Here is a 72,089-nt window from a genome sequence, read left to right on the forward strand (position 1 = left end):
AATGTTAGAAAGAAGTTGTAGGCAGCCATGGAAGATCAACTTCTTTTTTTTTCCCCCCATTTATAATGGAGTACGTCAGGGCTCCATACTTGGGCCCCTATTATTCCTCCTGTAAGCGAACGAGCTTAGCCAGAACGTAGATGGTCGCGTCGTCCAATATGCGGATGTCACCAGTGTTGATGTTCAGACTAAATCACCGGTTGCCCTTGCAAGTGAAACATTGTCAACATGTAGAGGCATAAGTAATTGGTTTTCAGATAATAACTTGAATATTGATGCTGACGAAAACAAGGTAATAAGCTTTCATCCTCAGCGGCAGCAGTTTGAAGTCATTACGGTGATTGAGAATGAGATGATCAAGGAATCTAAAACTGTGTTTTTTGGTATTCACATGGATTCATCATTAGGCTGGCAGCTTCACATTGATAGTATTTTCTAAATTGAGACGTTTTAGTTTTTTCTTTGAGATCTTGCATCCTTTTTGGAGTTAAATGTCCTACAGTCTTTACCAGGGTTATTTTGTGTATGTAATGTCGTACAGTCTTCTATTCTGGGACATGGCGTCAGTTGGAATTATAGAAAGAGTTGTTAAACTAAAGAAGATAGCTTTGAAGTTATCGTGTGGATTGAGATACAGAAACAGTTATAGGGAGGTGTTTGACAGAGAACGCCTTTTAACCTTACCATCACTGTTTATCTACTTTGTATGCGTGTAAACCTTCAAGAAATGTTTAAGTTCATCAGCGTCGGTATCCAACCACATATAAGGCTTCTATATTCTTCCCACCTCTGGCTTTTGATAGTTCTCTATAGTAGTTTTGTATAGAGCAGTTTTGATCTGAGGGCTCGAAAGACCTAGGTTCAAAATCATCTGTGGGATATCCTAGGTTATTATTTGTTCCATCAAAGATTTAAGATGATTTTAGCTCAAATCCATCCAACTACAAGGTACGAGTGTATCAAAGCAATTGTACAAATTTCGGTACCAATACTTAGGGCTCTACCTGCGTGTCTCAAATGGCACTGATCACCCATGTTTGGTTAGTATTTGTTACGTAAACGTTCATGCCAATTATACTTACAATACATCAAAACACGAGGTGTCCACAGTAGGTGTGCATCAAACCTACTGTGAACACCGAGTGAGATGCTTCACCAAAGCTGAGCCAATTATTTAATAGTTTTATAACATTTTTACGAATACATTTTTATATTTCTGTAATGGATCAAACTGTCATTGAACGTGAGGTTGCTGTGTATACCTATTAAAAAAATATAAGAGTTTTAAACCAAAATCATTTAAATAAATAGTAATAGGACTACTAACAATATAATACATAAATAATAATAACAATAGTGTTTGAATTTTCGTTTCAAGAGTGCCTTCTCTAAAATTACGAACAACCAAGAATGAAATCACCTTGAAATAAACCGGAACAAGAAAAACTATTCTTTTAATTTGAACTTAAGTAGAGTTTGAACTTAAAAGAGTTCATAAGTCAATTACATGCTATATCAATAATATTAGAAAGGTTCACAGTTATTTTCACACGACGAAGTTATCAAGCGTTTACGCTAAACATTATAAGTGTAAAGTATTTCAACATTTTGTATCTTCCTCTTCTTAAAAATAATATGTAGGTAAAACTTCAATTTTTTAATTAGTGATCCCCTTACAACAATAACAACTAATGTAACATTAATTAAAATAAATTTCATGTGGATTTTCAAATCCAAATTTTATATACATACCATGTCCATGTATGTATGGAATACTAGCTCAATACCAACACTCAAGCTCGAAACGAAATTGTAGTAGTGTGAGTAAATAAAAATGATCTTATAATGCTTAATAGTTGTAGCTGAAGGTACGTTCATTTGGACATAGTATCAGTAGCCTGTACCAAGTAGTAGCAACAGTACTTACTCTTCAAGTTTACTTGACGTACTTTTCTTTCTTTTTATCTCCCGTCTTGGACATTACCATAGGTAAAAGCTTACTCTTAATAGGAGTATGCTTTTATCTATGACACCTCTCTCTTATGTTGTCGCGTCCGTGAAAGTATCTTATCATTTAATATGTGATATTAATAAAGAAAAATAATATCTCTATTTGTCACTAATGTAACATTAATTAAAATAAATTAAAAGTGAATTTCAAATCCAAATTTTAAATACATACCATATAACGAAATTCATAAAAAGTAAATAAACTTTATTATCATGTAAAAATAATTTCGAAATTGCAAGAACATGTTCCTTTTTAAATTTGCTAAAAAAGGAGCCTAATGTTAATAAATTACCAGCGTAAATATCTAGATAACACAACACACTTTTGACGACATTAATTACACGTGCCTACATTAAAAGTTGGAAATTTATGAACTTAACGTTTTTTTAATTAACCATGTAGATTGTGCTCTTATTCCAATGTAATATTATGATGCCTACTCGCCTATGCTTGTGTTGTTTAACTGTCCCGTAACTTTAACTTTGTTTTATAAAGCATGCAGGACTAGAGTTGCAAAATTTCATCTCGCATTTATTTCCGTTTAAAACTTTAATTACAATAAAAAATTTATTCTAAAAAAACTTCGAACTTGACGAAACGAATGGGTATTTAGTGTAATGTGTAAGTACACAAATTTAAAATTTCTCTTTTTGCTTCAAATCTAAGATGCACCGTTATCAAAGAAGGGAGTATGTGAAGTTTTCCGTCCAAAATGTAGGATGACTCTCTAATTTCGTGGTAAGAAGGTGGTGAATTCCGGTAGGTTGAAGAATGTTAAATGTTCTAACTATAAGTACTCCTTACTTCTGTTGAGACAATGACAATACATATGAAAACAAGACTAAGTTAGTTAGTAAAACCTTAATATTTTATTTACTATTATGTTGTTATTCCCTTGTTCGTACACAACGTTATTACAATTTTGTACCGTTATTTATTTAATATATTATATTTTACAACTGCTTTACATTTACCATACAAGGATAATAAGTAAGATATCAATTGTATAGTTTCATTAAAGGTTAAATACGTTAGTCTGCTTTATTAATTACAGAATCAAATCTAATTTTAGGTAACTCTTCTTCTTATGAAAGAAGTGGAATAATTCGGTGATATGATTTGTATCCTTTGACTGAGAATCCTTTAACTGTGTGGGGAAATTTCAACTTGCGCGTCAGCCGTCGGTTAATACTGGTAGATGGCAATAATTAGTCGATTTATTAGTGTCCAGCATATAATTAAATTCTGGTGAGCCTCTCCATTTATTCCAATTAAAATTAAAGACAAATTGAGTACCAATCTATAGGTTGATCTTTATATCCAGTTAAAAGTGACCTTACTTTATCTATCGAGGTTCTGAAATCAAAAATGAAACTTAGCGAATAGTTTATTTTAAATTTACTACGGTCTACATCACGCAATGTTACCATGCTAAGAATTGTACCTTTTAGTATATGTGATTTTGGAATATTTCATGTCTACGGATACAATAATTATACGACGAAAATCTGGGACGTTGGAACGCCCGCTATCGAATATGTCTCCTAGCGCTACGCTTGGGTCTTTTTACTGTAAAGTTTGAGTTTTGTACGTGAATGTAGCATTGCCTTGGATAAAGTTCAGCACTTAGTAAAAACTCACTACAAGTAGCTCAAAGTGCGTACATTAAATTACTTCCATTATAAGGCATAGATTTTATATTTATTCTCTCCAATCACCATCAGACTTCAAGTTCAACACTGTGTCATTTAAAATTAGAAATTTAACGACTCGGAAATGGTTCCTGTTCTGGAGTGATCTTGTCTTAAGATTCATTGATATGCAGTTTAAATAGGGATGATATTCATTACACCACCACCATATTGAGGTGAAATACATATCAAGCAGTCACAACTAGTATAATAACAGGTAATATTAAATGTTTAATATTTTTCAGTTTCCCCTTAAACGTAATATTTATTGATTTACGAATAATTATTTTACCGAAAGACTAGAGTTGTATATCGCTATCTTCTCATATGCGTCCAGTGAATTTGATTTAAAGTTGTTATATAAAACACGCATTTGAGTTAAATCAAAGATTTCCTAGTACTTTTCAAACCACATTAAAATGATAAAATAGTTATCTAATTGACGGCGCCACTCTAATACGCTTTGTTAGCTGATGTTCACTGACAATTACAATATTCCAGCAGCTCAAATTTTGTTGTCAGTATATATAAAAAAGACGGGACATCAAAGCAGACTGTAGTGTCTGTACAACTGTAATCAAGAAGAGATGTTTACATCTACCGGCTAGTACACTACACTTCATCAAGAGAAAATATTTGTTCCACTCATTTCGAATCTTCATTTCGAGAATCTTCCACTAGCTTACATCATCAGGATTCATTCCCAGTTATTTTTATTGTAAATCTTCACATCAACTAATAAATATTAATGAAAATATCTTAGCACATTTACTAACTGTACTATTGCTGTAAAATGAAAAGAAAAACAAATAGGTAACTAAATTATATACTATAAAAGTTATGATAGCTTCGTGCCTTGGCCGAATGTGCTGGAAGGCAATGAAAACGGATGTGTTTTATAAAATGTACCCAATCACATAACGTTGCGTTCAGGGCTTAATTAAGGCGGACCATCGAATCAAATGATTTAATTATTTTGTCTAATAAGATCACGGGTAATTCATGCAGCCTTTGACGGTGTAACGGTGAACATTTAAAACGCGGCAAGACATTTCCCTATTGTAGATTCAAAGAACTAATACGCTATCCAATACTACCTTAGAATTACATCGGGGAAAATATTGTTTCAAAGTATTTAAAAGAAAAAATTATGGAAAAAATTCATATTGCTGGAGCCATAAAGGTTTTCATTGTTTACATGTTTACACCATCAACAACCAATCATTAAAAAAGCTTAAATCTAGATTATTTACTGACCGATTGCTATGATTTAGGTGTCAAGATGTTTGTAATGAAGTTTAAGAACTTTTAATATTCTTTACAAACTATCATAATTTTTTAATGTTACGGTAAAGCTTCAAAATCTTCAAACTTGATATTACAATATAATTGTGATGTTACCGTGATCTTAGACAGCAAGAAAATTAACAGTACAAAATTTGAGTTCTTTATCGTTATTGGGTTTTAAAATAAACAATAAAAACTAAAAAAAACACAAACATACATACAGACAGTCAACGAAAATACATAGATTATTAGTTGATTTTAGTTTCTAGCTCCTCTTGGTCAAAGGAGCAATGTGTAGAGAGTTTGTTATACCCTGTATAAAGCTTTAAAATTTTTTTAAATATATTTTTTATTTATAAATTTATAAATGTACCATTCTCCAAACATTCTTCACTCAAAGCATTACAAAGACCTCCTTAATAGATGATGAGCATAACTGCAATACAGAACATTTATTTGCATTCAATATACGACCGTGTCCATCCGAGCTACTTTCTATTTGGAACAAGTCATTTCAAGCATGAAGGAAGATACGTCAAAAGAAATCGAGTATCGTCTGCATACGAGTAATGGGAACACCATGAAATTTCATTTTTAAGGTGTATAGGTGAATGTAATTGGATCTAAACAATTCACGTTGAGGACACACGCATCCTCAGACAACACATTAGACTGACTATTTTTATTTCAGTCGCTTGTTGTCGACCTTTTAACTTAGAACTAAACCAATTAATAACCGTACCAGTGAACTTATAGGATTTAAACTTAGCTATCAACAATTAAATACTGAATCAAACGCATGTGAGAAGTCCAGTGTCGGCAGAATACTCCCATGGCTTTTATCTTTTGCCATACACATCTTATCTGTAATGTTCAATAAGGCCGATGTAGTTCTGAAAACCTTTCTAAAACCAAATTGATGTTGTGGATATTGCTTTCAGCTTCAATAAAGGTCGATAATTGATAAACTTCCACCTTCTCGAGAATCTTAGATAAGGATGGTGAAATTTATATTGGCCTTAATTGCGATACAAAGTGAAGGTTTTTTTTTATTTCTATTAAGGGTGTCATGATACTATTCTTTCAGCTGTAGGAAAGCAACTTGTCATAAGCAATAGGTTGACTAAATGCTTATAGCTCGAATGTAATATAAAAACATCGCTTTCAATATTTGGACATGGATCCGCCTATACGGGACCCGTCTATAATACCCGAGTCTAATGTTGCAATTCTATTCATTATTTGCTCATATAACTGGCACAAACTTGAAAAATGTTTTTTGCTTTTGAACAAAATTGTTATTGTAGAAATTAAAGTTGTTAAAAATAATCTTGCTTCTACTGTCCATACCGGCAAAATATTTGTTAAATTCTTCTGGCGAAAAACTGTACTCCCTCAATCCTATTCTAATACAATCCAGCACTTCTCGAGTCCTTGCAGTCAAGTTTCTTATGAAAATATGTTTGTCTTTTTCTAATAGTATTAATTAATTGATTACATGCTCTGCAATAAAGTCATCTTTTGCTTCTATTTTTTGCAATTACATCTTTGTTTAGATAATTTTCTAAGTTTTGTACGTTTTCTCTATTACTGTCACTTTCTCTTAAGGCTTTCATCTGTGTAATGCGCTTCCTGTTACAGATGCGTAGGTGCCTCGTACTTGTACAATAGTGGAAGCTAATACGTTGGTAACTTCACAAGGTGTAGATATCGATTCAATTTATTTCCAATCCATGTTTGAAAATATTCCAACAAATTGTGATATGTCAACATTTTGACAAGAAATATTACAATATGTAGAATATTAACAGCCAGTCACCGACTAGTTCTGCGTGGCGAGCGTGAAGGATGTGTACAAATAACTTTTATTATTTAAATTATCATAAAGAAATATTTGGGTTTATGTATTAACAAACAATAGAAACATTTACATTATTTATTAATATAATAATAATCACTTAATTTTCCCTTCCTACCCAAGAAAAAGAATTCAAAGTTTTTACTAGTATAAGATAATAATTGTGTAAACATTTAGAAAAAAATAAAAGCGTCTATTCTTAAAATGACTTCTCCGATAATAAGGGTTAGAAAATGCCGACGATAACAATAAAAGCAGGTTCTTCGGGGTCAAGACAGTTTGCAGTAATACGCTTCTATAGGCTGCGAGGATCATTGGCTTAGGCGGGAAATTGCTGCCTTCTTCGCTTTCATCATTTATGGTAACAAATAGCGGCAAAACCTCTAGTTTTTAGAACATTACAGTCTATGCTAGTCTTATTTCAAAGTGTCTTTATTATTAAGGTGCAGTAATGTTTCCGAAATTTCATAAAATATTGTGTAATACAACATTTTACTGTGTACGTATTTTTATAATGCAGTGGTATAAAGGTAGATCGTAGATATATGATTTACAACGGTTTGAACGTTAGCCTTCGTTTATAAAAAATGACTAATGTCTAAATACACTCAAGGGAACGGGCAAACGGATCAAGCCAAGATCTAGAGACTGTGCACGAATACGCGTCCCTATTACGGAAGTCGCAGATTTTTATAAATATTACTGAAAGGAAGTGAAGAGTTTTGGTCAAACGTATATTGGGAAGTAACTACCAAGTTTGATACAAATTTATTTTGAGCCAATGTTGAGAGGAGCGTGTTTGTACTCATAGTGGCGATGTATATCTCATCTATGAGACTTATCAAGTAGAAAGAGACTATAACTGCAAAGGCAATTAAAATTGCAATTTTTTATGAACTCAAAGAATGCTTTGTCTATTTAACAAAGACACTGCTAATATTCCATTGCGAAATTAACTTCATAAGATATTTAAACTGAAAGGTACGCTTTTTAGATTCAAAGTGTAACCACTTGAAGAAGTTTAGTGTAGATTTTTATTAGTAAGAGTAAAATGATCTTCTTCAATTCACTTAAATCTAGGAAATTGGGTCAATTTATAAATAATGAAGTAAAGTGATTGGATTCTCTTAGACGGATTAGACTCATTATTCTCACCACACATGCTGTGCATTGCTCTCCGTTGTGCAGAATAATGTATTATGAGATTAATTGTCACTGTAAATTGTCGCAATTTATTTCATTTTTATTCCTGTTTTTCAATATTATTCTCATTTATTTATTAACAGGCTGAAACTGTTTGAATTCCCTGCCTGACGTATTTTAGAAAAATCTTTTACAACATTTAATGTGAAACAAGAAAGCTGGCAAAGCACTCATAAAATATATTTTTCATGTTTTAACTTGAAATAAAAAGTGATTAAAGGTTTAAAATGAAAGAAAAATGTTTTAATTCCAAGGAGTTTTGTACTATTACAGGAATTTATAAAAACAAAGACTATGCAAAATAAAATGAAGTTTTGAACGCATCTTGATCGGAATAAATATCCAAGGTCGTTAGACAATCCCATGTAATCCTCTTCACGAAAACGTTTTGAAAACAATATTGTACTTTTCATGCGTTTCCACAAGATTATAGAATATATTGCAAATACATATTATTCTGTATTTGCAATATTTTGATAACCATTCTCAATCCAATTTTTTGGGTAGTTCTAATTACGCAATAACTAATTGATGCAAAGAAAGTCTTACAAAAACAGGATTGCATAATACTTAAACTGACGGTATAATCCTTTCCGTAACAAGATCCTCCACTCTAATGACGGTCATTTATAAAACAAACAAACGAGATACCTTCAGATGCGTTTCTCGCTTGTGTAATGGTCTCGTTCCTTTATATTTTGCATCCGTTAACATTTAAATTTTTGAGTGCTTCCGTGTATTTTTTCCGCTTTTAACTATTGTTCATTTACCGAGCAGTGCATAGTATATCTCTTTAAATGTGACTATTTTGAACCTTAATAGATTATAGTATTTACATTATTCTTCATATATATATATATATATATATATTTTTTTTTTTGGAAATACAAAACTGATGATTAAAACGAATTTTGTCGGTTTGACGCTGAAAATAGACAAACGTTAACAGGTAAACTATTTATTGGGAAATATGCTAAATATCATACCAGCGATTAAAGTAGCAAGACACGAAAGTCTCATTATGACGAAAAAGAAAATCCTACGATCAGAGTCATTAATCAAATTTCTTCTCCTCTGAAAATGACTGATGAGAAATCATTTGCATAATGCTTCTTAGCTTTTCTTTGGAGCAACTTACCTTCTCAAGATTTAAAAGTGTTTGTTCCACTTTCCAATAAATTAACTAAACATGTGTCAACCAACACCAAATTTATATTTTACCATAGTACAGAGGTATGCACTTGTACACGGCTTAGTTGAATCTCGAAGAGAAGATTATATAGTAATTAACCTTTCTGATTAGAAGAAACGTTGCTAAATATGTAACCGAGTACAGACTAAATTGAGGAAAATCGATTTAAAAGTCCTGCAGAGAATAACTATTACATGTTTAAAAAAATTTAAACAAAAATTCTTATTGTTTTATTTTGATAAATCATTCTAATAATATTATAAACGCGGAAGTGTCTTTTTCGTTTGTTTTGATTTCACGCGTACCGAATCTACACATTTAAAATGGCGATTGGTGGCTTATGTAGGCGAGCGACCGTCCTGCTGGCTGTTACTGTTAATGTCCCGTCTTCTGGCGTCTACGTGACTATTATTATCTAGGAGCCAATAACCGATATTCACTGAACAAACAAACAACCTGGGTTTTCTCAAATTCGATAGAAGTTTTCCTGAGAAAGAAATCGATTGATCATTACCTATTCTGGGGTAGGTTTTAATGAGAGACTATCGAAAGAGTTAAAATTTATAAATAATAATTTGTTTACAGATTATACTTTTCATATCATGATATACTTACAACCGATGTCAGACTCTTAAATGATACCTATCCATCATAAAACTAGATATTCCTGATACCTGTTTGCAAAATCACCATTATCTATTTACTGAGAAAACTTCTAAAATCTATTTACTAAAAAGAAATAATACAGCATATCTCCAAATAAAGTTTTTTATTCTTCTCAGAGCCGAATTCCTGATGTATCTTTGTGACCATTGACTTCAACTCCTTTATCCTAATTTAAAATCAGCGTTCTTATATTCATTTTTCTAAATTCAAAGCTTAATTATGCATTCTCTTTATAGCTTTATACGAGACCCAGATAGCTATTTATATCTACACATATGAGAAGATATAAATAGTTAATATATTCAGTTTTAAAATGAAAAGTCACTTTTCTATTCAATAAGAAATATTGATGTCCTTTATTTACAAGAACCGAAAACTAAAGAAGAAAGTAAAAAGAAAGTGAAAGGATTCTATTTCGAAATCAATAAAAGTTATGAAAAGAATTTCTTAACATAATTCCGTACAATTCAAAATATTACCCAGCTCGGTATCTATGTAATGTATAGAGGTATCGAGAATGTAACAAACCTTCACATTTCTAATCGCGGTCCAACTGTAGTGGCCACATTTGTCCCATTACCTTTGACAACTCGCGGTAATGTGGCACCAGCCTTCTGCTTAACATGTCATTAACTAAAGTAAACGCAAGAAGCCCTCACATGTCCATGCTTATCACAGCCCAGCCACAGTGGCTACATCCATCCCATTTGAGATCAAGTGTTACCAGCTTTCTACTTAATATGTTCTCAACTAAAGTGTCCATCAAAAAGTTAGCTTTCATGCACACGATACTGCTGTATTATTTGCTTTGTCAGACCAAAGTCAAAAACTAATGCTTTAAAGGGAGCGGGACTAGGTTTAAATGAATATGTGTTATTATACTATATATGTTGCAATACTAAATCAAGAAAGACAATGCAAGTCTATTAAGCAACTTTAACTGGTATACGTACATAAGTTATTAAGCATCTTTAAAGAGTGTGAATGTCCAAGTATACATAATATCCTTTATAATAACTCCTACCGTAGGATACATGGGTGCTAATAGATAATTCGCATGGCCGTTGTGTAAACAAAAATGAACCGAAAAAGTGTTATGGAAGCTTCGGAGTGCAGTATTCTTACAGCCCGTATATATTTGCGAACACGGTACCAAAGAACATGGTATATGGTACATTAGTTCTGTTCTTTGGTACCACAGAAGTAATTGGCCTATTCACTTTGTTGCTATATATATTAATGTGCTTATTTTTTGTACTTAGAGGCAAGGATTCGTCCTAGGCATAGCGCCCACTGCGACCGGCCCGGCCCGGCCTTTTATATTCTGTCAAAATGCTTACGATCAAATGGACACCTGCCCACTGCGAGTGGCCCGGGCGGACTCGGCCTACACGGCACCGGCACCCAGCCGGTGGCAGTGGGCGGTGTTAGGCCGGAGTGACCCGGGCCGGTCGCAGTGGGCGCAGTGCTTTAGAAGGGTCTACTTCTACTGTCTTTAGGCTAGTCATATAATAGGGATATGGGAAGAGCTGACTGGGATGTGACTTTAGATTGAAAAATATTCCAACCAAAAACCCATTAAACTTAATTACCATGGTCATGATTACCGCAAGACAAGTGGTCTCGTGGCTCTCGAAGGTTTCGGCCTGAAGTCCCAGCGACTCTGAACATAACTCGATGTTTTCATACAACAGTTGATAAAAGGTCGAGGATCTCGAGGATCGAATCAGAGACTTGAGCTGTAATGTATGTAGAGGATGTAAATTATGGACATGATTTATTTTAAATTTTCAATATATTTTATAAAAATGTTTAAAATAACAATTCAGTAACAGTTACTTATTACGTAATGTAAATGTTAAAGTAAAAACAAAATAGATAACATTTTGTATGAAAAGTATGAACTAATGTTGTTTTAACCACAACTTATTTTTTGTATCCACAAGCTACGTTCACTCTCAATATCTGCTTTTTATGGACATTTTGAAAGGACTTGGAGCAACAGCCAATCCTGGCAGAGCCATTGTGGACGGTTCTGGTTCCCCTGGCGGTAGGGTGATGGAAAACTTCTCCAAGAAAGTTGTGATGAAGAGGAAGATCGTGTTTCTTGCCAACATTTCGCCGATACAGGATCTCTGTCCTATAATACAAAAATTTAATAAAATGCGAATGGATTATCACAATTTTACAAAAAAATTACAAGAAAAGTTAAAGTAATAGATTACGGCCAACATCCTTGAACATAAAACACCAGTGACATTTTCTTTCTTTACAATTAAATCTACTTTAACTTGATATAAAAATATCTCATATAGTTACCTAGCCCAAAAGTAGGCATGTTAGAGGGCCTGGCGTACTGTCCATCAGCATTCAAAAATCTCTCAGGAATGAATTCTTCTGGCGTTTTCCAGCATTTGGGATCATAGCCCACTGATTTTAGATTCAACAGTAAAGTCGTACCCTGAAATAAAATTTAATTTTTAATGGAACATTTCAACTAATCTATATATAAAAGGCAAGCCCTCTCTCACTCATTCACTCACCCACTCCTTAACTTCTCGTTCACTCACTCACTCATTTTAAGTAGGCTATATTATATTTTTCAATCACTTACTTCTTAGTTCAACCGTTTGATCGACTAGAAAGATGAAATTTGGCAAACGCATGTATTATCCTCTCAACACCTATAGGGGATGATAATAATGTCACAACCCTTAGAAAAACTATATTTTGTTTTTCAATTTTATATGCTCTAGAATGATACACATACGAGTATTATGCACCCATCAATCAAATAAAGATTGTTTATGCAAATCAACCACCCATAGAGGTTAAAACAATCATGTTTTCAACCTCTAGAATAACATATTTTTTGTTTTTTTATCTTCCCAGTGTTACAGACATATACAATTTCACACACAAGTTCCATATCACGTAAATAGAAAAATATAGTATTTTCATGAAGAACAAACACAGAGAAGGGGGAAAGAGGGCTGAAACCTCTAAAACCCTATATATTTTTTTATTTATACTGCCTTTTGTTCAAGAAAAGTTAAATTCGACTCAAATGAGTACTATTCTCTCAACAGACTACCTGTACTGAAAACACTTTAGACAGAAAGTAGATTTTAATTAAGTAAATATTATTTGAAATATATATTTCCTTGATTCGGGCAACAATGCAGACACTAATAGAGCATAAAAACAAAACTTTGAAATTTCCAAAAACCAAAAGTAAAAATGTTTTTATTAATGTACGATTTTCAGACTTTGTATTTATGTATATGTTAATCGCAGCAAATATGAAGTCTATTATGACGGGTAAAATACACACATTCGAACAAAAATTGTTCCTTTACACGTAATCTTAAACCCAGTGGGTATTTTTTCGCACCTTTTGAACTTCTTAGCAATGAACACTGAAATAATACTTGCCATTAATATGCCCAGTCTCAATTATTACTACTATGGACCTCCAACATTTTATATCATAATTCCTTTCACTAAGATTACTACGATGGATTTAGTATTTCTACAATCAATGCTAAATTAATTCAAGTATTACTGAAATGTATTTAAGATGTTATGGAATTGCAGTGAAATTTTCGTATTTAATTCGTGCAAAGTTTTTGTAGAATATTATAGATAAGTATTACTATCTCAAAATTCTTAAATTTGAAATTCTTATTCGAGGTGATGAAACTCTAAGACATTTGAAACAAGAAAAAGGACAACACAGTTATAAAATTATAAGAGAGAGGTTTTCAGTAAATTCTTGAACCTAATTAATTATATCTGGCCAATATTTGTTCTGCTTAATTTTGATGATATCTGTAAAACATGCTCAAGATTTAAAAAAAACCCATCCAGAAACTAAAAGACGAATCCTTACAAACAAAACTGTTTGTCATATTCAATTAACTATATTGCTCATAATAATTGATATAATAAAATTTTACTTTATAAAATGCTCTAAATTTAAATAAACAATTTAAAATCATTACAACTGGTAAACCTAGCTCACCTTAGGAATGAAGTAGCCACCAAACGTCGTGTCCTTAGAACAAGAGTGAGGCAGACCAAGTGGTGATACACTGTTTATTCTCTCGACTTCGTTGAGGACTGCCATCGTATAATGCATCCTAAACAGAACAAGCTTGCTGGTAATTAGGCTCATTTACAACAACCATTGTAGTGTCCTTAGAACAAGAGTGAGGCACACCAAGTGGTGATACACTGTTTATTCTCTCGACTTCGTTGAGGACTGCCATCGTATAATGCATCCTAAACAGAACAAGCTTGCTGGTAATTAGGCTCATTTACAGCAATCATTGTAGTGTCCTTAGAACAAGAGTGAGGCACACCAAGTGGTGATACACTGTTTATTCTCTCGACTTCGTTGAGGACTGCCATCGTATAATGCATCCTAAACAGAACAAGCTTGCTGGTAATTAGGCTCATTTACAACAACCATTGTAGTGTCCTTAGAACAAGAGTGAGGCAGACCAAGTGGTGATACACTGTTTATTCTCTCGACTTCGTTGAGGACTGCCATCGTATAATACATCCTAAACAGCACAAACTTGCTGGTAATTAGGCTCATTTACAACAACCATTGTAGTGTCCTTAGAACAAGAGTGAGGCAGACCAAGTGGTGATACACTGTTTATTCTCTCGACTTCGTTGAGGACTGCCATCGTATAATGCATCCTAAACAGAACAAGCTTGCTGGTAATTAGGCTCATTTACAACAACCATTGTAGTGTCCTTAGAACAAGAGTGAGGCAGACCAAGTGGTGATACACTGTTTATTCTCTCGACTTCGTTGAGGACTGCCATCGTATAATGCATCCTAAACAGAACAACTTGCTGGTAATTAGGCTCATTTACAACAACCATTGTAGTGTCCTTAGAACAAGAGTGAGGCAGACCAAGTGGTGATACACTGTTTATTCTCTCGACTTCGTTGAGGACTGCCATCGTATAATGCATCCTAAACAGCACAAGCTTGCTGGTAATTAGGCTCATTTACAGCAATCATTGTAGTGTCCTTAGAACAAGAGTGAGGCACACCAAGTGGTGATACACTGTTTATTCTCTCGACTTCGTTGAGGACTGCCATCGTATAATGCATCCTAAACAGAACAAACTTGCTGGTAATTAGGCTCATTTACAACAACCATTGTAGTGTCCTTAGAACAAGAGTGAGGCAGACCAAGTGGTGATACACTGTTTATTCTCTCGACTTCGTTGAGGACTGCCATCGTATAATACATCCTAAACAGCACAAACTTGCTGGTAATTAGGCTCATTTACAACAACCATTGTAGTGTCCTTAGAACAAGAGTGAGGCAGACCAAGTGGTGATACACTGTTTATTCTCTCGACTTCGTTGAGGACTGCCATCGTATAATGCATCCTAAACAGAACAAGCTTGCTGGTAATTAGGCTCATTTACAACAACCATTGTAGTGTCCTTAGAACAAGAGTGAGGCAGACCAAGTGGTGATACACTGTTTATTCTCTCGACTTCGTTGAGGACTGCCATCGTATAATGCATCCTAAACAGAACAAGCTTGCTGGTAATTAGGCTCATTTACAACAACCATTGTAGTGTCCTTAGAACAAGAGTGAGGCAGACCAAGTGGTGATACACTGTTTATTCTCTCGACTTCGTTGAGGACTGCCATCGTATAATGCATCCTAAACAGCACAAACTTGCTGGTAATTAGGCTCATTTACAACAACCATTGTAGTGTCCTTAGAACAAGAGTGAGGCAGACCAAGTGGTGATACACTGTTTATTCTCTCGACTTCGTTGAGGACTGCCATCGTATAATGCATCCTAAACAGAAAAAGCTTGCTGGTAATTAGGCTCATTTACAACAACCATTGTAGTGTCCTTAGAACAAGAGTGAGGCAGACCAAGTGGTGATACACTGTTTATTCTCTCGACTTCGTTGAGGACTGCCATCGTATAATGCATCCTAAACAGCACAAACTTGCTGGTAATTAGGCTCATTTACAACAACCATTGTAGTGTCCTTAGAACAAGAGTGAGGCAGACCAAGTGGTGATACACTGTTTATTCTCTCGACTTCGTTGAGGACTGCCATCGTATAATGCATCCTAAACAGAACAAGCTTGCTGGTAATTAGGCTCATTTACAACAACCATTGTAGTGTCCTTAGAACAAGAGTGAGGCAGAGCAAGTGGTGATACACTGTTTATTCTCTCGACTTCGTTGAGGACTGCCATCGTATAATGCATCCTAAACAGCACAAACTTGCTGGTAGTTAGGCTCATTTACAACAACCATTGTAGTGTCCTTAGAACATGAGTAAGACAAAATAAGGGGGTGCTACAATACTCATTCTCTTGACTTCGTTGAAGACTGCAATTGTATAACACATCCTAAACAACACAAACTTGCTGGTCATTTGGTCCATTTACGACCACTACATGTAATTGTAATGTAATATATTTTAGGAAGTACACTCTCGTTTTCCCTCCAATGTTTATCGCTGAATGCTCTTGTAAATTTAATGTAGTATGAATAAGTATATTTCCCCATTATAGTAATTTATTTGTTATTATTATAGTTGTTTATAGTCCCGTGTAAGATTCCGGTAGTTTAAATTATTTAAAGATGTTCAATAGCTTCAACTGGTAAAAATAAATGTTCATAATTGTCGTTTTTCACAACAAGCTGAAAGTTTACTTTCTCAGATTTCCACTAGATTTTCACTTGAATTCAATTTTTAAATAGCACCTAGTACTATGAAATAGTGTGCAGCAATCGTAACTATGGCAATTTTGAAAAATAACGATGCAGTTTTGATGAAAAGTATATATTTTACATACATTATTTTTAAACTCGTGCCTCATTTTTTATAATACTTTGGGTGAGGTGCAATGCGTGACTTCTGGATCTGTCACAATTTTTATACTAAGGGTACCCTGAAAAGGGTTAATTTAATTATAAAGAGCTGGTGGATGAGTTTGAGAATTGAGAAACAAGAGAGGTAGCTCTAATTGCTTTGTAAGCCTACACACATATTTGCTCTCAACATGTTTTAGTAAACCTTACTGTTATTGTAAGTCTTTGAAGTGGATAAATATTACTGAAGTGCGCGTTTACAATATCTTAGTTTAAGCTAGTAATTAAAACACTAATGTAACAATCCAACTGGGATTTATCTTCCCCTTCATACTGTATATTGTATTTCCTAGTTTACCCTTTATATAAGTCCTGGAATATATAGGTCGAGTTAATTGGTTCTCCGTTGTTTTAATTTATAAGCAGAATATGATAATAACTAAAATATCAGATAAATAATATTTATACATCTTTTCTGATATTTTTTCTAGCTCAATAACAGTGGGTTTTGAGGCATATTATGTATTTCCTAGAATAGTCATCCTTTAAGCGCCTCGAGCTGTAAAACAGCAGCAATATAATGTAATACTCAGATTTACTCAAAACATACAATGACATTGATATAATGATGATCAAGTTTTGAGAAGTAAGGTTTTTGCCAGTTAAAAAATCTTTAATCTGTATAAGAATAAAACATAAATACAATTTATGTTCATACTTATTTGTTAAAGTTTATATAATTGGTTTGAAACTTTTTATTATTATTAAAAGAAAGTTATATATGTTGAAACTTGAACACTTATGATATTATACATATATTATATATATATATATATATATATATATATATATATATATACAGGGTGTATATTATGTCTGGAAAAACACCCTAAATATATTCCATGAATAATTTTAAATATTAAAATTTGAAACCTCATACAATCGTGATAGAGATTGGGCATCTACTTTTTTGGAAAGGGGGGGGGGTATCTGGTACACACAAGCAATGGTTTTGGTTATGTCACACCAACGGGGGACGTCCCTGGGGGGGGACCACACGAGGGTATCGTTGAAATATTTCTTAAATGGAAGCCTATACCTTGTGATACATAATTTTTAAATAGGTAATAGCTTACTGAATTAGGAAATTAGCACAAACCTGCAATTCTCAAAAGGAATTAATTCTATCAAGAAAATTAGAGGCCCATTTTGTTAGTAATTGAAAAAATTTACTGATGTTCAACAATGTAAATTTTAAATAACATGGTTCTTGCCACAAAAATTGTGTTTACACTCAAATTTTTTAGCATTTTTTAATAAATGTTCGAATTAAAATAAAATAAATCAATTTTATTTTTAAGCTGGTTTCATTAGTTACAAATTTTAAACCCAGTGTTTAATTACAATTGAATGAAAACTTAATGAGTCCTACTTTCCTCTGATTACTTATGAATCTGTACTTGGGTTGGATATTTTCCAGTCAGCAGGAAGGTTTTAAAGAGACAATAGGTCACTAAGCCTCATGAGAAAACATTAATTGTGTTTATTAAATCATCTGGTCTGACAGGTTTCAGTTTGTTGAGCATGGAGTCTGTTCACAATAGACAGAGGTCCTAAGCTGTTTGGGAATGTACTGAAACTGGTGACGAACGGTCATTTCATTCCTATCCTAGTCGAGATTAAAATCAGTGGTCTCCTTGAAGCATTTTGCGGGTGGTCCTACAAGTTATCTAAATTACAGCTGTAAGTTCAGTCTTTGAGTTGCATTTTCAGGAGGTGGTGTAGAGGTTGTCTAGGTAAAAGAGAACGAATTAGCTATGTTGATGATGCAGACTCTCGGATGGTATGAGCGACTCGTCAAAGATACTTTCGGGGAAGGCGGGTTTGTAATTTAGTTTAATGAACACTTTCCAGTAGAGTCGTGAGTCAACATAAGTGGTCTCAATAACTAAGATTCCAGAAAACTATTGAGACACTTATTGGATTGTACTATGGGATGTGTACGTACATCGGCCAAAGTCGGGTAAGGAGTCCCTTTATGCTGCGTATGTTTCCAGATGGGTTGTAACTTGATACATAGAGGGTGTGAACTCTTTTATTTGAGGGACACATTGTTCCAAGACAGCGAGTTTTGCCCAACTTGATCTTGTCTCGCCAGACGTATTAAAGATTTTGGTTGTTTTGTCTTTACAATGGTTTGGGTAGTGGCACATCACAGTGGGGGGGGGCGGTGGGAGGAGAGGGGAGGTGGGAGGTGGGCAGGTGGGGTTGTGGTTAAGGGGGGGACGGGTGGGGGGGGAGGGTGGGGGGGGGGGTAGGGGGTGGGGGGGCGGGGGGGTGGGGAGTGAGGGGGGGGGTGGGACGGGGTGTGGGGTTGTTTTGGGTTTGCATCGGTGGGAGGACGTCCGGGGTGATGATTTTTTTGCAACGATTTATTGAAGACCCACAATATCGCATAACGCTCAGAAAAAGCTGCACAGCAACATTTTTATTTTTTTATTTTTTTTATGTCTTTTGTTGTTTTTGTTTTTATTTTTTTCTTAGTATTTTTTTTTTTTCTCTTTTTTATTGTGGTAACCATTTAAAAGTTGGTTTTTTTCATTTACGTGTTTTTTTTTTTCTTTTTCTTTTTTTTATTTTTTTTTTTTTTTTTTTTTTTTATTTTCTTTCTTTTTGCTTTTTTCTTTTTTTTTTTTTAGTTAATTTTTTTTTTTATTTTTCTTTTTTTTTTTTTTTTATTTAAGTGAGGATGATTAACGACAGAAGAGTTTGAGTTTTAGTTGAACTAGTGTGAATGCGCAAATGTGATGACAATAGAGAAATTTTCCTGACCAACATACTATTTTCTGATGAGGCAACTTTTTTCCTAAATGGCACTGTTTAACAAGCACAATTGCCGTGATAATGGGCTAGTGAAAAAAACCCACATGTGGATTACTCTGAGTCCCATTCACAGCAACCAAAAAAAACCTGAACGTCGTATGTGTGTGGAATTTTAAGGTAAACAAAAATTGTTGGACCACTTATTATTTCATCAATGGAAATTTAAATGCTAACTTTACTACAATTATGCTCCAAAATGGAAATTAATCCCTCAGCTATTCAAATTGGGGCATCAGGAGAATACTTTGATAATTGTATGGTTATCAGCAGGATTGGTGCTCCACCCCCATTATATGGGAGGACAGGGTAAGAGAGTAATTTGGATTTAAGGTGTCCTCATAAATGAGATTGGTCCGAAGAGGAGAAAATCGAATGGGCCTCCCAAAGATCTCCGGGATTTGTCACCAATCGATATTTCCTATGGGTCATTTAAAATCCAATTGTTTATAGAAGAAAGGCCTCATAATTTGGGAAGACCTAAGAAACACAGTATTATAGAGGAGGACTTTGCTTTGATAACTGAAGAGAAATTAGATTAGGGCAACTCTGTCGAATCATTTTACACAAGATTGGCTCATTGTCCCAAAACCGTAGAAGGAACACAGTTCGAATCAAATTGCGCTTTGACACCAAATGCAGGTTAAAGAACGTTTGTTGTAAGACTTTTCTAACAGAATACATTATATTTTTTGATTTTGTAATAAGAAAATCAAAAAATCAATAACATAAGTTATTTCCATAATTGAGTACTTGTTAATTTAAAAAACAATTGTGACTGTAATAATGGCAAATTTTGTTGCTAATATGAACCAGCTTTAAAATGAAATTTTTGTTTTTATTTTTAATTGAACATTTAAATAAAATGCTAAAAATTAGTGTGTAACACATTTTGTGGCAAGAACCATAGTTAAAATTACATTGTTTGAACATCAGCTAAATTTTCAATACTAAAAACTGCTCTATTTTCTGATAGAATAATTCCATTGAGATGCAGTTGTGTGGCATTCAATTCAGTAAGCTATTACCTTTAAACATTATGTATCACAAGGTATTAGGCTTCCATTAAGAATATTCACGATACCACTCTGGCAGGACGTCCCCCGTTGAGTGTGACATAACAAAACATTGTTCCCAAAAAAGTAGAGTGCCCAATCTCTAATCACGATTGTTAACGAGGGTTTTCAAATTTATATTTAAAATTATTAAAGGCTATATTGTGGAGGTGTTTTCCAGGACATAATATACACCCGTATAAATATATATAGTATATATATATATAATATATAACCCAAACACGTGTTCAATTTTACTTTTTCGTATACATTACAAAAATACAAGTAGGGAAAAGTGTTCATAGAACCATAATGGCAGCTATCAAAATATTCGGACAAACAGCAGATATCATGGACATGTTTGAAGATATTGGTGATATATTCAGATATTTGTAGACATTAAGGTTACTGTATTTCCGGAGAACATGCTATGGAGGTCGAACCCTTTGGCTTTTGCAGGAATTGAAGCTTTAGACCTATTTCATGAGTTCTTCAGTAATAATTCAGAAACCACTTGCATTGGTAGAAGTACAAGTTAAACAACAATGAGGAGTTGGAGTTAATTTGTAGCAAACTAATTTGGAAAATATCTACACAGCTAGAGTTACATGATTGTTATTTCCATTTGAGTTTGGCAAAATACAGAATTTTCTTTATATTTGTTATGTCACTCATAAAGTGTTTCAGTATAGTTTATGTGTATACTCAGTGTAACATTTTTTTTTTGTGAACCTTAAATTTTATAACAGAGAGTAAAGAGTTAGATTTTATTAACTTTGGCAGACAGGCCTGATCAACCTGGAAAATCCATATCAGCTGGCTATTAAACAGCTGCAGCTCCAGCTGGCCAAACAACAATTGACTCCTACTTCCTGTTGGACTTTGTTACTGACTGTCAGGCTTCACGAGGCTTAACCTCTCTCTCTCATGGCGATAGTTTGAAGATTGTTCAGTTGGAAATTGAGTCTCCACGAGGTTATCTATAATGTCTTTACCTACATTGCTCCCTTCCTGGCCCATTACTGGATTGTTGTCAAGGGATTTGTTCGGGAGCGGTTTGTGTGCCTCCACATAGGTCTGCGTACCACTAACCTACCCAGTGCCCGTGCTATACCTGCTACTGTGCCTTCCTCCCTGACCGTGAGCCCTTACGGAGGCGTATGGTTGTTATCTACGTAGTTGGAATAATTACTTATAAATATCTTTCTTTATTGGATACATATTGATGTTTAATGTGCTTTGTGTAAATATGTGTCTAGTTTATGTAAGTATTGTTTGATTGATATCTATGGGTAAAATACCAGAAGTACTAGTGGCCGGCCAAGGTAATGTTGTTTAGTGTATAATTACTGGTGTTTAGGGTTATATTTGTATTGATAAATCTAAGGGTTACCTGTACCCTCAGACTGTTGAGATCCAAATACAGAAATGTTAATCAAAAACCTTTTTCCATGATATGAAATGTAAAATTACATAATTTTAATAAATATTTCATTTGTTTGATAAATGTTGTTTCTTGTGCAATAAAAAAAAAAAAAAACAGGCTCTTTTAGAATTTTTCTAAACTTAATGATTACATTGAATGAGTTTAGCTTTCTTACATGTATTTCCTTTTCTTAAATTTACCTTGTATTTAAACTCACTCTTACTTTGGTTGGTTATAAGTTCATTAATTTTACAACATCATTCAGTAACGGGTCTTTTCCTTGTTCTGACTCCGTTCTCCTACCACACTACTACTGGAAACAAGGTGGCGCCCTCGGATAGTACCGTTAACAGTTAACTCTACTACGCCGTTAACTTGTGAAAACCACACCTACCCTTCCCACCCCCTAGACTGAGCAAACTGGGACCGCTACATTTGGCGCTGTCAACGTGGGACCTGGCTTGTGTGGGGGGACTATATAATATATTTGTGAATTTTTTTTGTTCTGATGGTGATTGATATTGACATTATGGTTGGTTAACTTGTTGTATATTGCAACACTTTTGTCGGTACTCGTAATTATTGGTGGTTTTGTTTTACTGACTGTTACACCTCTATTATCTTTTCTTTAATTGTGTGAGTGTTCGTTTTTCACTTTGGAATTTGGTTTCTGCTGTCACCATGAATGCATATTATTTACGTCGTCATGAAAATGAATATGAGTTGAAACTTAGAGGTTTAGCTACTACAGGAAATGCAAAGAATTGAGATCCAGGCTCTCTCAAGCTTTTCTTGATAATGTTGAGATTAAGGAAGACGTTATCAGTAATCTAAATGCTGAAACCGAACTTGAAGAATGTGAGGAAAAATTCAATGACCTGTCAAAGCTAGTTGAAGATTATGAAGGAAATACAAAAGACAATGAATATCGAAGACTTTCTGCCCGCCTTTGACATCTTTACTTGCGAGTGGAGCGTATACCTGTGGATCTGGACTGGGATAAAGACACAGCGGAGGAAAAAGACGACTTATTACAGAGATCAAAACACATGCTGGATACCTTCCTTTCCCTCTCATCTAAGGTAGCGGAGAGAAGCTGGGACGGTGTTGAAGAGCATGCGGAAAAGCTGGACGGTGCTGCTGAAGAAAAGGAAGGCGAGTGAAGATACGTCAGTGAATACTGCGGAAGAAGGAGGCACTTCCCAAGGTACCAATACAGAAACTCCACCCTCTCAAGGAAATGTAAATCGGAAGAATATCGCACAAGAAAAGCACCTTCCCCCTCTTGGACATGCTGGACAAGGAAAAATCTACTATGGTTGGAAATTATGAAACTGAAACCTGATCAGTCATGTATAGAGGCAGAAACTGCAAAGCCTATACCCAGTCTTCAAATGGGGTTTACAGTTTAGTAATGGTCCTGGCCAGAGCATTGGTGCATTTTTGCAGCGGGTTGAGGAACTTCGTCATGCTCGCGGAGTTTCTGAAGCTCAACTTTTTAGGTCAGCAGTTGATTTATTTACCGGCAATGCTTTAATTTGGTATCGGTCGACCGTGGGCAGAGTCAATTCCTGGGAGCAATTGTGTACGGAGATGAAACTTGTTTTTCAGACGCCGGATTATGACGATATGTTGCTGCAGGAGATTATGAACAGAACTCAAGGCGATCAAGAGCATATTGATCTTTTCATTGCTTCTATGGAGGGTCTTTATGGTCGTTTGTCAAATCCAATTCCGGAACCCATCAGGCTTCGTCAGATTCTTAAGAATCTAAATCATTATTTGCAGGACAAACTCTGTATGTTTGTGATCTCTTCTATTGATGAACTCCGACAAATGGGACGTAAGGCTGAGCTGGGAAGATTGAGAACTACAAATAGTAGGCCTCCTCCTAGGCCAGGCACCGTCTTAGAACCTGATCTAGCTTACTCTCGCACTGATAATCGCAAGAATTCCTCAAATCATCAAGTTCATGCACTTAATAAACCTACGAGTTTTGCCCCAAGGAAGTCCAAATGTTGGAATTGTGGTGAGGAAGGCCACATGTACAGTAATTGTCCTAAAGAGAGGCAACTTTTCTGCTATGGCTGTGGGCATGCTGGTTATCGCAAAACAACCTGTCCTAAGTGTAGTTCAAAAAAACGGGGTACGAAGGGAGCCTCCTCGGGCATCTTAGGAGTACCTCCCTTATATTATTTACCGTCAAACAATAATTTGTCCAATTGTGATTTGGCTTCATTGCCTAAAGGTATAAATTTTCTGATTGAAACTTCCGCTAATGATCCGCGACCTTATCTACCAATTCGAATTTTTGGATTTAGTTGCAAAGCATTGTTAGATTCTGGAGCTTCAAATACAGTGATCGGAAGAGACCTGATGTGGATTTTTGATAAGTTCCCGGCAAAAATTCGGCCATTGTCCAACCAATTTGTAGAAACTGCTGACCACCAGAAACATAAGATTATTGGAAGAGCAAACATTCCTATTACTCTCGCTCATAAAACAAAACATTTATCTGTCATTGTTGTACCTTCTCTATCTCAAACAATTATTTTGGGGATAGATTTTTGGAATGCTATGCATATTGTTATGGACGCCTATGAGAAGTCCTGGGAATTTTCTGAGAACCCACCAACACGAGGCCAGATATGTGCAATTGGTCTACAAGACTCTACCGTATTGACTACGTCACAAAGGGAAGACTTAAATAATCTTTTGGAGAAGTACTTTTGCAATCAAGGAGAGAAATTAGGAAGAACCCATTTAGTGCAGCATAAAATTGACACTGGAGATGCTTCTCCCATAAAGCAACGCTACTATCCCATGTCTCCCGCTAGATTGCAGCTTGTGTATGCCGAACTTGATAAAATGATTGAACTGGGTGTTGTAGAACCTTCAAGAAGTGCTTGGTCCTCCCCAATCATACTTGTGGACAAACCTGATGGTGGCCAAAGGTTTTGCGTCGATTTCCGGAAAGTCAACTCAGTCACTTGCAGAGATGCTTACCCCTTACCTCATGTCACTTCGAGTTTGGATCGCTTAAGGGATGCCCAATACTTGTCTGCGTTGGATATCAAAAGCGCTTACTGGCAGATTCCCCTTGAAGCTTCAAGTAAAGAGAAAACTGCCTTTACAATCCAAGGAAGAGGTCTTTTCCACTTTAATGTTCTCCCATTTGGACTCCACAATGCACCAGCCACCTGGCAACGATTGGTTGATAATATATTAGGGATGGACTTGGAACCTTTTGTCTTTATCTACCTTGATGACGTAATAATAGTCACACAGACCTTTGAGAAACATCTTGAAATTCTGGAAGAAGTCTTCAAGCGGCTAGCAGCAGCTAATATAACCTTAAATCAAGACAAGTGCCGATTTTGCCAACCTGAACTTCGATATTTGGGCTATATTGTCGATGCTAATGGCCTGAGAGTTGACCCTGAAAAGGTGAAAGCCATTTTGGAAATTCCTACCCCTCGCTCAGTGAAGGAAGTCCGTGCATTCTGCGGTACTGCAAGTTGGTATCGGAGGTTTATCCCAAATTTTGCCTCTCGTCTTTATCCTCTTACTTCAATGCTGAGGAAACATAACAACTTTAAGTGGACCATTGAAGCTCAGAATGCTTTTGAAGATATAAAGGGTAACCTTGTAAAATCTCCAATCCTTTCTTGCCCAGACTTTGGGAAGGAATTTACCATTTCTTGTGACGCTTCGGCTGTTGGTGTTGGAGCGGTACTCTCCCAGATGTCAGAGGAAGGAGAAAATGTGATTGCCTATGCAAGTCGGACATTGAGCAAAACTGAGCAAAAGTTTTCTGCTACAGAGCGGGAGTGTTTGGCCGTCATTTAGTCAATTGAAAAGTTCCGCCCTTATATAGAAGGAGTTCACTTTGTTGTTGTAACTGACCATCACCGTTTGTTATGGCTTCATAATTTAAAAGATCCTCAAGGAAGATTGGCACGGTGGGCATTACGTCTTCAACCTTTTAACTTCACTTTGCTGCATCGCAAAGGTAAAGAACACGTTGTTCCGGATATTTTATCTAGGAACCCATTAGAATCTGTACCTGCAGAATTTATCGTTGATTCCCTCACTAACTGTTTTCCGATTGGGGACAAGTGGTATCTGAAGATGATCGACTCAGTAAAAGAAAAGCCTGACCTTTACTCTTCATGGAAAGTTGTCGATAATCAGCTCTGGAAGTGTGTCCCTTCATCTACTTCGGTTGGTGATGAGCAAGAAGATTGGAAGCTAGTTGTACCCAAGGATCAGCGTGGGAAACTCTTCAAACAATTTCATGACGCTCCTACATCTGGACACTTGGGCACGTATAAAACCTACCACAGACTCTTACAGAAGTACTATTGGCCTAAGATGAGGAAGGACACCGCAACATATGTCTCTCGCTGTAGGGTGTGTCAGCAAGCTAAGTCGGCTACCTTAAAGCCAGCAGGACTTATGAGGTCTCAGAGAGTAGTGGACCGACCGTGGCAGACAATAAGTCTGGATCTGATGGGACCTTTTGTAAGATCATCAAGAGGTTACAAGTACCTGATGGTAGTGGTGGATTACTTCAGCAGGTATACCCTTCTGTTTCCATTAAGAGCAGCAACTGCAAGACTTGTTGCTAAACATTTGGAGGAAGATGTATTCTTGGTATATGGGGTTCCTAACATTGTGATTTGCGACAATGGATCTGAATTCATTGGTCAACCATTTCGAGATTTGCTCAAGGAATATAAAGTGAAGACTATCTACACTCCTAGTCATCATCCTCAAGCAAACCCAACGGAGCGGGTGAACCGAACTATAGGGAACATGTTGAGATCTTATGTTGGGGATAATCACCGCAATTGGGATATTAAGTTACCTCAGATTGGGTGTGCCCTACGAACGGCAGTACATGAGACCACTGGTCATTCTCCAGCCTTTCTTGTATTCGGACATGAGATAAACTTATCGGGTGAGGGATCTGGGAATCTTGGTGAAGAAGATTTGCCTCAGCTTTCCGATGCAGGTGATCACCTCCAGAAACTGACGCGCTTGAATGAAGTTTTTAAGGAGATAAAAGAAAGGATGAAGAAGGCACATGAGATTAATGCTCAACGATACAACCTGCGGAGGAGAGAGCAGCAGTTTAAAGAAGGTCAACTTGTATGGAAGAGGAACTTCACCCAAGCGGATGCAGTCAACTACAAGTCATCCAAACTCTTTCCAAAATTTGTTGGGCCTTACCGAATTAAGAAGAAAATATCTCCAGTGACCTATCAGCTCCAATCAGAAGATGGGCAATCCATGGGCACCTGGCATACCTCGGACTTAAAACCTTATCTTCAGTAACGGATGAAAATTTGGGAAATTTTCTCATGAGAGAGGGGGTGGTGTAACATTTTTTTTGTGAACCTTAAATTTTATAACAGAGAGTAAGAGTTAGATTTTATTAACTTTGGCAGACAGGCCTGATCAACCTGGAAAATCCATATCAGCTGGCTATTAAACAGCTGCAGCTCCAGCTGGCCAAACAACAATTGACTCCTACTTCCTGTTGGACTTTGTTACTGACTGTCAGGCTTCACGAGGCTTAACCTCTCTCTCTCATGGCGATAGTTTGAAGATTGTTCAGTTGGAAATTGAGTCTCCACGAGGTTATCTATAATGTCTTTACCTACATTGCTCCCTTCCTGGCCCATTACTGGATTGTTGTCAAGGGATTTGTTCGGGAGCGGTTTGTGTGCCTCCACATAGGTCTGCGTACCACTACCTACCCAGTGCCCGTGCTATACCTGCTACTGTGCCTTCCTCCCTGACCGTGAGCCCTTACGGAGGCGTATGGTTGTTATCTACGTAGTTGAATAATTACTTATAAATATCTTTCTTTATTGGATACATATTGATGTTTAATGTGCTTTGTGTAAATATGTGTCTAGTTTATGTAAGTATTGTTTGATTGATATCTATGGGTAAAATACCAGAAGTACTAGTGGCCGGCCAAGGTAATGTTGTTTAGTGTATAATTACTGGTGTTTAGGGTATATTGTATTGATAAATCTAAGGGTTACCTGTACCCTCAGACTGTTGAGATCCAAATACAGAAATGTTAATCAAACCTTTTTCCATGATATGAAATGTAAAATTACATAATTTTAATAAATATTTCATTTGATAAATGTTTCTTGTGCAATAAAAAAAAACAGGCTCTTAGAATTTTTTTAAACTTAATGATTACATTGAATGAGTTTAGCTTTCTTACATGTATTTCCTTTTCTTAAATTTACCTTGTATTTAACTCACTCTTACTTTGGTTGGTTATAAGGTCATTAATTTTACAACATCATTCAGTAACGGGTCTTTTCCTTGTTCTGACTCCGTTCTCCTACCACACTACTACTGGAAACAAGGTGGCGCCCTCGGATAGTACCGTTAACAGTTAACTCTACTACGCCGTTAACTTGTGAAAACCACACCTACCCTTCCCACCCCCTAGACTGAGCAAACTGGGACCGCTACATCAGTTGCTAAAAATATTGGTTTCAAAAAGTATCTTAACATATTTGATATATTTATTGGGAATAATATATCAAATAATAAAAGTTACTTATTTTAAGCATATAACATTAGCTCTTAAAAACCATATCTTATCTTGTACAATTTATTGTGTAGACTTTTTAAAGGCTATTTTATAACACGCATATTTATAATAGACTCACTGAGCTTTGTCTTCTAGCACTGGTTTCCTTGACCGTCCTAACACACGGTCGATCTCCTCTTGCATCTTCCGCTGCACTTCCGGGTAGAGAATCATGTACAAAAGTACAAACTCGCACGAATTACTAGTAGATTCTGCTCCAGCAAAGAATAAATCACTGGCAACCACGATCAGATCCTCATCTGGAATTGTTATTGATATACATATTTAATGATGTGAAACAATTTGCAATGATGTACATGCATGATCTGGAGTCTTAAAATTGAGCAGGCTGATATAGTTGAGCATGCCGAATTTATTATTTTACTGCTAAAACTGTTCAGTGAATTACTTATGAATTACTACTTTGCTTAGTACAAGTTCATCAATGCTAATATACTAATTTAGTATACAATACCTATTATATATAGTTAATACCTGAGAAAAACGAAGGATTGTTGTTCTTGTTTCTTTCAATTTCAATTAAATAACTGTCAATTATGTCTCTTGGGTTGTTAGGGTCAAGAGTTTCTTTGTGTTCTTGTATCGTTTCCTAAAAGGCAGATATAGCAATTATTTAACTATAAATCAGTAATATTTCTTTGCATTTTTACGTGGTCTTTAAAACTAAGGCTTTTTGTTATTTTTGTATACTTTATTTTACCTAACGTAAATATAATTTTAAAAAGTAATATAAATTAAGTTACCTTAATAAATTATAGTTACCTCGATGAACGTGTAGATTCCGTATCTTATACTTAGATCATGTTTGTATTTTTTACTAAGAAATCTAAAAATTGGAAACGCTTTCGCCATTTCTCCTCCTGCGCTGCCTTCCCGAAAAAGTTTACGCAAGTCTTCCAAAAACTTTATCGATCGTTTATCATTGAAGTCAATTCTTTTGCTGGCAACTATCGTCCAAATGACATTGATAGCTGCTAGCCCAAACATACCGTTTCCCTGAAAAATGGAAAATTTCATTAAATATGTGAAATATCAGTTTTCTGTTTTTTATATTTAAATTGTACTAAAAACTCAATGAATAAATACAAAAGCATTTCATAAATTATTAAAGTACACCACATGGTTTTGTTGGACTTTGTAGTGTTTAAAGAACTTGGTTTTGATCATTTAGAGAGCTTGTAAATATTTAAATATTGTCTTTGTTTACCTGAAAAGAACTGGAAAGTCAATCCGTTCCACTAATTTCAAAAAGGAGGAGAGGGATGATGGGAAAGCCCCTCGCTGGTATTTATATTAAATATCCCGTGTTATTTCATCCAACTAGCGTGCGTTAGATGGGGAGACAGACTACTGGTAATTACGTAAGTTTGCTATACAGCTCCACCTTCATACAATAATTGAACAGGCTCGTAAAACTCTTTCGATGATTCGCATAAGCATCCGTTGCAAGATCGAAGTATGCTAAGAATCTCTGAAGACGTCTTGATTCAACACTATGCAATCGTGAACGATCAATATATACGGAACATAGCCAAACTTAATGTCAGGTTGACTTAATACTTGACAAATTTCGTGGAATACAAACCACTTTTCAATACGTGAAAGTCAACAACACAACATGTGCAATCTTTACATCATTCTTTGTTAATTGTTCTTGTGCTAGCAGAAGAAAAAGGCATCGTCACCTAGATTAGACATAGTCAATTAAATCATTATGTCTTTCTAGGCTTACTATATACTTCATGCGGGACAGTTTCTGATGCATGACACTGATAACCTTCCCAAAGTCTTCCCTTGTAGATATATTCTTTCACGGAAGAATTTAAACCTTCGATTTAATCAAAATATCAACCTGGGGTTATAAGAGAAACCAAGATAACACAGGTTACCAAGATGGTGATTTCCTCTGACTTAAAAATTCCCTTATTTCAAAACTGTCCATCAACATGTACAGTTTACAATACATTTACAATATACAATATGTGTGTGTGTGTGTGTGTGTGTGTGTGTTTTGTGTGTGCGTGCGTGCGTGCGTGCGAGCGCGTGTGTGTAGTTAAGGATTTATTATAAAATCACTATGCAACTATTGAACGTTATATAAAGGGATTACAATTTATACAAATCAAAAGTTACTAGATGTTACCAGTAGCGACTCACGTACTTTTCAACATCAAAGTCTTTATAATAATTATAAAAAGTTCTTTTGATCTAATATGAAAGAATCCTATGAAATTCCTCTAACGCAAGTAAGCATACATCAAATACATATTGCTTGAGCATTTATGGTTCAAATGAATCATGTTGAGTCACCTTATAGGTTATTTTTTTCATTATGCAAATGCTTTAGTTTTTCTATTCAGGTCACAAGGACACTTGTGCCAAACCTTTAATTTCTGGGATATCGTGGTTGGATAATTAGTAATGAGTTAATTGCGGTAAAGTAGGTGTACAAATTTGCCGTAAGTTTGCCTGAGAACTATTGAATTCGGTAAGTTACAATGAGATTGACCATAGTTTCCAGTTACACCAGTTCGTAATGTCACCTAGTAATGGTGAGATTGCTAGCTGTGTTAAGTACCGGAATCCATGTTAAATATTATTAGTGAAATGAAACTACGTAAAAAGGTGTTGAACTAATTCTACTACTAATTGAACTCATGTAAATTCAGGTGTTTATACATTCAAAAATTTTACAAACTTCCCAGGATCACTTTAATCATTATAATTATTTAAAAATAGGTGCCTACTATTTTGCTTCTATTCTTTATAATTTAATGTTGAACGTAAAATTTTTAGCACACTATAATTTTGATGAAAATATAAAGGTGTGAATTCAATGATAAAAGCTTACCTTTATAATAGATCCATCGTTAATTGTGTCCAATAGTCGGCTTACTTCATCAGATATCAAATTTTCTTTCTCACTTTTCCCAAAGGCCCCCATTTGCTTAACAATAAACTTACGGCTGGATGACCACTGTTCTCCGGAACTAAAAAATATTCCTGAGAATAAAATTTCAAATTTTTAAGATCAATATGAAATTCTAAAATATTAAGAAAATAAATAAACAACCTCTTTAGATATTCATTTTTTAAATCCAATTCGTGAGTAACTATGTCGTTGCAAAAGAGTTTCGTAGTTCAAATTGTTATGATTTTTATCAGTAGGAAAAGACGAAGGGTTTGTTTTATGGTAAGAGTTTAGGCAACAAAATAATCCTGAAATAAACAAATTTGTGCACAGAAACATATTTAAAAACAGATAATCAAAATTCGCCAAGGATTACTTGTTGGTTACTTTCGTTACGTTTTGTTGGGTCCTTTGAAACTCTATATTATCGGTTTAAATGTAAAGTTTCTTTTCTGTCTGTTTGTCTATCTGCCTGTCTGTATGCAGGCTATCCAGAATAAAATTTCTACGAGTTCTAAACTGGAAATCGTACATGAAGCTTAAGCGAACCCTGTTATGTGACACGTGGTGGGGTGTACTATTACCTCGCCTTTTATATGTCAGACGCGAGACTTCCCACGAATTTAATTTTGGGGACGGGTTAATTAATTTAATTGTTTTACGAGTTAAAAGTATATGTATACTGTACTACTAAACTAAAATGTAAGCATAATAATAGTAATATTTATTCGTATAATACAAACTAATTTTTAAATTTGGAACTGTTTTAGTTGTATTTGACAGAAAATCACATAAGGTAAAATAAATTTTAGAGGGGAAATTGTGACCTTTCTAAGAACGGGCTGTCAGGTGATTATGGACATTACAGCTTGTGTTTTTCAAGGCTGAAACATGGCTTAAAATGGGTTCAAATCCTTTCCGGCCCAGGTTAACTCTGCTTCTTCGTTTAGATTTAGGCACAAAAATTAGGTATAGACCAAGTTCTAGAAAATGTTTTTTGTCTTTGGGGAATAGACCAAGTAACTCCTCTTTGTTTAAGTAAAGGGATGCTGTTGCAATAAAATTATATTTTGTAACTATGGCGTCATAAATTGCTGTTTTAAGCAAATCATGTAATAATAGGTCTTTATGATGAGACTGTTTTTACATTACGTTATAATATTATGCTGAGACGTGTTGCCTTTTTATTTATTATGATTCATGTAGAAAATGTATGTCTAAGTTATATGTAACGCTATAACTAATAATAAATATTTTAGAACATTACCTAATAACTTGCCAAACATCTTCTCCCGTGTAACAACGTTGTCCGGTCGTGCTTGAAATTCCTCCTTGCGTAACGCAGCAACAATGTTGTCAACTCCAGTAATTACCACTATGAAGAAGTTTAATACGCTCAGGCCTATGATCGGCCCGTAATCTTCAGACCACTTGTTCACGCCGATCCAGAAGTGACCTCGGGGCATCTGATGTATATTACCAATGATAGGTAGTGGTGGGGGGCCTTTAAACAGTCATATTTTAATGAAAAGCAGGTAATAGACTTGATAATACTTATTTTAGTATTTTCATCACTATTCTATCATTATCAGTACATGAAGCTTTTTTTATACCTTTGGTGAATATAAAAAGCAGCTAATCACTAAACATTACCTGGGGGGAAGTTATTTGGTCTTTTTTGGTTCCATATATACATCAGTAGAGCAGAAAGAATGAACAAAACAATAATAGCAATCATTGTTTGTAAAAATGTAGTCAAAAATTATCTGAAACAAACATCACATTCATTACCTGAGAAATACATGTAAGAAAACTCCTCAGTACGATCATTTTTATGTAAAAAATATTTTTATATTTCTTCACATCTGATCTAATCATGACATCTACACCCAAAATCACAACTTAAAGCTTCAACACACACACACACACACACACACACACACACACACACACACACACACACACACACACACACACACACCACACACACACACACACACACACACACGCACACGCACACGCACACGCACACGCACACGCACACGCACACGCACACGCACACGCACACGCACACGCACACGCACACGCACACGCACACGCACACGCACACGCACACGCACACGCACACGCACACGCACACGCACACGCTCACACACACACACACACACACACACACACACACACACACACACAGTTGGCAGTTGGCAGTCAAGCAGTGCGGACGTAGTTATCAGTTGCTCCGTCTTATCTGGTGTCCTGTATTGAGTCATCAAGATTCATCATGAGTGATTGTGCCGTATGTGGAGATGAATTGCCCGGCGATAAAAATTGTTGTGCAAAATGTTCAATTTATAGCTTGTGTTTCCATTTTGATTGTGTGGATATACAGGAATCTACCTGGAACCAGATGGGTAAGAAGAGGCGTGAGGAATGGAAGTGTAAGGCCTGTGGCACTCGTGGTAAGAACATTAAACCTAAAGATTTAATATCGCAAGAATTAATTATTAAAATGCAGAATGAATTTTTGAGTAAAATGGAACAGACTATTAAAGACCAGTTTAAAGAATTTGAAGCTAGGCATAAGTCGCAATTTGATGAGTTTAGGGCATCACTTGAATTCTTTTCGAAAAAAATTGATGAATATGATAAGGAGGTAAAGGACTTAAAACAGACTGTCAAGTCACTTGAAAAATCTAATCAATCCCTTAAGGGTGTGAACTCTGAATTGGTTAAAGATCTGTCGTGTTATAAAATGGACTTAGAAAATCTACAGCAGTACAATCGAAATAGGAATGTTCAGATTGAGGGTATTCCTGAGGCTAATGGGGAAAGTATGGAAAAAATTGTTGAAAAGTTATCTGAAATAACTGGCGAGCCGATTAACTTTAATTTAGATGTGCAAGCTGTGCATAGGATCCCGACAAAGCGCCCCAATGTCCCCAAACCGATTGTACTACAGTTTACGAACCGACAAAAGCGTGACAGTTTACTGAAAAAAAGTAAAATTGCCTCAAAAACTAAGGAAATAAAGTCAACCGACTTTGTACCAGGTGTCCCGAGAACGAATGTGTATGTGAATGAGCACCTCACTCCATACTTCAGGAACCTGTTTTACTATTCTAAAAAGCTGAGGGAATCCGGATTTAAATTCGTTTGGATCTCAGAAGGGAAAATATTTGTTAAGAAGACCGAAGATGACAGGAAGATACGTATCTCGGTGATGGAGGACCTGCAAAAGCTCGGACTGGATATTAATAGCGCTTAAGTGATCCTATGTCAAATAGCTGTAATTTTCTTAAATATTGTATACATGAACCAAATTCAAAATTTTAATTTCAATGTTTTTTGTATGAACATTCGTAGTATTAGGAAACATTTCGATGAATTTTTGGTTTATTTAAATAGTCTTTCGTTGAAATATCAAATAATAGTTTTAACTGAAGTCTGGATCAAGGGGGGTGAGGAGGGGCTGTACAATATCGCGGGCTATGACTTGTTATTACAACCTCGGCCAGATAATCAGGCGGGCGGTGTTATCATGTACATCGACACTGACCTTTGTTACACGCACCAACTCATCCTCCTGCCCACAGCTGAGCTTGTTAATGTTGTTATTGACCTAACATTTAATAGTCACGTTTTTAAATTTTCAATATTCGGAATTTATAGACAGTGTAAGTTAACTTATAAACAGTTCAAGCCTGATTTTGAAAATATGTTAAAATTAAAAAATGATCCAACTTTGATAATAGGTGACTTAAACATATGCACATTGAAAAATAAGGGATCCGGTAAAGATTACTTGAGCGCAGTTTCTTCTTATGGTTTTTTGAATCTGGTTAACTGTCCCACTAGAATAGATGTAGGTGTAAGTTCTTGTTTGGACCACGCACTGATACGTAACTCCAAACCTTTGAATGTTAAATGTAATGTTGAGGAACTGGGCATTACTGACCATTATGCTCTCAGTGTTAATTTATCTGGAATCATGTATGAAAAATGCAAACATAATTTCGTCACGGTATCTAATAATGAGCTATTAAAGCGGCAACTATTATTAGCCGACTGGAGCCCAGTCATCTCCAGCCCTCATGTGATTGATAGTGTTAAAGAATTTTTCAATATTTATGGTCAATGTTTCACAGCATCCTGTAATTTGAAAAAAATTAACAGTAAAAATAGAAGGAGGAGTGAATGGATTACTAATGATCTGGTTTGTTTAATAAACCGTAAGAATTGTGTTTTTAAAGAATATACAAAAAACAGAGATAACCTAGTTTTAAGAAATAGATTTAGAGAATTATCCAGAACAGTAACCAAACAAATTAGACGAGTAAAAAAGAGGTATTATTCCAATCTCATTGAGGCTTGTAATGGTGACTCGAAAAAATATTGGAACGTTGTAAAGAAAATTCTTAAAAGAAAGAAAAACAGTATTGATGAAATTGTTGTTGGCGATGCCGTGATGAAGGTGGGGGGTAATGAGCGCATGGTGGGGAATATTTTTAATGAGTATTTCACAAGTATAGTTTCTAAATTGAGACAGGATGAATTTGGCCAGGACCTATTTCTGGAGGATCAGACGCAATATAATGTATTGCTTAACGAGTTTCATATTCAACTCTCTGATGTGGTTAACAAGATAAATAGCATGGAAAATAAGTTTAGTTGTGGCCTTGACGGTATAAATATTGTTTTAATGAAAGAAAATATTAACATATTTGCACCCGTACTTTATAACATATTTTCAAAATCACTAAGGGAGGGTATTGTTCCAGATGAGTTTAAAACTGCAGTTGTAGTCCCTGTATTTAAGTCAGGTGACGCAACGCAGGTCGGCTCTTATCGTCCTATCTCTGTTATCAGTACGTTAGCTAAAATATTAGAATCACTAATCAAAGACCAACTGTTAAAATATTTTTGCGACAATGATTTTTTTTCGGAACACCAATTTGGTTTCTTACCAGGTAAAGGTACTGATGCAGCATTGGTTAGGCACGTCAGTGAAATTGTTGAAAATTCTGATAAGTATAAATATACTTTGGCAGTTTATTTGGATTTTAAAAAGGCGTTTGACGTGTTAGACATTGATATACTTTTGTGTAAATTTAAGAAGTATGGGATAGGGGGAAGCGCTTTGAACTGGTTAACTTCTTTTTCTAAAGGTAGGAAGCAGTTAGTTAAAATAAATAATATTAAAAGCGATGTTTTGGAATTGATGTATGGAACGGCACAAGGAGGAATATTGGGCCCAGTAGTATTCTTAATATTTATTAATGATTTATTAAAATTGCAACTAAATTCTAAAATATTTGCATACGCCGATGATACGGCCCTGGTCTGCTCTGCATATAATAAAAACTCATTAAAAATTAATATTCAAGATGATCTAACCAAGATATCTAGCTGGTTAGTTTATAATAAGCTTTTGATAAATACCACAAAATCTAAATGCATTTTATTCTTTGAACAAAATAAGAGCATATTGGAACTGCAGAACGATTATAAGCTTTACTGCCACCCTCATAGTTGTTTGTATTCATGTAACTGTTCATATATCAGTATCGTGGACTCTGTCACCTACTTGGGGATGGTTGTCGACAGAGATCTGAGGTGGAATCAGCATATTGCTCAGTTGAGTGGTAAGTTGAGATCGATAAATTATTCTTTATATCATATGAGGGGTTATTTAGAAAGTGAACATTTAGTTAGATTATATCACTCGTGGTTCGAAAGCACTTTAAGATACGGAATTATTATTTACGGTGGTACATACACAACAATTCTAAAAAGTATAATTAGCTGCCAGCGAAAATCACTTCGAATAATCTTTTCCATAAATATAAGAGACAGATTAAGTTACATATTTCAAGAGAAAAATATTTTAACTTTTAACCAAATTTATAACCAAAGCTGTTTATCATACACACATAAATATTTCAATCAATTTACTCTGAAAGTTGTCAATAGAGGGACTAGGGCCTCTCAATTTATTAAAATTCTAGTACCAAATTTAACTAAAGAAAGAAGTAGAAACCAATTTTGTTACAAGGGACCTAAAGTATTCAACAATTTCGTTGAAAATTTTGGTAACGAAATTATTTTTGCAAATAAACCCAAATTTAAAATGAAAGTCAGAGAATTTATCCTGGAACTGCCTTAAAGATAGTTATTCAAAATCTGTACATTATTTATTTTTAATATTGTTTTTTATATAAAGAACATTTAATTTGTTGTTTAATATTATTGTTATTGTTGTTGTATTTGTTATTTATAGTATTTATTGTTATTTAATATTATTATTATTGTTGTATTTGTTATTTATTGTTATTTAATATTATTATTGTTGTTGTTGTATTTGTTATTTATTGTTTTTTATTGTTATTTATTGCTATACTATTATTTTATTCCCAACCATATATTTTTTTAGTTGCTATGTTGATATTAATTATATTTATTTAACTTTTATGTGAACTCAGCCTCCACAACCGTTTCAATCAATGTAATATGTGTTGTTTTTTACTATATTTATTTACATGTACATAGCTTTAGTTATTGATATTTATTATGTTTAAAAAGTAAGTAAAATTTGGAGTACAGTAGTATCAGTGCGTGGTTGGGAGGGGAGTATACTTTGGGGTTTGTTGAAGTATGGTTTGTTTACATAATTTGTTAAATGCATTAAATGTATATATTTATTATTTATTATATTATTTTTTGTCGTAAATATTTTTGTCTGTATTTTTTGAAATTGGTATAGCCTCAAACCAATGGATGTTTATTTATTTAACATAATGATTATTAATGAATTCTGATGAGACTTTTAACTGCCTACAGAATGTTGTGTATCTGTGAAAATTATTTAGAAATGGTTAAGTGACACTGTTTGGACTGCCAATATTAATATAAAGCGATATTTACGATGTGCAATATGATATCCCGCACGCGTCCTACGCGACGCTTGGGAATTTAAATAATGTAAAAATGCAAACCATTACTGAATAAAGTGTTTCTGACTTCTGACTTCTGACTTCTGACACACACACACACACACACACACACACACACACACACCACACACACACACACACACACACACACACACACACACACACACACACACACACACACACACATTACCTAATAACTTGCCAAACATCTTCTCCCGTGTAACAACGTTGTCCGGTCGTGCTTGAAATTCCTCCTTGCGTAACGCAGCAACAATGTTGTCAACTCCAGTAATTACCACTATGAAGAAGTTTAATAACACACACACACACACACACACACACACACACACACACACACACACACACACACACACACACACACACACACACACATATATATATATATATATATATATATATATACATTCTGGTTCGGGGCAACGAGGGAAACTCAACCATGATCAAAAATATAACTCATTTTAACCAGAAGTACTCATATACGCACATTAAAATAAAAAAAACATACGGCATTTCGTTTAACATCTTAAACTCTTTATTATGAACACTATTGTTATAAATAATTGACAATACCCGCGTGTATTGGTGGTTCACACAGACACACACTACGACAGCAAAGAAATCAACGTGCGCATGCGCCAACTTTTACAACAGCTGTTATAGATAAATATTATTATTATTCTTTTCCGTACGTCTTCCACGTGTTACATTGTCGGTGTACTTAATGTGTATATTTGCTAATTAATAAACATTAACTTGATTATTAATCCTCTGACTATTTATTTACAACAGGTTATGGGCCCAGTAACGTTTGTGTGATAGCGTTGGGCATTAAAAGTTAATAAAAGTCAGTAAAAGTGAAATTAAGTGTGTGTATCACGTTGTGTTAAAAAGTGGGTTGTATAACCTAAAAAGGATGGCTGGTACAAGTAGCAATATACAAGCACTGTCGAAGGACAATTACGACACATGGAAAATTCAGATTCGGGCATTGCTGATTCAGAAGAAATTATGGCCGTATGCCGATGGAAGTCTCCAGAAACCGGCAGCAAGTGTTGAAAATGGAAGCGCTGTAGTCAAGTGGGAAGATGGAGATCAATCAGCTCAGGCAAGCATAATTTTGGCGATGGCGCCATCAGAGTTGAAAAATATTAAAAATTGTAAGACAACTCGTGAGCTGTGGCTGAAACTTGAAACGATCTACGCATCAAAAGGGCCGGCAAGGAAAGCCACGTTATTGAAGTCGCTGTTCGTGCACAAGGTGAAGGAGGGGGAAAGTATACACCAGTACCTGGACAACTTCTTCGACGTAGTTGACAAATTGGCGGAAATGGATATCGAGATTCATGAAGATCTGTTAACTACTATGATACTGCACGGTTTGCCACCAAGTTTTGAGAATTTTAGATGCGTAATCGAGAGTCGTGATCAATTGCCAAAGCCGGAAGAGCTCAAGATAAAAATCTTAAATGAATGTTTGGCCAGGGTAGGCGATTCACAAGACGCCGAAGACAAAGCATTCATGGCCAGATCCAGAACACGTAATTTTGGTAGACGTAGCAGCGGCGGCGAAAAAGGTAATTTCAAGGGAAAATGCTTCAAATGCGGCAAGGTTGGCCATTTTGCCAAAAATTGTCCCGAAAAGGAGGATGGAAGATCAACACAAGGAAGTGCTAGGGTAGCACAGGATTTTTACATCTCGGAACTGAACCGAGAAGAGGTCAACAATGTTCAAGGTCGTAGCCAATCCAAGTGGTGTTTGGATAGTGGATGCACAACTCACATGTGCGGCGACGAGGATATTCTTGAAGATACGGTGACGTGCGATTCGGTGCTCAAGTTAGCAACAGAAGCATCGACAAATGCAAATATAAAGGGCGTAGCCAAGATAAATGTAAGTGGTGGAGTTATTTCAACCGCGAACTTGCATGGCACGCTGTATGTACCGGAATTAAGAACTAATCTGATGTCGGTATCGAAGATTACTGACAAAGGTAATACAGTAATCTTCAATGACAAATTAGCTGAGGTACGTAATACAGATGGCAAAACCGTGATTATCGCCGATAGACTGGGAGACCTGTACTTTGTAAGAGAAGAAAATACTGAACATGCGCAGGTGGTTACGCGAGCGCAAGCAAATTCTGAGGACACGTCAAGTCAAAAACCTTTTAGAAAAGGGGCAAAAATTTCACCGAAAATTTGGCACAGGAGACTTGGGCATATACACATGGATGCAGTCAATAAATTATTTGATGAGCAGCTGGCAACCGGGATAAATTTGTCGTTCAAGGGCAAAGCAACAGTATGCGACGTTTGCTGTCGCGGTAAGCAGGCTGCCAGACCGTTCACAGAAAAAGGGTTGACAGGAGTAGAGTGCCACTAGAGATTGTACATACCGACGTTTGCGGTCCAATGAGGGCAAATTCCAACGGCGGATCGAAGTACATGGTGACGTTTGCCGATGACTACAGTACGTGGTGCGAGGTGTATTTCTTGAAGAAGAAATCCGAAGTACTCGGTAAGTTCAAAGAATATAAAAATTTTGTTGAGACATTTACTGGCCGAAAAATTAAATTTTTACACAGTCGGACAACGGTCGGGAATACCGAAATGGAGATTTCGACGAGTACCTGAAGCAGGAGGGGAATCCAGAGAAGACTGTCAGCGCCGTACACACCTGAGCAGAACGGTTGTAGCGGAGAGGAAGAACCGAACGCTGCTGGATACAGCCAGATGCATGCTGATCGAGACCGGGATGCCAGAATCATTTTGGGCTGAAGCCATTGCGACGGCGAATTATATCAGGAATCGCTGTCCAAGTACATGTATTGGTGGAAAAAAAACCCCGTACGAGGATTTGGCACGGCAAGTTGCCGGACCCTCAAAACACATGCGTATATTTGGTTCGAGAGCGTACGTGTTAGATAAAACAGTCGGACTTGGAAAAATGGACCCGAGAGCTGCTGCTGCAGGTAGATTCATAGGATACGACCTGGAATCCAAAGCGTACAGAGTGCGGCTGGATACTGGAAAAACGGTCGTGACCCGAGATGTACGTTTTGACGAGAATATGGGGTCATCATCGAGAGCCAACGTTGATCACTGGAAGAGTCGATAAAAAAAAATTTTGAGAAATTTTCAACAATCGAAAATTCAGGACCAGCCAGAGATAATCTACGCGAAGGTCGAATTGGACCCACTTGAATTCGAAGAAGAAGAAGAAAAAGAAATCGTCAACGAGCAGGAAAACGGGGAGATCTTCATCGTCAAAGGAAAAAGAGTCGGCAGACCGCCTAAGATACGGACCGGCAGCCGAGGCCGTCCACGAAAGTATCGTAGACCCGAAAGTGTCTCTAGCACTGGATCAGGCCGCGGAAAAGATATGAATACTGGTGACAACGACGTATTCATTGACGACGAGCAAGGTCGTGTTTTGAAAAGGCCGTTAGAATCATCCTTTGTGCAAGTTGGAAAGAGGACACCGCGAGCAAAAAGACTCCTGCGATTCTGATGAATATAACAACGAAGATAGACACATCTTCGAGGAGTTAGTGTTCAATGTCGACGTGCAAACAGATAAAGCATTAACTGGAGATGACGCTGAGCTGTGGAAGCGTGCTATCATGGACGAGGTGAAGTCACATCTCGAATATGGGACTTGGAAAGTAGTGCCAAGGCCGGAAAACAAGAAACGTCATCGGTACACGAACTGTACTCAAGAATAAATTAAATCCAGACGGTACAATCGAGCGCAGAAAGGCGCGCATCGTAGCACGAGGGTTTACTCAACGACCAGGATTTGATTACGACGATACATTTGCTCCGGTGGCAAGATTCGAGTCGATTAGAACTGCGATGGCATTAGCAGCAGGGTTTAATACCAAAGTTCAGCATTGGGATGTCAAGACGGCATATTTGAACAGTGAGCTCAAGGAAGAGCTGTACATGGAACTGCCTGAGGGGCTAACTGAGGCCGTGAATGACATCGTACAAACTGAAAGACGTGATTCGAAGACATACAAAGCAGCTATGGAGATTGCAGAAAGCATTAAAGAAAAAGAACCAAGTATGCAGTTTGAAGAAGGCTATCTACGGGTTTAAAGCAATCAGGAAAAATGTGGTACGACCATTTAACCAAAAATTTTAAGAAAAATTGGATTGCAACCGACGGTATCAGACCCGTGTTTATTCACTGCGAAGCGCGAAAATAATATCATCGTAATTGCTGTCTGGATAGATGATATGTTGGTATTTGCGGACAATGAGGCGCTGCTGGATCACGTAAAACATAAAATAAATAAAGAAATAGGCATCAAAGACCTTGGAGAAGCCAAATATTTCTTAGGCATCGAAATTGATCAACAAAACGGGATCAAAATGGGACAAAGAGGATACGTTCTTGAAATTTTGAAGAAATTTGGAATGGATTCCTGTAACCCGGTGGATAAATACCAGCGAGTCCAAGTACAAAAATCGAGGGAACAGCAGAAGACCAAGGAAAAATCTTCAAATAATCATCCGTACAAAGAGCTGGTAGGCTCATTGATGTACTTGGCGGTATGTACGAGGCCGGATATAGCATACACCGTGAGTGTGCTCGCACAATTCAACGACAAATCATCCGATCATCACTGGGGTTCGGCTAAAAAGGTTTTGAGATACCTCAAAGGGACAGCCAATCATTCCCTGCATTTTGATGGAAATATCCGAAAATTGACTCAGGCTACGCTGATGCGAATTGGGGTGCATGTACACTGGACAGAAGGTCATACACAGGATACACCTTCTTGTTGGGCGGGCGCAGCCATAAGCTGGCAAGCCAGAAAACAAAAAAACAGTGGCACAATCAACTGCCGAAGCCGAAATACATGGCTCTGGGCGAGGCTGCAAAGGAATCATATTCCTGAATCGTCTACTGGTTGAATTGGGAGCAACGGAGTCAATCGACGGCACAATTCTTTGCGACAATCAGAGTGCCAAAATGATGTCAGAAAATGCTATGTTTCACCCCCGGACAAAACATATAGACATTCGTCATCACTTCATCCGAGAGAAAGTGCAAGAAGGCCAGATCAAGGTGGAACATATACCGACGGACGAAATGGTAGCCGATATTTTCACGAAATCACTACCATCAATCAAACACTGGCAACAATTGTGGGACCTTGGGTCTGAAGTAACCGATCCACGCAGATATTGAGGAGGGGTGTGTTATAAATAATTGACAATACCCGCGTGTATTGGTGGTTTCACACAGACACACACTACGACAGCAAAGAAATCAACGTGCGCATGCGCCAACTTTTACAACAGCTGTTATAGATAAAATATTATTATTATTCTTTTCCGTACGTCTTCCACGTGTTACATTGTCGGTGTACTTAATGTGTATATTTGCTAATTAATAAACATTAACTTGATTATTAATCCTTGACTATTTATTTACAACAACTATAATAACATGGAACCAAAATACGCCTATTTCCGTTTCAAAATTACATAAACCCCATTGTTTATTCATAAGTGCGTCAGCTGAAAATCTAAGAACTTCGACTTTAGGGGTTCTCCACACTGGGCTAAAAAAGTCAAATTGTTACTAATATTGTTGGTGATATTCAAATAAAGTCATAGACTATTTAATAGAAATTCTAGTTACTATACGCATTTTTTTAAATAGTTTCATTGCAACAAATTCTTTGCTTCAGAGTCCAAATAAAAATTGTCTTTATATTTTAATCTAAACTTGATCAGGAGGTCAGAATATCTTTTAGTCACTATCACTTAACTCAGAATTTCTTGGGATGCCATTTAAATTGAATAATGCTAATGGTGTTCCTGTTTTTTCTAAATTAAATTGCGTGCGAAGACGCGGATAACTGCTAGTACCTATTGCAATTATCTGATAGCAGTTGTTACAACATCAGTGTATGATGAAATTGGTGAATACGTTTTGGACCGATCTAGTACAGATAAAAATTAATATATCCTTATATATTAATTTTTATCTGGCATTCATAAAAACCTTTAACCTTTACCTTTAATAACAAGAAACACAAAGACTGAGACTTGAATATTTTATAACTCTTGAATATGAGAGATAATTTCGGTTTTGTATGTATCTTGTAAGGTTTCTGTATATTTTATAAGCATAATTTAATACAGAAATAAAACACAAATCATTGAAACAAATAACATGAACTTTTATGTAAATCAACCTTGAAAACTCGATAGCAGAGAACTAACTCAATCTGTCAAGATGACAGTTGCATATACGTTTATCTGTCTATCAATTGTGCTACAAGTGTATTTTATCTTCTAATAATTGCTATTAGTTCGATTGTGAGAATTATTTATTATATATTGCTCAACTCGTTAGTTCATAACCAGTGTTAATTTGTGAGGTAATGTAATGCTAGACTCCACAAATAAAATGTAGACATGTAACTTATTTATGGGAATAAATGTAAGGAAAAGTAGTTAACACTGTTTCAATACATAAAATACAATTATTGGCACAGAAGCCCGCAACCTCTTAAATGAATAGAGCCTTAAAAGAAGGTTCACCGATAATTAAAGTTTGACACAAGAGTGTCGCAAGTTGTTGTCGCAGAGTCCCGTTATGTACTTGATAGAAGCCTTCATATAAATAATATTTATGAATTATTGTTGATTTAATTGAAGATTAAACCATATTATTATCAGCGAAAATAAATGGATAATGATTTTAAAAAAAAAAAATGTTAATAGGACGCTGAAACTACTTTTGCTATCTTATAACATTTTGTTGATACTGTCTGAGTGTACGTGAGGAATTAGTACTAAAAGTTAAAAAAAAAAAATAGTTTAAAAAAATTATATGTACTGAAGGTTAATTTGTGTGTTTAGAAATGTGCGATAAACTGGCGTGAAATTTAGAACACATTGTTTGAGTAGAAAGTCAAAATTATTTTTGAAAACATAATTTATTTGTGGAAAGCTTGGTTGTAGTTAATATGGTTTTTGTTTAATTTGAAGTAAATAAGAATATTATAAAGCTAACAAATTCTAACTTTTCTCTTATTTGTGTTTTAGGAACTATATATTTTAGACTAATGAGTTACTTTAGAATCAAAACAAAAATTTAATGAAATAATGTAACTAATTACTTTAGTCAAATATTGCTGTCTCGATTGGAAGTGTCGTATATAAAGCGTTGTATTTATAACAGATAATTTATCGGGTGATACAGTAGCGAATCACATATACGTAATAAATTAGTTTCTGCAGTGAAAACAAAGAATACTGACTATGAAGATAGATCTAACGGAGGCTATGTTTCCATCAATCACCATTCTTCCAAGACATCTGAATCTAGTAATCAGTAATAAACATAAAAACTAGTTGAAATCTTACCTTACAGGTATTATACAAAGTATAAAACGCTAATTAAATTTCATTTCTAAATTTCTGGAACAATTAAAATATAATTAAATCCTTCAAAATCAAATTTTATCAAAATTGTATAGTCTAGTAGGCGTTAGTCTTTTAATACAATAATTTAATAAATCAGTCACCAGATTACACTAACGTCTCTATGTATTCACTTTTGTTCACATTTGAATCGCCTATATATTTGTACCCTGTTTATAGAGCTTTCTTCTTACAAGATTTTATTATTTAAAATAGCTGCGATAAAAGAATATTTCGCGCATAAAATTGACTTGCTACTCTATATACTACACGAGGAAGGAGCTTAGTACTCCACTATGAAACTTTTCAATGCCCTTCCAATCCAATTGAAGCGTGAATGCAGCTTGAAATCTTTTAGAGCTTCCTTTAGACACCACCTCACAAGCAAGGCGTTGTACTCCGTGGCCGAATTTTTAAATGATGGATAATCAGTTCGTTTGTGTTAAATATTTCATAGATCTTTTAGTTTGTTTGTGTAATTAGTTCGTACATTTTTAAAGTGTAAGGTACATGTACCAGATACTACTTATATACATACTTATATACTACTTATATACTACTACTTATATACTTTAAGTGGATTTTCATTTGCTTTGTAACTGCAGCAGCACACTTTTAATCAATTTTTTTAGGAGCTTATAAAAAAAATCAAAGTTTTGTTGAAATTTTCTTTGAGCTAAAAAAGATTTTTGTTATAAAAGGAACCTCTCCACAGGCACTTGCCTCTAGAGGCCCTAGTTATTTTTGAAAATATTTCTTTTAATTTACGAGTGTTTTTGTTTTAATTTTATTTACAAGAATGTTAAATTTTTATTTAGGGTAAGTTTGCTCATTAGGTTTGTACATTGTGTATACATTTGGTTGTTTAGGTTACTTTATTGATTTATTACATTGTGTATACCATTGTATATAATGTGTTATTGTAATGTTTTCAAAAATAAATCATATTCTATTCTATTACGCAGTTCCTATTGAGGTATCCAACTATAGCTACGTTTTCCCAAACTGCTTCCATATGTTTACGAAAAGTTTCGGAAATTGTACGTGATGATATGGAAATAGTTTCTAAGACATGCTTGAATTGGTCTGTGACAGTCAAACGTAAGATGCTGCCATGGGGAATACGATTAAAAAAAAAAACTTAGAGGTAGTTATATGGATGAGTATCAATAGTATTATTATTTGAAATTGCTACCAGAAAATAAATATAGATCACCATGGAAATCACAATATTATATGGGAGTGTTTAATATAAATTATTCATAGTTTGAACATTTATAACTGGAACTAACTATCATACCACCATTAAACTGACGTCACAGTGGCGACTGGGCCAGAGATGCAGCGAGAGGCATTCGCGTTATCTGATTCCTCATTTTACTGTGCAGTTCCGGTTTCAGTCACTTTGGAGCGTTTATTTTTTGTTCTCTATTATCGCTTAGCTCCCAGAATGTTACTAAACAATCTTTCCATACTAATACTAAAGTAAGGATTATCTCATTAAGGCAGTGTAATATTTAAAAATGAGGCTCGCAGTTTATTTACTACAGAATTAATTATTTCTATTCAATATAACATGTTATTATAAGGAAGGAATATATAAATTTAGTTTAGCCATTCTACGAATTTATACTGTAGGTTACGAAGTTTGGTTTTATGACATATATAATTATTTATTAATGTTATCATGCATCTGAAAACATCAACAAATTAAAAGTACTGTTTTGTATCATACTTTATACAATATATGTGTGGTCATTTGTTTGGAATATTTGAGTCGGTTTCAATAATGGATTTAATTTACTAATACTAATTATATAATAACAATTTAAATATAAATTTTGAAATATCTATACTTCTTAAAACTATTTGATGTTAATACACGATAGTCTGCTTTTGTATTAAATGTTTATTTTGAAATATATGTATGCTATTTAGAGAGTTCCAACCAAAAACGCTAAAATTGTATGCTAGATATCTGAGTTGATGCAGCATACGAATATTATGCAACATGCCGATATTCATCTTGTAATGAATAACTTTATAATCCAAAAAAGCTTAATCATGCATATTATGGTCATAATTTTATAACTGAGTAGTATATATATCAATACCTTGAAAATAGTGTTAAAAACATTTTAAGCTTATTATAAACTAAGAGTACAAGTTATACTTCATAACTTATGTTTAACCTAGCCTAATTTATTGAATGCTTAACATAATGTTATTATAATATTATAAAAACCAGAGAGTACAGGTAGGCTATGATAAAAACTCACTGTGTCCTTTATGAATACAAGTAATGTGTGAATGAACTGTTCAGATATAGCTGAATGAATGCTACAACTCCACAAGTTCTCAGTGCCTCCAAGTGTTGTACATAACACTTATGCTTCCCCCTCCCACCACTATCTCTCCTCTCCTCACTAACTGACAAACAGTACTGATAATTTCCCTCCTAGCCTCTCAATGTCAAGTAGAAATCAGACAATCATCATTGTACTAAATACAACAACTCTCTTTATCTTAATCTTCAATCTTCTACCTTCTTTACTGAAATTACTGAATGTAGTTCGTACTGTAAACGTATACAGTTATACAAAATAACACTTTGGGTTTCTGACGACCTTATAGTTTATTTAACCTTTATTCTAGCCCATAAAAGGCTCGATAGAAAGAGTGTAATTTTATTGTAATAAATAAGTACAAAACGAAAAATTACACTGTACATTCTATAGTATATTTCTTAACATATTATATAGAAATAAATTATACCAATAATATTATAAATGTAAGATTGCCTTTGTTTGTTTGTTTTTTTTTCACGCTTAAACTATTGAACCGATTGTACTGAAATCTTTCATGAACATTTTTAGGGTCCCAGGTATGAATATAGGTCAACTCTTATTTTGAAAATCTCTCCAGGCTACGCTCCCCTGGTCTCTAAAGTAGCGAAATATCCCACCTTGGTCTCTGTGGTTGTGAAATATCCATTGAAATAGCGTGTTAAATGTAAACAACAGTTTTGTGCAAACATTGTTTTATGACAGAACAGTCATGTGTTTAATTGATTTGACTACTTTTTACAGTTCGTTTAAATTTATAGTTTGAAAGTATAGAGTAACCTTAATAGTAACAACAATTCCTACTTCAGCCTTTTAGGCAACCGTTGTTGGCCACAGAGTAAAATATCCAATTAAGAAAACTACAAGTTGAAAAAATATGATAAACTATACATTTTAGCAAATATTAAGTATGCAAAGCTTGGTCAGTACTGTAATCCTGCACATATAAAAGATAAAGTTACTACCTAACTTTTACTACAAATTAAAGACTGTTATAAAACCCATATTGTTGTCTTTAGACAGAAGTAGGCTTCTCAGTTTTCGGTCGGGGAAACAAAGCAAAATCAAAATTGGCTTTGGAAATAAATGATTTACTCGAACCAGAAGTGCTCATACGCGTTCAAAGCCTACAAAATTGCGTGCGAAGACAAAGGTTAGTGCTAGTTATATTATAAATAACTATATTTACTATTTCATTTATGGGTTAAAGTAAGATTGCAATTATCTGTTATATAAGTTATAAATTATGGCTTAATTTTTAAATTCAAGGATTTGCAACGAGTAATGTAAACAATCTTCTGATGTAACGGTGCATATAGGTTACTGTAGTTCTCATGACATGAGAAAGGTCTAAATACTTCGAACAAGTTGGTTTTGTGTGGTTTAAATTTGTTACGTGAATTAACTGGGTGCGTCAAATTGTTTTTATGAATGTAATATTTATATTACATGTCAGTTGCTGAATTAATCTCACATCTCCTGGCCATCCCCGATTTTTTTGTATCAGTAAACCAAGTTTTTAGTTTTAATAAATGGAGGCAGTCCTATCCAATAATTCATATATTAGTTATATTTTCATATTCTAATGCTTTATCTGCAAATTCTCTAGAGAAGAATGTATTGTGTTTAAAAACGTAAGTATTTTTCTGATTATTTAAACTTTCGTCAAAATCATATTAGTGTTTTAATTATATAAAAATATTCTCTCACGTCTTTTGGTGATCCATATTATGCGCCTTTAACAATTTTACATTTGACCTTTTTAAGTTGTATTTTTAGTATCTAATTTACCAATAAAAACGTTATTGAAGAATCTATTCTAGAGACCAAACACTTAAATAGGTTTTATAGGCTTAATAAAAGTGCGTGAAACTTCTGCATTAAACATACATCGACAAATAAACGCACTTATTGCATAGGATTATAAAATAAGTAAAAACCGTTTTGACCAGTGTTACAACTGATAATCAGAAGAGAGAAACAAAATACTCCACTCTAAACTTGCAGCTGATACTAAATCTTACTAGTACCGATGACTATGTTGAGTGCTTCAAGTCATCCCAGTTACATGACAATAAGATGATGAAATATTTAGCAGTATGAGGCTGACAGTCATATCAAGGACAAAGGTCACAAAAACGTTTCAAATGTCTCATATTTTGTTTGACTAGTTTAGTTTCAACTATTACATACACACCAACAGTAAGTGGTATGTGTTTAGTTTCAAACAGTACACTTGAATTTAAAATGAATCTCCTATGTTTCAGTTTGGTAATAAATGTGATATCCACCACTACGAATGTTATGGATTATCCAGTCTACTAAAACCTATTCATTTTTACAATACCATCTATATTTGAAAATAATGTATATAACTGTTTTGATATTTCGGTAATAAAAGTTTTTCACACAGAATACTAATTATTCTAATGCATAAAAAGAGACAGTAGAAACATTTAAAACAATTAAAAAATATAATAAAATAGGTATTTTTGTGTTTATTAATACTGCAGTATCAGGTTAAAATTAAATTCAATAGATCCTGATTTACACACATTTGAGGATTATGTCTGCTCAAACTCTTTGTTCATACACGTACATAAATATAATTTATCAAATATTATATTCCTTCGATGGCAAGTGACGAAATTTTATAACAGTTATGGGGATTTATGGTGAGATGGAAAAATATCCTCGTCACCTTTAGGTGTTAAAGGAAGTGGTTTGGCATTAGGTTATGGACGTTGTATGCGGGATTACGTCAGTTTATTACAACCAAAACCAGAAACTCCATGTTTTAGAGTCCATATAAAAATTGAAAGACTCCATTGGTTGGCACTGATCGTTGAGCTATTATTTAAGCAAATGTAAAACTTAAGTCTTAGTAACTTTTATTCTGATTATTTAACTCATTCCTAATTCATATTTTTAATATTAGTTAGGTATTTTGTATACCAGTAACATTACGACTATTTGATAAGGTAGAGAAGAAAAAAACTTTTTGCGGATCTTGAAAAAGTTTTCAAAGAAAGAAATCTTGTTAATAAACAAATTTATTAATAATTGTAAATGTAGTAATTGAAAAACCCCCGTACACTATGGGCAGTTTTCTGAAACAATAAACATTTATAAATAGCTTTAATCCTGAAAAATTTGGAAACTAATCGATTCCATAACTATTGGCCATTGCCTATTATACCACTAAAAGATATTTCAGTCTTTAATTTAGAACCGATTGACTTATAATTTTGTAATATCATTGTATTTTAATAAACACAAATTTTTATTTTTACAAAATAAATTAAGAACTTCTGAAGTTCTTCAAACTGTTAATAAAAGATTAAATGATTTTGAAAATAAAGGTACAATTTTACTTTATTTGTGTGATTTAAGCAAAAATTGGTTGAATTGTGTGATACTTTATCATGGATTTATATTTTAAAGTAAAAAAAAAAACTAATCATAATAGATGGAGAAACAACTACATACATATTCGTATAATATCTTAGACCACTCTAAACCATTTTGTTGAGCATAGGTTGGACAATTTACTAATGAATATCAATTTCTAATTGTATTATATATATATATATATTATATATATATATATATATATATATATATATATATATATACAGGGTGATTCATGACGTTCTCCCCCCACTTCTACAGCACATTGTACTAAAAATAATGAAAAAATGGAAAAATGTTATATAAACATAGGTCCGAAAAACGCTTCGTTAGCGAGTTACTGCTAGCAAAAGATTTCGCCTGAATTCCTGGGTAAAGAGTAAAATAAAGCCATACTGAACTTTTGGAAAGGTTAATTAAGTAAGAAATAATCGTGGATTCTTATGTATTTTTACCTGATAAAGCTATTAAAATAGGTTTCAGAACTGTACCTGTAGTAGTTTTTTGAGGGATTCAGGGTTAAATGCAAAACATTGGGGCACGTAACAATTGTTTTTTTAAGTTTGATGTACAATAACTTTGTTTAAATTGGTAATAAATACATAAAATCAACAAACATTAATTGTAGAGATTTTAATTCTGAGGAAATTGATATTAATTCAAAGTCTAAAATAAAACAGAAATAAGTACCAAAAAATCGATTTTATTCAGTATAATACATTACTAGCTGTAAAGAAATACCGTACGGTATTTAGTTAAAATAAAAACAAAAACAAAATGTTTGTTCCTTAATGATGAGATAAATTGAGAAAACAAGATTAACTGTTAAATAAATTTGTTTGTAAATAAAATATCATGTTTTATTACATTGTATTTTTTTAATAAAATTTACATCAAATGTTCGAAAATAAATGAAGCAAACATTTTCCCATTATTTTACTAATCATCGAAATGCAGTTTTTTTGTTTTATTAATTTCTAAGTTGGTAACGCACGAATAACAGCTGATCAACAATGGTATTCTGTACTGTTACGTTAGAATTGTGTATTAGTGGTGTTTTGCATGCTACAGCAGGAGATCGGGTTCTGTGAATCGTGTTATTTACATGCAATTTTTCTGTGAGTTATAATTCGATTGTTTATTCAGCGAAAAAATGCCTTACTTATTTACATCAGAGGAATACGCTGATATGGTTTTTATTTTGGGTTTACTGTAATGGTAATGCTAGAGCTGCTGTAGAAGAATATGAACTACGTTACCCTAATAGGAGGATTCCAGATACCAAAACAATTTCAGGAACTTTTCGTACTCTTCGGGAAACAGGATCACTACCAAGTACTAGAACCAATTATGAACGAGCTGTCCAACTTGATGATGATATTGTTATTATTAATGCTGTTTATCGCAGTCCAGGTGTAAGTACACGACGTATTTCTAGGCGGATAGGAGTTTCGCAGTCAACGGTGTGGAGGTCACTTAATCGAAACAAATTTTATCCGTTTCATAAACAAAAGGTTCAACATCTACAGCTAGGGGATGGTCCGCTTCGCTTGGAGTTTTGCAACTTTTTGAATATTAATAATCATACTCTACAAGCGTATTTTTGTTTACGGATGAGGCACAATTCACTCGGGATGGTGTCAATAACTTGCACAATGAACACTCATGGGCAGAATAAAAATCCACATGAGGTAGTGGAACAGAACTTTCAACACCGATTTAGCGTCAATGTTGGTGTGGCCTTTTGCACAATCTGGCTGATTGGACCTTTCATTTTACCTGGACGCCTAAATGCTGAGTTCTATTTGCATTTCCTTCAAGAAGAGTTGCCGCAGCTGTTAGAGATGTTCCTTTACATCTCAGACAAAATTTGTACTTCCAGCATGACAGAGCACCTCCCTACTTTTCACGTGCCGTTTTTGCTTACTTTAAATCATCAATTTTCCTGGACACTGGATTGGTCGTGGAGGGCCTCACCCTTGGCCACCAAGATCACCAGAATCTATCTCCATTGGATTATTGCATCTGGGGATGGATGAAAGACATTGTATACAAGACAAAAGTGAATTCTCGTTATGAATTAATTGCCTGTATTATGGATTCGGCTGTGCAGATACAGGGAAGTCCTGAAAAATTAAGAAACGCAAACAAAAGCAATACACAAACGTGCTGCAAAATGTATTGATAATGATGGCCTCATTTTTCGAACATCTATTATAAAAAAGGTGCGTTACGGTTGGCCCAACCTGATAAATTTTGCTTAAAACTAGTACTTATTTCTGTTTTATTTTTTTAGACTTTGATTATATCACATTTTCTCAGAATTAAACTCTCTACAATTAATGTTTGTTGATTTTATGTATTTATTACCAATTTAACAAAGTTATTGTACATCAAACTTAAAAAAACATTGTTTCGTGCCCCAATTTTTTGCCATTTAACCCTGAATCCCTCAAAAACTACTACAGGTACAGTTCTGAAACCTATTTTATTAGCTTTATCGGGTAAAAAATACATAAGAATCCACGATATTTCTTACTTAATTAAACCTTTCCAAAAGTTCAGTATGGCGAATTTTTCCAAAAATTCCAGGAATTCAGGCGAAATCTTTTGCTAGCTGTAACTCGCTAACGAAGCGTTTTCGGACCTATGTTTATATAACATTTTTTCATTTATTTTTACTAGTACAATGTGCTGTAGAAGTGGGGGGAGAACTTCATGAATCACCCTGTATATATAAATATAAATATATATTAAAAAAGACATATTTAGAGAAGATATGTACATTTAAATAAGTAACGAGTATGGTAAATAAATTATATACTTAAATTTGAGTTTACATTAAGAAATAATCCTATTACTAGAAATACGCCTAATGAAAAAGTATTCAAGTTTTTCGACCTACCAATAGATTCTCCTAACAAATATAGGAAACCCTTGTATCAGAGACCTGAGAAAACTTGCACCTAACTAGCTAATTGAATAGAAGGAATCCAAGATGAATAAAAAACCAACCCTGATATAAATTTTTAGAATAAGCTCTATTTCGTAACTAAAATATTTCGTTGTAAGTAAATATTTGAATATATTATATAACATAATATATCATAGTTACTTAATAAAACTTATTCTAAAAAATATATTACAAACAATATCAGGGGTTTTCTTTTAACATTGGTTTGGTTTTAGTCAGTCTGTAAATCTTTGAACATGTTGAGAGATATTAGTTTTTATAGAATAGGCCCTTCATACAAAAGGTATACCCTGAACCTCTTATTCAAATATTTCCTTCTGATACATCATGGACAACTATACACAATTGAACTAAGACAACTATAAAACATTGAGAGAAACTGAAAATGAATAAAGCTACACTTTATTTAATATCATATACGTGTATTACACACACCTCATGAAATACTATATCTAATTTAATAATCCAAATTTTAATAATCATAAATTTTAACTTACCCTAGTTACCTGCATTATAATAATATTATATCCTTTGTAAATTGCTTATGTTTACCAAGATTTAATTGTGTAAATTTAAAGCAGCAATAAACAGCTGACACTATTTGCCTACGTGATCACATAATAAACTAATAGAAACCTGCTTTATTTACTATATAAAAATTAAACTCTAAGTGTTGATAAGCGCTAATCTTGAGAATAGCTGGAACAATTCGGTTAATTGTTTTCTTTTTATATTCATTGAAGTCCGGTGAAGGTTTATATCGAGACTAAAGTTAGAAAGTTTCCCAGAATATGTAAGAATTCAGGAAAATAATAAAAATAGTTACTACACGTAAAACCAAAGTGAACTGACACTTAACAGCTGGTGGAAATTTTAACTGAAGTTCATTAGAGAGGTAGAAAATTTTGTTTACACTGAAAGTTTAGGAAATATTAGAAATACCCTGTTTAATTAGCAGTATAAAGCACTTTGAAATGACGGAGTTGTTGCATCAGTGGCTAGTAAAGAAACTAATGGAAACTAAATTTGAAATACTATTTAATTATGTTATAAAAACCACCTTTAATGATAAAAGCTGTGAATTTTTTCATGAAAAGGTACTCAGAAGGTTAGCTCCCTTACACTGTGAATGCCATTTTTACTGTAGCTTAAGGAGTATCAAAGGGATGGCACACTTTCCCCTTAAACTGGAAGCAGAATACAAGCAATGGAAGTAGATTACTTTAGATAAAGGTAATATTTTTATTTTATTTCTTTCGTCAAGGCAACAAAATAAACTTAACTGTGGATCCAAAAATAAATTACACGGAGAGTGAATGTAGACGGCTAGAACACATATAACCGCAATCAGGTTTCAAACAAATGATCTATTTTCTTAATTGGCGCAAAAAGGCAAATTCTAAGTTGAATATCCTAGATCGGAGGTAGATAAAAAGTGCTGATAGTTGTCACTTTTTAACACAAGTACATCTTGAAACCAACATATATATCTTCTTGAACAGGGCACAACATCAACTCAGGGACCGTAAATAACTAAGACTGAAAGAAAATTTAAACTATCGACTGACCGCAGTAACTTGTCAGTTTTACGTACGATATATTATATCTTCTTCATTGGAACAAAAAAGCAATCAAATTATATAATTACATACATTACATAATTATATGGCACGAAATATCTTTGACAGAAAGTAGATATTAACAGACAGAAGGTGACACTCTGAGTACAGATTATGTCTTCGAGAATTATATGTATTTACATGTACTTGTAATTATTTAATTTAACGTTTGATTCTTTTAACCTTGGATACTGAAATAATACTTACCTGATACGTCTACTACTGTTTGAAAGATATCACACGGCTCCACCATGTTACATCTTAAATGCTTTCACTAAGAAGACCTATGCCCTTCGATTTTGAGAATTGCGAATTTGAGAAAAAACTGGATCATGTTCCCGGGACACTTTTGAATTTGGAAAAATTATGATAGTATTTATGTTCCACAATACCATTCGACATTAAACAGCTGTTGACACTTTTAAACCTTCTTTGATGTTTCTGGTAAAGTTTGCCAAAGAGGTTGAAACATTTGTTAACCATTTTAATTTTGTAAAATATTAAGTACCTACATTAGTAGTGGAATGCAGATAAAAAAAGGCAAAATTATTCTATAAAGTTTTTTTGAGATTGAGCTGAAGATGAAGAATAAAAAAAACACGTCTAATCCATTGCAAATATTTTGATTATTTTATTCTTTTTTGTGTATTATTTAAACCATGTTGTAAAACCCACCTCTACGAACAAAGATTTGAATCCTTGCACATAAAGTACTCAAAACTGGTTGGCTTCCTTAACATTGTGATATGGCATTTTAAAGTGGCTTAAAGAAATACAGGGGAATGATTACTAGGCTAACGAGCCATTCTCCCCAGGACTCTACAGGTCCAAAAAACAGAAAGATCTATAAAGAATTCTATATTCTGTGACGCAAACCTGTTACATATGATTATTTAGAAATGTTGCATAGACTTAATAAGAATTTCCACTTTCTATTGGTAGTAGATGTTTTTTTACCCTAGTAGGCTTCTCAGTCTTAAGAATGTAAGTATACTTTATTCATCGGAACAATAAGGCAAACTACACAATGATATTGAAAATATATAAGATTTAAGGAAAATGGCAAGAGATGGTAGTAATTTTAGACTGAAGTAGGTTTCTGAGACCTATATATGTGTATATTGCCTTGATCAGGATAATAAGGCAAACTAAATTTTGAGACCGTAAATACATTAGGTTGTAGGTAAAAATTAAACGGCCTAAAGTAGGAACTTTTTTACCCAAGTAGACTTTTCAACCTTAAACACACACACACACACACACACACACACACACACACGCGCACACACACACACACACACACACACACACACACACACACACACACACAGACACACACACACACAATTTATCTAGATAACACGGTAAAGTATATTATGGAACTGAAATCTTTTAGAGCGAAAGGAGATCGTAAGAGCCTGAAGCAGGGCCTTTTTGACCGAGTAGGTTTCTCAGACCTACATCCTAGCTAATATTATAAATACTAAATTAAGTTTGTTTCCTGCGCTTTCTTATGTCAACTATTCAATCGATTGTACTGAAATTGTACATGGACATTCTTGAGGTCCCTGGTTAACTTGTAGGTCTATTGTTATTTCAAAAATCCCTCCTAGCTACGCGCCACTGGTCTCTAAAGTTACAAAAATCCGATCTTGGCCAAAAAAGTTGCATTACTTAAGTTGCAAAAGTTGCAATTTGCATATATATAATTAAATTAAAGAGCCTGAGAAATGTTACCAAGTATAGTTTTACGATTGTAATTTGATTACTTTTTAGTCTAATGCTTATATAAACTTTTCTGCAAGTGCTGTTTAGCATAGACGAAGAAAATATCCAGATATGAAAATTTTTTTATATTAGTTTATACAAAAATATACGTTTAAATGTATAGTTTAGCAAATTTTAAAAATAAAAGACAAAGTTGCTATCTCATTTTTACTATAGCCTTAGTCTGTTATAAAAACCATCTTAGCTGTCTTTAGACAAAAGTAGGCTTACATATCCTATACCTGTATATATAATTTCTTGATCAAGAAACAATGCAAAATCAAATATGGAACAACACATGCAAAGACCTGAGTAAATTACAATGGCCATAAATATACACTTTTTAGAGATTTTATTTATCGTTGCAACAAGGCAAACTCAACGTTGGCGTCGGAAATATAATTAGTTCGAACCAGAATTCCTCATACAAGTACAAAGCCTACGAAATTGCGAGCAAAGAGGCGGGTAACTGCTCGTCATATAAATAAAAATTAATCACAAATGTGTTAAACCCTAACCCTGAGAACGGCTGGACCAGTATTGCTAATTCTCCATTTAAAACATTCGTTAAAATTCAAGACGGTTTATTTAAAGAGAAAAAGTGAAAAAGTTAATTAAAAATATTTTAGAATTCAGAAAAAATAATGTTTTTTAAATAAAAATATTTATTTGTTATAATACAAATTTAATTGACAGTACACATGTTGACAGCTTTTGAAACTTTCAATTGACAAAGTGACATTTGTTTACGATTAAGGTTTACAAAATATTGAGTGTACAATGCTCCATCAGTAGTGTAATGCAGATAGCAAAGACAGAGTTATTATCTAATGATTTATTCCAGATTTTGCCAGTGATAAATTAAAAACTCTAATGTTTTGTAAATGCTATTATAAAACCAATCTTAATGTACCAAGTTGTGACTGTTTTCACATAAGGTACTCTAAACTGGTAGACTTCCTTGATGTTGGGATATGGCATTTTAAGTGGCGGCGGGAATACGGTGAAGTGAACAATAACATGCCTCAATTATTAATTCTTCTCAAAATACAGTCCGATAAATAGCAAAGACACATATAACGCAAAGCATTATAAACGATTATTTTGAAATGTTTTGAACTACTGTAAAACCGCAAGTGAATTTTAACAACTGGACGTCTTAACCGAGGTAGGATTTTCAGTCATAAGCGTGATCAAATTTTTCTTTGTCGAGACAACAAGGCAAACTGTACAACCACATTAGAAATATCTTACACCAGAAGTATATCACAAGAGCTAGAAGAAAACACATTTAGTGTTTGTTCGGAAAAAACTGAAGTAGGTTTCCGAATTTATGTATTTGTATTTTTTTATTGGGGCAACACGGCAAACTCAACTTTGGTAACGGACATATAATCTCGTATTAGAAGCCAGAAACACACGTGAATATTAACCATCCTAACACATACACCATATTTTTATGATAACTTGGTGAGTAGACTTTTAATATTTAAATACTGATATGACCTACTTTAATGAACAGAAATGTGAATGTATCGTGTGGCAATGTATATCTATTGACATCGTCTGTGGACTTTAAAATCGTGTATGAAACTTAATTTCTTCATAAAAGAGAATAAGTTTTAATATTGTGCATGTCTAACCTTGGAATTAGCAGCGCGTATTAATGACACAATTTCTCTTTTGTCTGTTGGGAGACGTAGGCTAACAATTTATTTTCTGTATAATCCCCGCGCGTCTATCTATCCGCAGGAAACCTTAAGAATGCAGTGAGCTGTGTAGAGTATTTCATACTTTGCATGCGATCTCAGCGTAGCCTGTCACGCGACACAGGTGCGGCGAGTTCCTACCTTGCAGAATAAATTATAGCAATATATAATTTAATACACACCATTTGATGGAGACTGCATACCAATGTTAAACGGATATTCTTAGTTGGGTATGATTAGCAGCAAGCAATCCCTTTACGTTTCCTGTCCATCGGTCCCTCCCCTCCTCTCACCCCATTAATCTCTTCATTCAGGCAGGACTAAACGTTAGTTAAGGTTATAACAAATTAGTTATTCGAACTCTTATAACTATTCTGCTAACTCAGTTCGATACATAAAAATATAAATTGAAAACTAATTTCACCGTACTATATCATCTACGTAAATTTGTATTTCAAACAGAAAACATTGATTATATTTAATACGCATTTTGGTAAAAGTCTAAGTTGTTTTTCAAATTAAAGACAACGAAACATTAGCTCAAGTTGTATTGAGTTTCCACCTGAACATGTAAAAATATTTCTTCAAAATTGAAAATTACTTTGATTATACCATTTATTTTATTTTGGAGTAATCTGATTATGTCAATTATATATATATATATATATATATATATATATATATATAAATAAATAAATATATATATATATATATATATATATATATATATATATACATTTTAGTTAAAAACATCTGGATCATATTCAAGGATTATATCAAATGTTAGATCGCAATAATTATCCATTTTTTAGAATACAACAATTCACTCATTTAATTTTTTTAAATTTATACATTTATTATACATTTTAAATTTATACATTACTAGAAGAAAAAAATAACAAATATGCTATGACAGGCACGTGGGTCCTAATACTTAAAAAAATTTAATTGTGTGAGAAATGTGTGAAATTAAACATGGAACAATGGATAAATTATAAGTAATATTGGAAATCACCCGTAATCTTAACATGGTCAGCGTAAAACAATCCAAATACAAGACCCCGACAAGAAACTATCATTTAGATCTGTGATGGACCGATCATGCCGCGCCTCACTTTGCTATCTTGATGTAATAACAAGTGCATCGAGAATATAACAATATAACAAACAGCATGAATGGCAGCGGATAATCGTCCCCGCGTTCACAACCTAACCACATACAACCACAGTTTACACCGATTGGGGGTACAACTATAATATTACTACTTATTTGATTATTTCCCTCGTAGTATACTTACCCGTGGTAATTCTGCATCAGATTTGAACAGTAGGTTTACAATCAAGTATGGAATTAAAATACTAGTATTTCATTTAGTAAAGAACAAACGAATCATGTACTATCGTGGCCAGCGTGGTCCATACTAACAGTCCAAAGTAAAAATATCGTTGAACAGCGTTAATCGCGCCAATAAATATATTGATTAGATATATATGTTGATATAGATATCAATATATTGATATATTTCATACAAGTTTCTTGTGTTCATTTGGTTGAAATTTGATCAGTTAGTAGTGCCGTACCTACTTCATTATTGAATTCAAATGACATTGAATATGGCCAATCCTAAGGTTATAAAGCAAAAAGGCAGTGGCTACAATAACCAGTTACTATCATGTTATTAACTTAATACAAATTACTGGAAAAGGGATAAAATTGTGCTATCAAACGTAACACAACATATATTATGTTTATAAATAAAAATGAATCTCTAAATGTGTTGCTAAGCGCTAATCTCAAGAAAATTTGGACCAATTCTTCTCAATATTTTTATAAAATATGCATTGAAGTACGAGGAAGGTTTTTATGGAGATAAAAATAGGAAAAGTTTCCCTGAATATCATTTTAATATAGGAAAACATTTTAATATTTACTTAAAGTAATTTAAAGTAAACTAGCACTAAACAGCTTTTAGCAGAAGTTCACCAAAGAGAGAACAAATTTGTTTTATATTAAAGTTTTAGAAAATATAAAAATGCAGAGCTTGATCAGTAGTGTAATGCAGATTGCAAAGACGAAGTTAATATCCGATCCTCACTACAGTAAGGTTGTACTTGCATTCTACCATGGAAAGTCTGATAGGACCACCAGGTAAGGCTTGGCTGTAAATTAAAATATATTTCAAGCTAGGGCTATTGTGAGAGGATTTAATTAGTAGGTTCGATCGCCAATTCAACACACTCAAATGAAGAAACACATATTTTATTTATAACAAAATCCAATTATTTTGTTTCCATTTTAAATAACAACAGAGATCAGAAATGCATATGTGTAGCACATAGTAATACTCGGCATGAAAAATATGATTTGATTTATGAAAAATTTTATTCTGTTATATTTAATTGATTTTAATAACAAATGTTTATAGTTAAACATCACACCCAAAGTTGTTTGGTTTTTAATTTATTTTCATGTACGAACTATGCGTGGACAATATTTCTTTCTAAATATCTAGACATAAAAAAATAAATAAAATGAATGAGTTAATTTTTAAAGTTAAGAAAACTTTTATAAATTATACGAAATTAATAGATATGTATTTCATTATCAAACTATTAATTTGATCTCTTACACATGATAATTTAATCACTTTTGGTAAAGGAACCTGTGAAAATTAAATGAAACCTATTAAAATGATGAATAAAACCCTGATGGTATCTTATGTTGCGTTCCTAAAACTAAATAAAACATTTCTTTATTTACGTTTTATTTTGACATCAAACTAACACATGACACTATTTCGCCTAAATTAATTTTATCACGCACACAAACACTTCCTTTGAAGTGAATCTTCAGAAGACTACCGATCATCCCCTCGTTACCAGCAATTACCAATCATGCCTGCCAGCTCGACTGACCACGCCCCTGCCAAATCTTTCGATCATAATTAGTGAGTACTAATATTGTTTGATTTGAGCATGTTTGATATGCAGTTGTTGAAAACGATGTATTAGCATTTCCTGTTTGTGTAGAAGCGGTGTCTGAGCGGACGTGGGTATCCACTTACATCCGGAGGATGTTTGTTTCGATTTGTAATACGAACGTCCTTTTCTTTCCTTTTTGTAATACGACGATCTATTGTTTAGTCTTATATATTTTTCTTTACTAAAAATTACACATCCCTTACGTACCCCTGGCTTAGTGACAATTCTACCCACGAATCGTGCTTCTCTTATAATTTTGGTTGTCCATTGGGTAATCACGTTCGTGTAGTGTAAGTTTCAGGAATTTGATTTTGATGTTTGTTGATATAAATGAAATGAAGGGCTATAAAAAGAAGAAGTGTTAAGATAGTAGTCCAAGGTAATAAAATGTACAACATGAGATGCGTGTTGTTTACAATGCTGTTGTCGTCGTGTTTGAGGTGGAAGTGGTTTTAAAGATTATGAACGAAGTAGGTGGGTTACGATAAGGTCCTGTTTTGATCAAAGACTTCATGAGAGGTATTGGTAGTCTTCTCTTGTTTCTGTTTCGAAAGGTAATATTGTTATTTATTAAAATATTGACCATGATATGGGGAAGACATATTAATTGACTTGGGTTACGAAGTGCATCGGTTTTTCATTAAAGCAAGAGAATTTGCAGGTAACTCGGAGAGTAAGTAATTTTGTTGTGTTGAGAATGCTGTGTAGGCATCTTAGAGACTGATCACTGTTGACTGTTGCCCTGATAATCAAGCAAAGTGGGAGTGTGTGTTGGTTTCAACCCTTGTCATCAGGATGGATGCTTGTGGTGAAGTCCTGTGTGTGGAAGAAGATGGAATTTTCGTGTGTAATAATACATAGTTTGCCTTACCAATGGAGAGGGATATGTATGTTCTGAAGTACCTTGTAGGTGAGATTGGATTTTTTAAGGGAACTTTAATTTTTATAATTATGTATTGTTGCGTGGTAGTGCAGGTAGTGATTTTTAGGTTGAAGGATAAGGAACATTTGGTAATTGGCATAGCTAGGGTTAGGTGTTTTGGTTGTGCGAAGATGGTTAAGTTTTTCCATCACTGGTGAGGCTGCTTTAGAGTATTCCTGACAAGCCAACTTGTGAGAACTTTCTTCATGTTGTCGTGGTAACAGATATAATACTATACTGACCGACTGACACATTTAATCACCTGATGCTTTGAAAATACTATCAAACGCTGTTTTCATAACCCACCTTAATAGATAAAGCTGTGAATGTTTGCACGTAATGTACTCTAACTGGGAACTGGCTTAAGGTAAAACAAAGGGATGGCATATTCTTTCCCTTGTAACGTAAATAAAACACATACCTCGAAAGTAGATAGTTTTTACAGAATTAGCGGTTTATGCTTATGCATCCATGTGTTTTCTTGAGCGGGGTAAGAAATCTAAACTAATTATATCACTAGAATATCGTACACCGGAAGTAGATGTTTTTAATATAAGGTTGTTTTCCAACCAACCAGGAAAGCCAGAGGTTGGTTGGTTGGTGAAGGTTGGTTTTTGAAAACCAGATATTTATTTTCTTAAACGGCGCAACTACATATATTCAACCATGAAATCATAAATTAATTAGACCGCGAGCGAATATAAACTCCGGAACTGATAATTTTTGGCGTCAGTACATTTTTAATTGTACGTAACAATATACGAGTATATTTTCTTCGTCGGGGCAATAAAGCAAACACTAACTATGGCACTTGAAATATTTTAGATATGATGAATTTTAAACATTCAATGGTTCTGCGCATAAAACCTTCCCCTGATTTAATAGAACATTGAAAAACAGGAATTAGTATAATCGGTCTAGCCGTTTTAAACACTAGTGATTAATTTGATCTATACGGTATTAATAAACATTGGTTTAATCTGTTATTTCAATAATATTATGATTCATTAATCACATCTTTCTATGAGTGTAATGCCTTAAGACTAGGGTAGCAACATTGGAGATAACGAGGTTCACAGGAATAAATTTCCTACGAAACACTGGCATGATTGTGCAGCACTAGTGTGTGTTAGGAGAAGAAGTGTGAAACCACATCTGACCTATCAAGAAGAGTTCAAACCTCGTATCCGTATTATCGGGTGAAATCAATAATTCATAATCACGTAGTTTTGTGTGGCAATACGTAGGTGGTAAGGGTAAATATGACTTTATGTTTGACTCTTGAGTTTAAATTGAGTATTTTCACCTCACGATCTCAATTTCAGATTAATCTCAAGTTTAATACGAGTTATCACGAGTGTAGGGGAAGAGATCACAGTAGAGTGCGATATACGTAGAGCACATATTTACTAACTATATTTAAATTTGTAATATTATTATTAAGTAATTTTGCTTAGAACTGTGTGTGCGGGTGCGTAAGTGCTTACAAAAAGTAAAATTATATTTTAGCCATAGTAATTTATATACTTTTTCTTAAAAAATATATTTTAAATTATTACAAAATTGTATACAAATATAGTTGTTACAATTATTTCAGAGCAGTTTGAAATAAAACTAAAATTATTCGAGTACAAAATGGAACACTGTATAAAATCTTATTCGCCCGTATTTGTGTGTAAACGTTTATTTACCTTTTAGAATTTATATTACTGTGTGTTTCTTCATTTGTTTCTTTATTCCCGTACACTGTTCAATTTGGTTATGGAATAAAAGTTGTTTATACAACGAAATATTGTACGAATGTTGTTTTCTTCCAAACTGCTATGAATGACTAACTAACTAACTAGTTATGATTCTACTAGTAAGCAAAAAGAGAGGAAGCCGACAAGAAATGTAATTGCATGATTCAATAACAGAAATGGGGATCATTACATATAAAATAGATATCCATTCTCAGAACGACTTCTCCGATAATAAGGGTTAGAAAATGCCGACGATAACAATAAAAGCAGGTCAAGACAGTTTGCAGTAATACGCTCCTATAGGCTGCGAGGATCATTGGCTTAGGTGGTAAATTGCTGCTGAACATGCAGCGGCCAAGTGTACACTGTTAGTAGTTTGTTGGTTATGTCTGTGTTTGTTGATATCCTGTTTTTGTTTAAAAGTACAATGATTTTTAATTAGAAATGTAGAAAAAGTTATGTAACTAAGACTTTCAATTGCGTACATATTTTACGGATTTAGCGGTAGAAAGGTAGATTGTAAACGTATGATCTCCTATGGGTCAATAGTCTTTGGGAAAAAGCGACTGATACTCGTTCAACTACACGTCGGAAGTATAGTTCGAGATACGTCATTTGTTCAAATATTCCTTTTAACAAAATAAAATGTTCTATTATCAATGCAATAAGTTGCGACAGATTTAATAAGCATTGTTTTACGACTACTGAGCTATATAAAGAATGGGAGCATTTAAAAAATCCCTGTTAGATGTAAACGAATATTACTTGAAACATTTTCTATTGAAACTTATAAGCTTAATAATCAATGTTTCTCATACACTAACCAATTCATATAAGCAATCTGCTTAAGCTCTAATACAGATTAATAAGAAAACAATTTATTCATTCTTTTACAAAAGAATTGTCATTTTAATACAACTGTATTAGAGTATACAGTTATAAAGCACTTCTATCCATGCATTATTTAGATATGGTTCCTCGTGTAATAACATCTGCTATGGAGTAGTGGCTAAATAAATATAAATCTATTACATCCCAGGTGTGCTTTATTACACAACATTATATGCGCATTATTCTGAGGTGGTGCACCATTTAATATCAACAGTGGTGTAATAACAAAATAAATGTAAACCTATTTCATTGCAGATCTGCTTTGATGTACAGTGCTTTTATGAAAACAGTGCTAGTCAGTTGTTATATTAAATAGTGTTGGTTTATTCGGTTTAATATAAAAACCTTTCTAAATCTTATTATAATAAATCTACTGAGCTGTGTTTTAGTTAAATATGTTTACAGAAATTATTAAAATAAACAAATATTCATGTGTGTTTACAAATCTAACGGTATTTTTGGAATTACTCTCAATGTTATGGTCAATGTCAATGGTTTTGTGACAATACTGAACTTTGATTTATTTTGCAACACGCGCATCTAAATAATAACTAAACTTATTAGCATTTGTAACTTTTCCTTTATTCAAATGTTATATTTTCTTTAAGTCAAATAAAATATGATCTGTTAGGTACCGTAAAAAATAATCATCTTTAATCGTTGAAAGGCAACCGAGCAAAAAGCCAAACACTCATAGTATGGCTGATACGGTCTGCCACAATCGAAAAAAAATTACTCAGGAAGATAAAAAAAGCATTAAGAAAATGTCTTAAGTAACATACACAGTTATTGAAATCTAGTCTTGATAAGTTATTGTTTGGACCTTAAATGCCACATATTAAAAAAAAAAATTAATTCGAGGTCTCATTTAAGCTCAGTGTTAAGGGATTAATCACTCGCTTTTATCGTGTATTTAATATAGAGTTTTTACAGAGTTGCCACATATGACTGGCACGGATGTTGACGATATATAATGAATCTGTAACACATAAAAGCTGTATTTACAGTGCAATTTTCCATAGCTAAAGTAAATGCGTACAAGTTTCCAATCGCCCTCTGGTGGCAATGTTCTTTTTATGTTCCTATCATGGTTAACGGTGACTCTGACAGTAATCGCAGCAATTGGAGTTACTCACCTGACGATGAGTCATATCCTTATCTCGTGTTCTTCAAACAAAGTTTTGTTTTCTAAAGCGCAAACAACACAAACACTTCTGCTCAGTGCGCTGGTAGAGTTAATAAATCGCTTTGTTTTTGCCTTTTTTGCTTTGATTATTGGACACCATGTCGGCGAAAACGTTATCTAGTTTCCTTTCTCCATCCTAAGCATGTGCCATGGTTACAAGATAGGTTTCTCTTGTAACACTATTCCTGTTATGCACATGGAGATTTGAAGAATACATTTAATCACGAGATATTCATTACTAAGTAATAAAACGGCGTCATATCTATTCGTCTCATTATATACAACTATACGTTAACCATTCACTAAACTGTTTGTAATTACTGCAAAGCTTATAACTTTGAAGGAAATACACTTTTAAGATACAGTTAACTTAAACATAACAATTTAGTATTAATTTTATGTTTTTATTTACCACGACTAACTCTCTCTGGATGAGTACACTGTCTATCTCTATCATTGAACGTTTAATACATTAACTTTAAATACATTGATACAAACAAATAAAAAAAAATAATTAGGATGGTGGTAACGAACAAAATATGAAAAGTGAGAGGAATCATTAAGTGTTTTGCATGTTGGTATCGATGTATACTTTATATTTTATGTCGCTAAAAGAAGAAATATAACAAACAATCTATCCCTTATATATAGCAAGGAGGTTGATAGAAGACACGATCCGCCAAACAATCTATCTCTTATACCTAAAGAGAAAACAGGGTGGATGGAAACAGTACGCCAAATAATATATTCCTTGTTATATCAGTCAATGGAATGTATAGGACAAGCTATTGCGTATTTGCAAAACAATATATTCATTCCCTGTTATATGTTTTAGGGGGTGGATAGAAATAGCAGTACACCAAATAATTCCTCCTGGCATTAAAGAGAAATAAGTAAAGATGCCAACCGATCTCTTCGAATAAATACTGGATGTACCAAACCTAAGTACCTAGTTGCGGACTATACAGTAGCGTGACGATGTTAATTAGTTTACTGTCCGAGTAACCAGACAGGAACAAGAGTTAGCTGTTAGTTTAGCTTTAAATTTACACGTTACTATATTCTAATAAATATAACCAACTGAAAGGCTTGTCAATAAAAGCATCATCTCACAAATTACTTTCAAATGAGTTAAATAAACTGTAACTGTAAGTGTGTTAGAATGGAAGTTTTAACAATTTTTATATACTAGATTAGCATGACTTTGATTTTTCAAGTGGAAAAGAGTCTAGATTATTGTTGTATTTTCCCAGCAGTAATCAAGTATTTAAAACAATAACATTAGAAAATGTCTCTAAAATGTACTTCGACATAACCCTCGGGGAAAGCTCTTTGGCTTACGATATTCAAAGTTAATTTTTGAAGCCACAAAATAGATTAGATCTCAATAATAGCTACTAACCTAGAAAAGTAATTTTCTTATTATGTGTGTGTTATAAGATATTTGACAGACTTATCTTAAGTACGGGTACATACTAAACTTAAATAACGCTTTTAGATTAGATAGATGTTTGTTTATTTTAACAAAGCTCATTATACATAGAATATATATGGTTACGGAGTCACTTAAGTAGATAAATGTACCCAATGTTACTGCAGAATACGTAGAATATTAAGTGACCGATTTATTGTATGATATTTTCCTTTTGAGGAAGGTAACATCCCAAGTAAAGTTTTTAAGCTACCGCAGAAACATAACTTCAATACGTTTCAATAATGTATTCAAAAGTTTAAATAAATACTTTAACTTTAGTACATTTCATTTATTTGAATTATATACATTTTTAAATACAGGACATATTTGGCAGAAAGGTAAAATTAATCACACCTTCAGCGATGATTGTGGCTGTGGAAACGATAATTTGGAATCGTGTATGAGAGTGCAGATTTAATCGATAATTAAAAGTTTTTACTAAATTATCACAGTATTTTCAGTTTGAGGCATATGCTCTTATTTTTCTCTTATTCTTCACACCATTCAGTAGTAAACAATAAAACATTTATGCAAGCCGTCATATTTGTTGATAAGCTTAAATTAGAACTTTGCTTTGAATAAACCTATCAGTTCAGTTTAAAAGGGAGTGCGAGACATTAAAAAGTTTATGCAGAAACGAAAGATATACTTTTGTAAAAATGTAACTTATACATGGGTGCTGAAAATTCTTGAAACTTATTCATTGAGGGATCACAAAAATAGTTATTATCTAATGTGGGAATTCCTAACATTGGAACTTATAAGGGGAAGTTCCTGAGATATTGTTTGTGTTTTCATCAGTTGAACTCTGAACATTAATAGAATAACAACAACATAAATAAGGGCTTCCCAAAGTCTGGAATAAAATGATAGTACAGTTGCCTTTCAACAGTATTGAGTGTAATATCTAGCTGTAACTCGGCATTTTTGCTAATGACTCTTTTTGTCACTATGTCACTAAGCAAAAATAAAAGAATCACTTAGTTAGTGTGCGTGGCGATCGTATTCGATCGTTGGAAGAGGTACGAAATCTTTTGTTTTTTTACACAATAAAGTGTTTTAATTAAACAGGTAGCGGTAATGATGGACCAAAACCAGGAAGGCCAGAGTCTGCTACAAATAAGAAAAAAACGTTGGACGTCTTGACCACACAGGAAAGACCCACATAGCTCTGTTACGTCAGCCGCATCAGAATACAAAATTTAGCTGTTTTTCAGTGAGTAGAAACTTCAAACAAAATCATTTTAATGGTTAAAAATGCGCTTACCTCACAAATTATGTGAAGATGATTTGGATCCTCGCATTGTTTGAAGTTTTATCAACTTATGATGGCCAGCATAAATAGAGATCTGAATCTTCCCAAAACATATGAAACAAAGAAACGATGTATCCATTTTGAGCTTCTTATTTGCCAACTTATTGTATCTGCTCATACGAATATGAGTCCCTAGGGATGTATAGTCTGTGGCACATTCACACAACCTAACACTTAATAAACTGTATCTTACGTTAAGGTATTGAAAATTTGACTACCATTATCTTTGTTGCAATACCTTTTATATTAAAAAATGTAATATTATATGTTCAACATTTTGAAATAAATATTTAGTGTATTGCAGTGGTTTATCTGCAGAGATTTATAAGCCTCTACAATGCATGAAGTTGAGAGTACTTATCAAGTTGCATTAGGTATTCAATTACTAAACGTTACAGTGAGACAAATATTGCTATGAAATAATATGGATTTAGAAAACTAGATAAGGTTGTGTCATAAGAATTTTTGTACGTCTAATTAAAAACAATCATCAGTGCATATATAATCATTACAATGATGAATGAACTATTATGAAAGCATGAAATAAAAACAAGCGTTTATAGTATCTATTAAATAAAAATATAATTATTGGCTGAGCTTTAGCGAAGCCTAATAATCGAGGGAATGAAAAATTCCATTTTTGTCTCTCTATCAGGGCGATATCTCATAAATAAACTAATGAGTATATTTGGATTTTGCAATGAAGCTTTATATTCGCAAGACTTAATTCGATGATGGTGCGTGTCAGTCCATGGAATTTGGCTGAGCTTTATCAAATAAATTAGTAGGTCTTTACAGTAATCATGATGGTAACGAGAAAATATCAGAATAAAAAGATTTGTAAGGAAGTAAGCTCAAGCGTATTGTTTTTATTAATTGAGTCAATAGTAAAAATAACAGATTGAACTGTCAATTATCAAGTTCTATGACAACATAAGGTTTCATAGCACACTTGCGTTGTAGCATTCTCCCTAGTTCAACTAGACCTTTATTACTTTAACACTGTTATGCCACCCATCATAATAAAACAATGTGAATGCCTCATGTGGAGAGATATTTTGAAAAAATATCATCTATAGACTTTAAATTTTGTACGAATTCTCATTTCTACATATTTAAGAATAAGTTCTATGGTGGTGTAGATTACATTAAGCCATTACATTAAGGCTAACATAATTTCTCTTTTGTCTGCTGGGAGGATATTATTTTTATTCTGCACGTCCGTTTGTCTATTTGTCTAGAGGATATCTCGAGAATGGAAAGAACTATAGTTCTTTAGAACTATAAGTTCTTCTACAGAACTATAGTTCTATAGATTTGAAATGTTGCATGCGACCTCAGCGAAGCCTATCGTGCGAAACGTGGCGTAGCGTAGATACTCCTACCTCGTACATGTACAGTATATGTGAGAACAAAGAAAAATTCTAGATTGAGTGTGTTGTATCTAACAATTTTTATTATTGTTTTTGTATTAAAGACAAGCGTATACAATTCAAATATTCGTGGGCAAATTAAATCATCGGAAGAGATTCTTTTTACAAATATTACAAAATACTTTATTTGTGAAGGAAACATGATTTTCCGGACATTTGCCATCGTTCAGTGAAACAAGAAATCAGTAAC

General features: G+C 34.0%; 1 protein-coding gene across 1 annotated transcript; it reads right to left on the reverse strand.

Annotated features, from left to right (window-relative positions):
* Positions 1 to 11,684: 11,684 nt before the first annotated feature.
* On the reverse strand, positions 11,685 to 48,556 carry LOC124355845 (farnesoate epoxidase-like). Its single transcript, XM_046807000.1, has 13 exons — positions 48,409 to 48,556; positions 33,363 to 33,475; positions 32,977 to 33,213; positions 31,650 to 31,801; positions 29,561 to 29,794; positions 29,273 to 29,387; positions 28,857 to 29,037; positions 16,044 to 16,179; positions 15,834 to 15,895; positions 14,658 to 14,901; positions 13,933 to 14,085; positions 12,228 to 12,369; positions 11,685 to 12,048 (listed from the first exon to the last, which is right to left on the reverse strand). Exons 2-13 carry the CDS (start codon positions 33,445 to 33,447, stop codon positions 11,867 to 11,869), a joined length of 1,923 nt encoding a protein of 640 aa, XP_046662956.1. The 5' UTR covers positions 33,448 to 33,475; positions 48,409 to 48,556; the 3' UTR covers positions 11,685 to 11,866.
* Between the last annotated feature and the right edge of the window lie 23,533 nt (positions 48,557 to 72,089).

Source organism: Homalodisca vitripennis, chromosome 2, assembly GCF_021130785.1.
Source record: "Homalodisca vitripennis isolate AUS2020 chromosome 2, UT_GWSS_2.1, whole genome shotgun sequence".
Lineage (NCBI taxonomy): Eukaryota > Metazoa > Arthropoda > Insecta > Hemiptera > Cicadellidae > Homalodisca > Homalodisca vitripennis.

What these genes read in the sequence shown, in the direction of transcription:
- LOC124355845 (XM_046807000.1), bottom strand. Translation starts at nt 33,447, where the DNA reads ATGATTGCTATTATTGTTTTGTTCATTCTTTCTGCTCTACTGATGTAT. An exon ending in GTGCTAGAAGACAAAGCTCA is followed by an intron (nt 16,180 to 28,856) that starts GTGAGTCTATTA and finishes TGTGCTGTTTAG; the next exon opens with GATGCATTATACGATGGCAG. An exon ending in CATGCCTACTTTTGGGCTAG is followed by an intron (nt 12,049 to 12,227) that starts GTAACTATATGA and finishes TTTGTATTATAG; the next exon opens with GACAGAGATCCTGTATCGGC.